The sequence below is a fragment of the Drosophila miranda genome (assembly GCF_003369915.1).
Source record: "Drosophila miranda strain MSH22 chromosome Y unlocalized genomic scaffold, D.miranda_PacBio2.1 Contig_Y1_pilon, whole genome shotgun sequence".
In the NCBI taxonomy this organism is placed as follows: Eukaryota; Metazoa; Arthropoda; class Insecta; order Diptera; family Drosophilidae; genus Drosophila; species Drosophila miranda.
In genome coordinates, this window is record NW_022881603.1 from 11511673 (window position 1) to 11583761 (window position 72089).

Here is a 72089-nt window from a genome sequence, read left to right on the forward strand (position 1 = left end):
AGCGGAGAGCGCTCAAAAGGCTCTGAAAATAGGAGTACTAAAAGTAGGCTGGGTAAGATGCAGACTGCGTGAGCGAATCAGCGTCACCAAATGCTTCAGATGTCTCGAGTTTGGGCATATGGCACGACAGTGCAGTAGCAAAGTAGATAGGTCCAAGCTGTGTAGAAGATGTGGAAAGGAGAACCACCTGGCAAAGGACTGTAGCCTGGAACCACAGTGCATGCTCTGCAAGGGAACGAGCGCAGACTGGAAGCACGTGGCCGGCAGCGGTAGATGCCCCCAGTTTAGGAACGCCCTGACTAAAAGATCAGCATGAGGTGTACTCAGCTGAACTTAAACCATTGCGAAGCTGCTCAGTCTCTCCTGAGACAAGCAGTCAGGGAGAGGAAGACCGAAGTCGTGCTCATCTGCGAGCCATTCAGGGCGATACCAGGAAGCGGTTGGACCAGCAGCAGTTGCGGCAAGGCGGCCATCTGGGCCGTACAAATCCACCCCCAGGAGATATGCGCAGCCAACGAAGGATTTGTTAGAGCGAGGCTTAGAGAGGTAACCTTCTATAGCTGCTATGCCCCGCCGAGCTGGGACCTAGCGCGCTTCCAAAGTATGCTAGCGCATATAGCGGAAGACGCGCGCGAAAGAGCCCCCGTAATAATAGTGGGAGACTTTAATGCGTGGTCCGTAGAGTGGGGCAGTAAGGAAACCAACGCCAGAAGCACGTGTCTGCTCGAGGAATTTGCGTCCTTGGACGTAATACTCGATGGCAGGAAGCTAACCTACTTCAAGGCGGGTCGAGGCTATTATCGACCTATCGACCGCTCCATTATCGACCTAACCTTCATGAGCGTCTCACTCCATAGGGGATCTAGGTGGAGAGTAAGCGAGGAGTTTACGTTCAGCGACCACCAGGCGATCCACTTCGAATGCGGAGCAGCAACGAAAAGACAGCTAGACAAAATTACCGGACCTAAATGGAAGGGCGACCACCTGGATGTGGAAACCTTCACGGAATATCTGCGCAACGCCAGCTGGAGCCCTGCGCGAGAAACGGCAGAGGGCCTGGCTCAGAAACTGGCGAAGCTCATGGAGGAGGTATGTGATGTGGCAATGCCAAGAAGGAAGCCTTGCAAAAGAGGAGCGCCCTGCTACTGGTGGAATGCGGAGGTTAACCAGCTAAGGAAAGCCTGCCTACGAGCAAGACGGTGCTACCAGAGAGCACGAGGTCGGCCTGAGTTCGAAACCAGGGGAGAGGAACTCCGATCAGCGAAAAGAGCCCTTAAACGTGCCATAAAGGAGAGCAAGTCAGCCTGCTTCAGGCAGATATGCGAGGAGGCGGACGTCAACCCTTGGGGGACGGCATATAAGGTCGTCACCAAGAGGATAAGGAGCCAGTCAACACCGGAAGTGACCTGCCCGATCCTGCTTCGTAGCATCGTGGAGGCCCTATTCCCACAGCACCCGTATAGGGAGGAGAGCGTCTCGAGCCAAGACTCCGAGCTGTGGCAACAGATTAGCGGCTACCAGGAGAATTGGGGACGTAAAGGCACCAGGACCGGACGGTATCCCAAACAAGGCATTGAAGCTTGGAGCAACCACCAGACCAGAAGTATTTGTTGACACGTTCAACAAATGCCTACGGGAAGGAGTGTTTCCAGAGCAGTGGAAAGTGCAGCGGCTAATACTTCTACCCAAAGGAAATAAGTCCCCGGAGGAACCATCAGGATACCGCCCAATATGTTTGCTGGATACGGTCGGCAAAACCCTGGAGAGAATCGTCTACAACCGACTGCAAGTTGTGATCCAGGAGAAGGAGGCCTTATCGGAGTCCCAGTACGGATTCCGGAAGGCCAAATCAACGGTCGACGCCATCAAGGCAGTCACCGACATTGCATCCAGAGCGATCGAGGGAATAAGATGGAGATTTGGCACAAAGGAGTACTGCGCGGTGGTGACCCTGGATATCCGTAACGAACTGGTCTCGGATAAACGAGGCGCTCGGGAGAATTGGAGTTCCCACCTACCTGCTTCGGATAATAGCCAGCTACCTGTCGGGTAGGGTACTGAGGTACGAGACGGAGGAGGGACCAAAGCTCTACAGGGTGACAGCCGGAGTTTCACAGGGATCAGTCTTAGGACCTCTACTGTGGAACATAATGTACGACGACGTCCTGAGACTCCAGCGTCCGCAGGGATGCACGCTTGTCGGTTTCGCTGACGATCTCGCCCTGGTCGTGGTAGCCAAAGAGCTCCGAGATGTCGAGGCGACGGCCAACGAGGCAATCCGGATTGTATCCAACTGGATGGAAAACGCGGGATTGGACCTGGCTGGCCACAAAACGGAGGCTGTACTCATCACGAGTCGGAAGAAGGTGGAGTACGCGACGTTTCGCGTGGGTAATGCGACTATTAAGTCGCAGGAGTCAATCCGGTACCTAGGCGTGATGCTGGATAACCGATTGAACTACCGGGCCCACATCGAGTACGTGAGTCAAAAAGCCTCCCGGATGCAGGCAGCACTCGCAAGGATGCTCCCCAATATTGGTGGACCCAAGGCAGGTCGTCGCATACTCCTGGCGAGAGTAGTGGCCTCGATCCTACTGTACGCTGCGCCGGTGTGGTCTCCAACCCTATCCGGCAACATGAGTCTAAGAAGAAAGATGTCAGTGCCATATCGGCTCTGCGCTCTTCGAGTAGTGTCTGGATATAGGACGGTGTCGGATAACGCAGCCCTGGTCCTCGCGGCCATGATACCGGTGGATATACCAGCGCTCGAGATGACGCATGTATATGAAGCGCGCGCAGGGATGCGAACTAATGCATCGCTAGAGACCATCCGTGCGTCGGAAAGGCGGGCGTCGATAGAAAAATGGCAGGCAAGATGGGACACGGCCACAAATGGACGGTGGACCCATAGACTAATCCCGGACATTGAGTCATGGATAGGGCGGAGAAGCGGAGAGATGAACTACCCCCTCACCCAATTCCTGACGGGTCACGGAGGATACAGGAAGTATCTACATAGGTTCAAACACGAGGATACTCCCGAGTGTCCTGAGTGTTCGAATGAGAGCGAGGATCCGGAGCATGTGATCTACCACTGCACGAGGTACCGCTCAAGTGCAGAGTATTTCCCACGACCAGAGGAGCTAATGGCGTTCATGACGGAGTCCGACGAGAACTGGCAGCGCGTTAACAACACCCTAATAGCCATCCAGAGCGATCTGAGAAGATGCGAAAGGGAGCGACGCGTAGAGGAGAGTGCCTAACGTAGGAAACCCATCCCCGCGAAGTAATACTTTGCGGTGATCCCGCGGGGAATGAGGTGTGCAGCTGTGCGTGGTGGTGAGTTTAGCTGGGAAGCCCCGAAGGGGTAGTCCAGTTCGTTGACTGGTACGGGCCGGTCGCGTCTCTTAGAGATTCTCACCCGCCGTGGCGTATCCATGGGAAAAAAAAACAGTAAACGATTTGTTGTTGTTTTTGTCTTCCACATTGCATGCCACAAACACGCACACACACACACACACGCAGACCCCTCCCTGACCAGGAGGGGTATATCTGAGCAAATCACACGGACTCTGCGAAGCTATTTCACGGACCGCGTCCTGATCTACGACACGGAAGAAGGAGCAGAACATCACCAAATCACCGGAGGCGTCCCACAGGGCTCGGTCCTAGGGCCGATACTGTGGAACGTGATGTATGACGATATCCTGCGGCTTACATTACCGGAAGGGTGCACCCTGGTGGGCTTCGCCGACGACATAGCACTGGTGACAGTGTCGAAACACGTAAGAGACGTAGAGGAGAAAACCAACGTAGCAGTCGGGATGATAGTGGCCTGGCTCGCAGCCAACGGGCTAGCATTGGCGGAGAAGAAGACGGAGGCTGTGCTAATGAGCAGCAGAAAAAAGGTCGAGCAGGCATGCGTGAGAGTCGGTAGCACGATCATCAGGACCAAGCCTGCGCTAAAGTACCTAGGGGTAATGATGGACCAGAGGCTGAACTTCAAGGCCCACCTGGAATACGCCAGCGCAAAAGCGACTGCAGCAACGGCGGCCATAAGCAGGATGATGGCCAATACAGGGGGACCACGGCAGCGTAGCAGGCAGCTCATCGCTGGGGTGGTCACCTCCATAATCTTATATGGATCAGCAGTGTGGGCACCAGCAATGATGGTTTCCACATACAGCAGAGACTGCAGAAGCGCATACCGACGCTGTGCCCTGAGGGTTACATGCTGCTTCCGGACGGTGTCTGAAGACGCCGCACTTATTGTGGCAGGCATGGTCCCACTGGATCTCCTGGCAGCTGAGCGGCAGAGCGGAGTGGAGGTAGCCAGCGAGCGGCGAGAGCGCACTATAGCCCAGTGGCAACGGCGCTCGGACCAAGCGGCAAAAGGGAGGTGGACCAGACGTCTCCTTCCCCAGCTTAGCCCATGGCTGCGAAGAAGGCACGGCCAAATGGACCATTATTTGGGCCAACTGCTGACGGGGCATGGCTGCTTCAAGCAGTACCTGCATCGCTTTAGGCATGCTGACGACCCGTATTGCAGCTGCTGCGGGCCTGGAGTCGACGAGGATGCAGAGCACGTCTTCTTTGTATGCCCCCGCTTCTCGCAAGAACGAACGGGGCTAGGGGAGACGCTTGCAGAAGTGAGTGTGGACACCCTCACCGACCAGATGCTAGCCGATGAGCAATCTTGGAACGCGGTCGCCTACATGGCAGCAAGCGTGATCAAGGAGCTGCGCAGGCTGGAGCGAAGCCGGACAAACTAAGCCAGAAGGATGACCCCACAGCCCACACCGCGAAGTAATGCCTAGCGGCAGTCCCGCGGGAGCGGACCCACCCCCCCCCCCCTTCCAAGCCATAATTGTTATTTTATAAATATAAATTGATTTCCCAATAAAAAAAAAAAAAAAAATAAAAAAACGCACACGCACAGACACAGAAGTGTGAAGTGAGAAAGTGCGGTCGCGTTTTCCTGGTGCTCCCGCGCGGAAGGCTATTTAGCCAAGTGTCTGCAGGAAAAAAAGCGAAACCGGTGAATAGACAGACCCACACGTGTGGCCGGTACATACCGAGGAGATTTGCAAGGCAGGCGAGGCCGCATGTCCAATTCCAGACGGCAGGAAGGCGAAATGCGTTCCCCTTGGTCCACCTGGCCAAGGGGGGGGTGGTGAGTTTGGTGGTGAGCCCTCCTTTCTTGTTCTCCCTGCTCTTTCAGCACTCGATATTCTTTGTTGTTTTAATTGTAACTTTTCACTCTTTGGCCCGGCCGTCTTGCTCTTGTTCTTCACTGCAAGTGTTACTCGTCAGGCCAGCTGATCGATATATCAGCTGCCGACCAGTGCACTGCAGCGGAACCAATGAGCCACCTGCAGAGGGCGTGCTCATGCTGATCTAGGATTATCTACTCCTACATCTGCTACACCTACATGTAGCATAGATTATGTTCCCCCACCAGAGGCCGCCACTGTATTAAGGTGGCTACACAGTGCCAAAATTAAGTTTTTGGACACTGTACTATTGGTGATATGGGACGTACTAGGAGGCAGTTGTACTAAAGGTAGTGGAACCCAATAATAGTAACCACCACGGCGAGCCGCTGCCTGTCTGCGGGAGGCGACAAAACACATCAAGGCCGAGACCAGTACAGCCTTGATTATACAACTGGAAACACCGGCACGGAAAGACGATTTTGGGCTGACGGCGTCAGTATTCTAGAACTTCAGTAAGCGGAGTGAAATCCTGCTGAAATAGCTTCTAGGCTAATGCTGAGGCCGCCCCCGTCCCGTTAAAAACTGGCAGTTCTCCTAGGTAGGCTTCCTGATTCGTCGCCATTAAGTTGGTGGTGCAGGCTCGGTTGAGCAACGATCCCGACTAGCGCGGATCCGGCTCTGAACTCTTGACCCGTGAAGGCAAGAGTCAACCCTAGCATGGCCTCACTGCTTGCATAGACAACCACGGGATTAATAACGCGACTGCGCAAGCGAACAGGAACAACGACCCGGGAGTTGGGTTCCATTAGAATGGAAACACCACAATCACAACCAAAAACGAGGGGGAACGTTGTGAGTTGCTGCGGACACCGCAACTCTATGGTTATACCCGATACTAAGTCAGTATGGCTCTCCTCCGGCAGACGCCGCTAATATTAAACGACACGACAAAGAGTGCGTGCGAGAGAGACAGAAAATCAGTCTGAGCGTGACGATATTGTGGATGCAACAGATTTTCGTCCTTTGTGTGGGCGGAAGGGGGTGAGGCGAAATTTTGAGATACACGTTTTATAGTAAAATCTAACAGGAGTGCGGATACCAAATTTGGTTACTCTAGCCTTAATAGTCTCTGAGATTTTTGAATATCCCCAGATTTTCGTCCTTTGCGGGGGCGGAAGGGGGTGTGGCGAAATTTTGAAACAAACTCGTCTCGGTCCGATATATTATCTGTGGACGTTGACATGCAATGACTGCATCTTTCAAGAGGCGATGCAGTTACTGCACCGTCAAGTGGCCCGTGTGACACCAGCAGAAGGCTGTTACGCGCGGATCCCAGGCAAAACGCAGCCCTCCTCCCGCCCAACCGACCGAGGGGCTCTGCCGCATGACGCGCGGTGCGTAGCCGAACCAAACGCGAACATGCAAGAAAGATAGCTATTAGACTAACATTCGAGGAAAATTAGTACTAAACTTACTAAGAAACTAAGCATGCAATCAAAGTACAAATACCACTACAGTTACTAATTAATAGAAAGGTGTGTAAGGATTAATAATTTAATAAGAGGAAGAGAATTAGTGGTGGATATAATATGGTAGAGGGAATTATAATCCGAGCATAAGACCCTAAACGGTTCATGCAAGGAATAATTCGATCTACAAAGTGGAAGGAACAACGGTATAAAATTTCTAGTCAGTCTAATAGGAATCGTGAAGTTTATGCGGCTCAACAGATCAGGGCTGTCTATGTCACCCCTGATCAAGTTGTGCATAAATATCACACCAAGCATTTTTCTACGGTTAACTAAGGATGGGAGGTTTACTAATAGTAGTCTACTAGAGTAAGATGGGAGTCTTACACCCGCATCCCAGTTAAGGCCCCGCAGAGCAAAGAGTAAAAAGTTTTTCTGTACTGATTCTATACGGTCCTGGTGTACTTTGTACTGAGGGCACCATACACAGGAGCCGTATTCTAAGATCGGCCGAACAAGCGAGGTATAGAGAGTCTTTGTTATATAGGGGTCGTCAAATTCCTTTGACCACCTCTTTATAAACCCAAGCACGCCCATGGCCTTATTTACCATGGTAGAAATGTGTTCGGAAAACTTTAACTTGGGGTCTAACATAACACCCAGATCATCCACCAGGGTAATTCTCTCAAGAGAACCACCAAATAGGGTGTAGGGAGCCAACAAAGGGCTAGAACGATGAAATGTCATAACTTTGCATTTCGAGGCATTAAGGTGTAACAAGTTTGCACAACACCATGACTGAAAGTTATTGAGATCGGATTGCAAGCGAGAATGAAATGAAATGTCCTTGTACTGGACACAGAGTTTAACATCATCCGCATACATAAGTACTCGAGAGTATGTTAATACTGAAGGTAAGTCATTAATAAAGAGTGTGAAGAGTAAGGGGCCTAGATGGCTGCCTTGTGGTACTCCCGAAGAAACCTTTACTGGGAAAGAGAGGGAGTTTTTGAAGAGGACTCTTTGAGACCTAGAACAAAGATAGCTAGAAATCCATCTCAGGAGGTTGGGCGGAAACCCTAAAAGGTCAAGTTAATGCGCTAAAAGGGAATGGTTTACAGAGTCGAATGCTTTACTAAAGTCGGTGTAAATAACATCCGTCTGTAAGTTACATTGAAAGCATTTAATAATGAACGAGGTAAACTCTAACAAGTTCGTGGTGGTTGATCGCCGCCTTATAAATCCATGCTGAGTTGGAGATATAAGTGACTTGCAGAGATGTTGCAAGTGCGGAGTTAAAACCCTCTCAAACATTTTAGGAATAGCGGATAACTTTGCTATACCTCTATAATTTTTTGCATCAGACTTGCTACCTTTTTTATGGCGAGGAATTATAAACGATTCCTTCCAGATCGGGGGGAAGCAAGAAGAATCAATGGATAGGGTGAATAGTTTAAGCAAAGGTCCACACAGAGCCTCGGCGCAGTACCTGAGTACACAACCTGGAACCCCGTCTGGACCCGGTGAAAACACCGGCTTAACTAGTCGAAGATCATGAAGTAGGGAACATTCATTTAACAAGGAACTGAAAATGCCGTTCGACCTCGGTAAACCGTATGGGTACGGATGACCAGAGTAGCTTTCCTCAGAATAGGTGGTTTGGAAGTATTGGGCAAAAAGATCGGCAATTGCCTGATCATTATTTGCCGACGTATTACGAAATGATAGCGAGGATGGGTGTGCGGACGTTCTACGCTTACTGTTTACGAAGCTGTAAAACTGTTTAGGGTCCTGAGAAAAACGTATCCTGAATCGAGATAGGTAGTTCTTATAGCATTGAGCATTAAGAACTGAAAAGTTTGACCGAGCTAATGCATAGCGAAAGTGAGAAATAGGAGAACCCACTTCTTGAAATTTTTTATAAAGTCTTCGATTTTAAGTTTTTTAGACTGGATAACTCTTTGGTAAACCAAGGGACCAATCAAAATCCCTAATGAGGTTATTAAGCTTCGCAAACTCGGCTTTACAAAAGCAGCGGACACGTTCGGGCAGCCTACTCGACCGATCCAATACAGTTGGTCCTATATCTAGCGACACCTCGAAAGTAGGGTGGTAGGCGTCTTCAGGTATAGTGAGCGGAAGGGCTCGGGTTAACAACACTATGGTCGGATCCGATACAAAGCACAGATCAAGCAATCGACCCAAGGAATTTTTCACATGGTTGACTTGAGACAGGGATAGGTCAAGCAAGCCGTCAACAAAGTCATGTCGTGACATGGGCACTAGGATACTAGACTCGTTTCCCGAAGACCAAACAGTTCCTGGCAAGTTGAAGTCACCAAGAACTATCATACGATCTTTATCAGATAGCGAGGAAGAAACAGCGGTTAAAGCGGACAAGTGCTGCTCATAAATTGAAATATCCGAAGAAGGTGGGATATACGAGCAAGTAATGAATATAGCGAAAGCGGGAAGAATCAGTTTTACACACAGGAATTCCAGTTCCTGTTGAACTTGGACTGTGAAGTGTTCCGACGTGAAGTAAGAGTCCACTGCAATTAGAACCCCCCCTGCACGTCGAGACGAACGGTCCTTTCTAAAAGTTGTGTACCGACCTGCCAAAACCTCGGAACTAAGAATGTCCGGCTTTAACCAGGTTTCAGTAAACACAATAACGTGGGAAGCAAATGCAACACTATCCCGGAAAAGAATGCTGAGCTTACTACGCAAGCCTCTTACATTCTGATAGGTTACTAAAAGAGAAGTTAGTTTTTTGGAAAGGTGGAAGCAAGACGGGAAGTTGAGGAAGAGGAAGTTGAGGTTGAGGGTGGCACACTGGAAAGATTTGGAAGGGATATGGGGGGCCTATTCTTCTTCTTAGCCTTAAACTCCTTCACCACCAAATGCTCCGGCCAAAATTTGGCGGAGCAAATGGTGTCAAATTGAGTTGGGGAGATGCTTATCTTAAACGAGGCTATCTCCCTGGCATAAGAGAAGTTAAATTTCTCCACCTTTAAACCCACGGCTTTTATTTTGCTTTGAATAAAAGCAATTACATCATTAGATGTGAGGTCAGGGGCCAGCCGTGAAACAAAAACTTGTCGTTTTGGTGGGACTCCCACCAGTGGTTTAGTCACCACAGGCCTAGTACCTGTGGTGGCAGTACTGGAGGTCCGGAACGTCTATTTACTGGTGGGATCGGGATAGACGGGACAACTAGCGAACTTGCGGACACCACGGACACGGACGCTGCAGACGTACTTGGCTGCACATTCTCCGAGGCGATGAATTCGGCTACCGAATCTGCATCGCCAGCAGCTGTCGTTGCCCTTGGAGTGGCAAACGAGATCAACTGCTGCACACTTGGAGTGGTCGGAGTCAGTTTTTCGGCGGCGCACGGCTGAGTGACGGTTGGCAATTGCAGATCCCGCGGAGTGACCTTTTTGCGCCTCGGAGACTCATTCAGCAGTTTTAAACCGCTAAACTGAGCCTCCATGGCTAGGAGCCGATCGTATTGGTTTTTAAAACCAACGGTCAGCTCCTTAAAGCCACTCCGCGTCTGCCTCATGAAAGCCACCATGTCTTTCTCCACCGCACGGCATGCCTCGCAACTGTAATGCAAGCCATTACGTTTGGCTATAGCATCACTCACGAGGCCAGAAAATCCAGCGCATTTTGCGTGCACTACGCTGTCGCAGAGCCAGCAGGGGACATTCGGCTGATTGTGGGTGATCTGCTTCTTGCAGCTTTTTTTGGCACAGACCACAGCGTATTCCATTTTATTATTTATTTTTATACTATTATTTGCAAAACAAATTGGTATCAGACCAATGTGCCAGACAACGCTCAAAGCGGAATTGGTAAAAAAAAGAGAGCAGAGTGGAGAGCGGTTATAGCGAGAGCTACTAAGCAGAGAGCGCTATTGCTCGTAAAGTTTGAAGAGCGAGAGAGAAAGAACAGTTATTGAAGTTGAGGTGATAGCGAGAGAGTGATAAAACAACAAAAGCTACCAGACGATGCAATGCAATGTAATGCGTACTCACTCACTGCAACAACACAAACACAAGCACAAGCCGACGCCGAAAAATAAAAAGTTAAATAATGTTTTAACACAAATTAAAAGGCATGCACTCGCGTAATAGAATAAGTTTCCAGATTGTTGTCTGGTTAGGAAGTATAATTAGAATTTAGTTAGGAAAACACCGGCTGTTTATTCAAAACAAAAGGAAAAAATGCGGAGCGCAAAACAAAAACACGTCTGATCACTACGAAAGATAATCGAAAGATGAATGATGGAAGATGGATACCAAATTTGGTTGCTCTAGCTTTTGTAGTCTCTGAGATCTAGGCGCTAATGTTTTACTCTAAGCAAAGCCGCCTATGCTACGTGTGTGTTAGAGAGAGACAGGGCGAGAAAAAATGAAATTGTTTTCTTGATGCTGGCTATAATAATAATACGATCCAATTCAGATTCCGCAGTCTTAAAGATATGGTCATTCTCTACAATTCTACGTTTTTGGTTTTCTCATATCTTTAAAATTGTGGATGCCACAGATTTTCGTCCTTTGTGGGGGCGGAAGTGGGCGGGGCGAAGTTTTGAAATATTTTTGTAGCAGTGACATATCACAGAAGTCTGGGTCCAAAACATCGTTGCTTTAGCTCTTATAGTCTTTGAGCACTAGGCGCTGAAGGGGACGGACAGACGGACGGACGGACAGACGGACAGACGGACAGACAGACAGGGCTCAATCGACTCGGCTATTGATGCTGATCAAGAATATATGTACTTTATGGGGTCGGAAACGCTTCCTTCTGGAAGTTACACACATCCACTTTTACCACAAATCTAATATACCCCAAAACTCATTTCGAGTATCGGGTATAAAAACGAGGGGGAACGTTGTGAGTTGCTACAGTTATACCCGATACTTAGTCAGTATGGCTCTCCTCCGGCAGACGCCGCTAATATTAAACGAAACGACAAAGAGTGCGTGCGAGAGAGACAGAAAATCAGTCTGAGCGTGACGTCGGGCGCTGCGTAGCCACTGCAAATTGATTTGTTCCTATTGGCTATAAAAATGATCTGATCTGATCCAGATTCAGCAATCTGATAGATATGGTCATTATCTATGCTCGGGCCAGCCGCTGAAGAATAACCGTAACTTTAACATTATTATTGTATGAGCAGAGAGAGCCGCCTATGTTGTAAAACGTTGACGTTCTGCAGAGCTGCTGCGCTCTCCCGCTAAAGGGGCTCTCTGCCGCCGCCACTTCGGCAACTACTTTGATCTGCTGCCGCCACTTCGGCAATCACTTTGATCTAACGCCGTCGTCTATAGTTTAGTTCTATGCTAACCCCTCTGCGCATTGGTTGCATATCGATCTCGCATAAAGTTTATCTGGCAATAGCAAGCAATCGGCTTCCGCTAAGCCACCAAGATTAAATACGAATTATAAAGTTTAACCCGAAATCTCTTTTCATAGGTGCACACATAGGTGCCAAAAAAGCTTGGCATCTCAAACATTGGTGACCCCCCGACGTGATATAAAACCATTGCTTAATCGCGTTCCGTTAAAACACTTATTATTTATACAATATTTTGTTGTTGGGTAGTTTAACTACCAACAAATATGTACATTTGGGTGCACGTTGAAAAACAGTTTAAAGTGCAAATTCAGTGAGAGTGCGGCTGGAATATTTATAGACAAATTCCGGTACTTTAAGCGTCGAATCTCTCATTCTCTGCGCAGCTGCAGCCGCGGTTCTTGACTTTTCGTGTCTTGCATTCTCGCTCTCGCGTCTATACATCGTCGCTTAAGCGGTATTTCATTTTCCGTTGTTGTGTCGAATTGCACAACGGTTAACATGGACAACGATCCGAATACAGGCGCGGGCGAAAGATTGTGGTGGCTGATTCCAGACTGAGTCTGTATAAGCGTAAAATTCAGTCATTATATGATCGATTGCACAGGCTTGGCGAATCCTTCGCGGGGAATAAAATCGATAAGCTGACCGCCGCGGAAGTCGAGGTCGAGGCGCCTTGATATGTTGGCAGAAATTCGAGAGGAATTTAATAAGGCCCATAATGAGTTGGAGGCTCTCGATCAAAATGAGATTGGGAGTGAGCTGCGCGAAATCTTCGATACTCTTTTCATATCGTTGAAAGCTGAGTTGCTGGCTGCTGTTGAAGTAAGCCAGTCACACGCCGCTGCCCATTCTACGCCTCTGCCAAGCCATTCCGGACATAGTGCCATCATCATGGCTCACAAGCAGCGACTTCCTGAGCTGAAGGTGCCTAAATTTTCTGGTGGATACGTCGAGTTCTCGGATTTTATGGCAATGTTCAAATCGGTGATTGAAGCGGACGCGGATCTCAGTGACATCGAGAAATTCCAGCACCTTCGCTCTTGCCTCGCTGATGCGGCTTTGGATTCGGTTTGATCGTTAGAGCTCTCCAGTGCCAATTATCGTGCGGCTCTGGATATACTTAATAAACGTTTTAATAACAAAAGACTTGTTTTCCAGGCACACATCAAGAAGATTCTTGGGCTAAAGAGGGTAGACTCGCCTTCTACTAAAAGGCTTCGGGAGTTTTCGGATGCAGTCAATTTACACATGCGAGCGTTGCAGACATTGGGAACTGCTGAGGAGATTTCAGGATTCATGGTCATCAACATGCTGCTGCAGAAGTTGGATTCGAAGACGCAAACCAAATGGGAGGAGCACACATCGTCGGATGCTATACCTACCGCAGAGGAATTCTTCGAATTCTTGCAGCAACGCTGCCAGAAAATGGAGCGGTTGGAATATGCTACAGCGACACACGCTAGTAGCGATCAGGTGGGAAAAAACCATTCCTATACGCAGGTTAAGAAAACGTTTGTAGCTTCCAACTCTTCCGCCGACCCGTCTGTATGCGTCTTTTGCCACTCAGCGGGCCATGGAATATACTCGTGCAAGATATTCGGAAATCTCTCACCGTTGCTGCGCCACAAAGAAGTGAAGAAGCTTTCCCTATGCTTCAATTGCCTAAAGCCGGGGCACCGGAACCGCGCATGCAATAGTGGAAAATGTCGAGTATGCGGCGGTAGGCATCATAGTTTGTTGCACTTCGATAGTATACAGCCCACAACACAAGGCTGCCCAGGTATTACTCCTCCCGATCTGGCCGTTCAACCGGACACTCTTTCCGTTGCTCAAAATTCTGCTAGCAGCTCGTCTCTACCTTCGTCTACCTCTCTTGCTGACCAAGGTCTTCACTCTGATGTCGTGCTTCTGGCTACAGCCGTGGTTCTCGTAAAGAATCGGTCTGGCGTTTTAGTTCCTTGTCGTGCCATCTTAGATTCAGGATCGCAGCTGCATCTCGTCACATCCAGGTTCGCCCAGCAGCTTCAGCTTAGGAGAACTCAATCGTCTGCACTTGTGTCTGGGCTGGGCGATACCAGCGTTTCTACTGAGGGATCCACCATAAGCATTTGTATGCATTCTCGCACCTCTGCTTACACAACTACACTTACTGCTCTCATCGCCCCCACGATTACCGATTCTCAACCAAGTATGACAGTAAATGTATCCGATTGGCGTATTCCATCTAACATTCAGCTCGCTGATCCTGCATTTTTCAGCGCTTTTGGCCACGCACAATTGTCCAGATTCGATAGCTGAGATGGAAGCAAGGTTGGATAAAACTCTTCGTATGTTTTGGGAAGTCGAGAATTGTGTGGAGGCTGGGTTGAATACCAAAGAAGAAGACGATTGTGAAGCACATTTCGTAAGCCACCTTTAACGGTTGCCATCCGGGGAGTATGCAGTTCGTCTGCCACTAAATAACAATACTGATCGCTTAGGAGAATCTTATGCTCAGGCTTATCGACGGTTCATCAGTCTGGAGCGAAAACTGGAGCGTAATCCTACACTCAAGGAGCGGTATTCCGCCTTTATGAGGAAGTACATTGATTTGCATCTTATGCACCAAGTCAACCCTGATTCCCGTAGTCTCTGCAAATATTTCTTGCCTCATCACTGTGTCCTAAAGGAGGACAGTACGACGACAAAACTCCGTGTCGTTTTCGATGGATCCGCAGCTATATCAACTGGATATTCCCTAAATGATGTGATGATGACAGGCCCTGTTATTCAGCCTGCATTGTTTAACATATTGATTCGCTTTCGAACATATCCAGTCGCTCTCACTGGGGACATTTGTAAAATGTACCAATTTGTATCAGTGCATCCTATGGCGAGATTCCATCGAGTCCGAGGTTCAAGTCTACACATTAGACACCGTCACATACGGAACGAGGGTGAGTCCTACCCTCTTGGCTCAGCTGCTCTGCGGCAGGAGTTTTACGTGGATGACCTTATTTCGGGCGGTAATTCGGTCGCACAGGTCATGGACAAGATGCACCAAACATCAGCTTTACTGTCCCGTGGTAATTTTAGACTTAGGAAATGGTGCTCCAGTCACCAGGAAGTACTTGAGGGAACCCCTGAAGATGACATAGAGAAGTTCCTAAAGTTTAATGATGGAAGCGACATTGCCAAAACTCTCGGCTTAGCGTGGGACCCTGCTTCGGATCAGCTGCTTTTTGCCTTGTCCGCACTGGACACAAACTCAAAGCCATCAAAGCGGTCGGTTTTATCTACGATTGCGCGGTTCTACGACCCTCTTGGATTGATAAATCCAGTCATTGTCAGGTGCAAAATCTTCCTTCAGCAGCTTTGGAGAGAAAATTTGGATTGGGATGAAAGCCTACCCTCAGCGTTGCATTCAACTTGGATGGACTTGAGAAATAGTTTGGCAAGCATTTCTCGGATCTCATTTCCTCGCTTGGTTCTTCGTTCTAGTGTGGCTACAGAAGTTCACGGATTCTGTGATGCCAGCTTAGAAGCATATGGCGCTTGCGTGTATGTCGTGTCCAGGGAAGCCCAGTCTTTGAGCCACGTTTTGTGCTCAAAGTCGCGAGTGGCGCCGCTAAAGACTATATCGATTCCTAAGCTGGAATAAAGTGGAGCCCATTTGCTTACGAAAATCATGCAGAATGTAAAGGACATGGGAATCTTTACAGGTCGGTTCTATTGCTGGCCGGATTCGTCAACAGCATTATCTTGGATTAGGGACGAGCCAGCTAAATTTCAAGTTTTCGTGGCAAATCGAGTGGCATCAATTCAGGAGTTGACGGCAGCCATGGAATGGCGCTATGTTCCCACATCTTTAAATCCTGCTGATATTCTCTCGAGAGGCTCGCTTCCCAACCATCTTATCCAGTCAGAGCTATGGTTTCACGGCCCATCCTTTTTGCTAGGCTCCAAGGATAAGTGGCCTGTATCTCCATCTAACAACATAGCAACTTTGGAGCTTCGCAAGAGAGGATTGCTAATCACGTCTCCACATGCCGATCTCACGTCCGGATGCAAATTTGCGAATTCATTCTTTCGCATGCAGCGCACATTCGCCTACATGCATAAATTTATACATCGTCTTAGGCATCCAGGACTCACCGTTTCTGATATTCGGCAAGGAACGCATGTTCTAATTCGACACATTCAGCTGGCAAATTTGTGGATGGACATAAAGGAGATTCGGCGCAATGGTCAAGTCATTAAATCCAGTTATATTAGTTCGCTCAACCCGTTCATCGATCATTCTGGACTACTTAGAGTTGGAGGTCGTCTTGGCAACTCATCGCTAGGATTTGACGCTCAGCTCCCGCTCATTCTGCCAAAGGGACATTCCATTACCTTTGCGCTGATAAGATATTATCATGAAAGAAACCTCCATGCCGGACCTCGCGCCTTGCTATCCAAAATTCGGCTGGAATATTGGCCCATTGGAGGTGTTAAGGCAGTGTCAAGGGTCGTCAGCATGGTTGTGTCATGGTTGAACACATCATGGGAGACCTACCTAAGGAACGTTTGGAAGGATCTTGAGCTTTTGAAGTCACTGGAGTAGATTACTGTGGACCTTTTTTCTACCGATCAGAAATCCGCACGAGGGCTCCGATCAAGTGCTACATTAGCGTATTCATCTGCTTCACTTCTAAGGCTATACACATGGAGCTCGTAAAGGATTTGACCACCGCATCGTTTCTAGGCGCACTAAAGCGTTTTACTTCCACTCGAGGAAGGCCAAGTCAAATTTGGTCGGACAATGCGACAAACTTCGTTGGGGCCAAGAACGAGCTTCTGGAGCTAAAGAAGCTTTGTCTGAGCGAACCGCATATGAAGGAGGTCCACGAATCCTGCTTGGCTGACTCGATCGACTGGCGTTTCATCCCACCTCGTTCTCCGCATTTTGGCGGGTTGTGGCCGTGAAGACCGCAAAATATCACCTGTACCGCTCAGTTGGACCATCTGTGCTTAGCTTCGACGAGCTGCGCACTCTGATCTGTCAGATCACTGCAATTGTTAACTCTCGCCCTTTGCTCTCGCTTTCAGAAAATCCTGATGATTTAGACGTTTTGACTCCTGCTCATCTGCTTTTAGGCGGCCCCCATGAGCAAATCCTCGAGCCTGACCTAACGAAGCTGAACTACAATCGTCTGGATGGCTGGCAGCGGGTCACCCAACTACAGCAAATATTTTGGAGCCGTTGGCGCGAAGAGTATCTCACTCTTTTGCAAGAGCGCGCGAAGTGGCGTACCCCCGCGCAAAACATCTGCAAGAACGACCTCGTTCTGGTGAAGGACGAAAATCTTCCTCCAATGCGTTGGCCACTGGCTAGAGTGGTCGATGTCGTTTTGGGCAAGGACGGAGTGTGTCGCGTCGCTGACCTGAAGACATCCTTAGGAAACATCAGGAGGGCCGTCACTCGGCTATGTTTGCTGCCCCTTAAGGAATCTGTTGAGGGACTAGCTCCCAACGGGGGGAGGATGTTCGGGCCAGCCGCTGAAGAATAACCGTAACTTTAACATTATTATTGTATGAGCAGAGAGAGCCGCCTATGTTGTAAAACGTTGACGTTCTGCAGAGCTGCTGCGCTCTCCCGCTAAAGGGGCTCTCTGCCGCCGCCACTTCGGCAACTACTTTGATCTGCTGCCGCCATTTCGGCAATCACTTTGATCTAACGCCGTCGTCTATAGTTTAGTTCTATGCTAACCCCTCTGCGCATTGGTTGCATATCGATCTCGCATAAAGTTTATCTGGCAATAGCAAGCAATCGGCTTCCGCTAAGCCACCAAGATTAAATACGAATTATAAAGTTTTACCCGAAATCTCTTTTCATTTTTGTTAGGTATTATATTAATATCTATATACGGTCACACCATCCAAGGGATATAGAATAAAAGAGAATCTTGAAGACAACGCGTGCTTAAGTCTGAGTGTCAATACACTACATAATTGGCGACGAGCATAAAATAAAACGTATTAATATACATACACATGTTAAAAGTGCATATAATATATGAATAGCAACATGACGAAAAATGAAGCACCAACATTCTATCAAATGGCAACAATTGCTGAGTTTTCGCCACACCAAGAAACCTTCTGCATTTGGAAGGAAAAATTCGACATACATTTGTGCGAATTGAATGTGAAAGAGGAAAACACAAAAAAGGCAGTTTTGTTGAAGTCGATCGGTACAGCGGCTTACACTGTACTACATAGTTTGTGCAATCCGGTATCACCCGTATCAAAAGCATACAAAGAATTATGTGAAATTTTAAAAACACACTACACACCACCTACACTCATATTCAGAGAAAGAAAAAAATTTCACATGTCCACAAAAAGTGAAGATGAGACTGTAGCGGAATGGTATGCTCGAGTTAAACAATTGGCATTGGAATGCAAATTTGGCTCAAATCTGGAAGCGTTTGTATTAAACCAATTTGTGATGAGCCTTCCCAACCCTATATATGAAAGAATATGTGAAGAAGACGAAAATCTAACTCTGGCTGATGCACTCAAGAAGGCGATGATCATGGAGACGAAGATCAGCACAAGGAAGACAGAACACAACGTCAACTACATGTATCAAAAGAACGGGACTAGTCAATGGCAGAGGCAAAGAGGCGAGAACAGAGATCAAGCAAAGAGCAACGGCAGAAGTCATTTCAAGGGCAACCGAAACGTGAGTTACAGAGGCGGCAGAAGCGACGGTGACGGCGACGGCGAAAACGACTGCGACGCTGGCAGAGAAAAGAAGCAGCAGCCATGCACACACTGTGGCTGGCGAAATCATAACTCAAACAATTGCAAGTATAAGGCATGCAAATGTCACAGCTGTGGAAAAACAGGTCACTTGGCGAGCATTTGTAAAAATAAATCAAAAAAATCCGTAAATTATGTATCTCAAACAAAACATGACACCTATTCTGATAATAATTTTGATAATGATAATTATAACTTTTCTATCTATAGCGTTGATACAACCTCAACTAATGGAGTATATTATTTACCTGTAAAAATTGATGGAAACATAACGAAAATTGCTTGCGACACTGGTGCACCGTGCACATTGGTTCCAAAAACATTTTACGAAAGCTTAAATACCAGCAGACCACTTAGAAAATGTCTAGTTCCATATGTAGATTACAATGGAGATTCAATCAAAGTTATTGGTGAGTACGATGCAACGATCGAATATCGAGGTCTAAAAAAACAAATTGTTGTTGTTGTAACCAATGCAGTGAGTCCACCTTTGCTAGGTAGAACATTTTTGAGAGCTTTTAATTTTGAGTTAATGCAGGTGAACAATGTGTACGTAAATGAACCAAATTCTGTAATTACAGAACAGATTAAATCGGAGTTTGCTGAAGTTTTTGAGCCTCGTTTAGGTTCATATACTACGAATACGATATCGTTACTATTAAAAGAAGATGCAAAACCAATATTTTTCAAGCCTAGGTCAGTACCATTAGCATGGAAAGAAAAGATTGAAGTGCAGTTACGAAAATTCATAGATGATGGAATTTTAGAGCAAGTTGTTAGTTCTGAATGGGCAACACCTTTGGAACCGATTTTAAAACCAAACGGTGACATACGAATTTGTGGTGACTATAAGGTTACATTAAACCGGTCTTTAGTCGACGTAAAGTATCCACTACCTCGAATAGACGACATTTTTGCAGCGCTTGAAGGGGGTACACTGTATTCAAAACTTGACCTGTCAAATGCTTACAATCAGCTAAATTTAGATGAGCAATCTCAAAATTTGTGTACTTGGAGCACACATATTGGACTATTGAAAGTTAAACGCTTACCATTTGGTATAAAAACTGCAGCAGCTATTTTTCAAAAAACAATGGAAGGGTTGTTTCAGGGTATGCGAGGAGTTGTGGTTTATCAAGATGACATAACAGTTACAGGACGAGATCTTCAAGAACATATTTCAAACCTAAAAGCTGTACTTAGAAAACTGAAATCAGTTGGACTTAAATTAAATGACAAGAAATGTGAGTTCTTTAAATCCAAAATTTGTTACCTAGGATTTTCAATTGACAGGATAGGACTGAGCAAAAACAATGATAGAGTTGCGAGTGTATTGTTTGCACCGGCTCCGGAAAACGTATCACAGCTTAGAGCTTTCATAGGCATGGTAAATTATTATTCAAAGTTTATCAATAATTTCGCTCAGATAATGAGTCCTTTATATGCATTATTAAAGAAAAATACCAAATTTAATTGGACACGCGAATGTCAGAGTGCATATGAAGAGGTAAAGAAAGAAGTAACTTCTGAACAAGTTTTAGTTCACTACAACCCAGATCAACCGTTAGTATTAACGACTGATGCTAGCAGTCATGCAGTTTCAGGTGTTTTATCACATAAATGCAATGAAGATATCAAACCAATAGCATTTGTATCAAGAGCATTATCCAAAAGCGAGCATAATTACAGTACAATCGAGAAAGAGGCCCTGGCTATAGTGTTCTGTGTGAGTAAATTAAGACAGTATCTTTTAGGAAACAAGTTCATCCTTCGAACAGATCACAAACCATTACTAAGCATATTTGGAGACCTGAAAGGACTTCCATTGATGGCCTCTGCACGAATGCAAAGATGGGCACTGACTTTGTCAGGTTTTCAATATACAGTTGAACACATAAAGGGGACCTTAAATATAGCAGATGGACTCTCAAGAATGCCTCAATGGGAAACGGCTGTACCAAACGAAGACTATAATTACATACATTTTATACAATCCCAAAATGGTGTTCAAAATTAGCTTCAAAGAAATAGCTCGTGAAACACGACGTGACCCAATATTATCAAAAGTTTGTGAGGCAATTAACACTGGTTCGAAGACAAGATTAAAAGGCAGCGAGTTTTCTGCCTACATCTCTAAAACAAATGAACTTTCAGTGGAATATAATTGTATCTTATGGGGACACAGAGTAGTAATTCCAACCAAACTGAGACAAGCTATTTTAGCAGAATTTCATGCATCGCATTTGGGAATAGTAAAAACCAAAATGTTAGCACGTTCTTATGTGTGGTGGCCTTGCATGGATTCTGAAATTGAGAAATTAATTCGAGATTGTATTCCTTGTCAGGAACTACAATCAAGTCCAGAAAAGAGTCTGTTAATACCGTGGAAATCCACAGGAAAGGCTTGGAGTCGAGTACACATAGACTTTGCAGGACCAATTAGAGGTTTTCATTTATTGGTTATTATAGATTCTTATACAAAATGGGCAGAAGTATTCAAAACGAAGGAAATAACTTCATTGTTTACTATCAACAAGCTTAGAGAAGTATTTTGTCGATATGGTTTACCAGACGTGTTAGTTAGTGACAATGGACGACAGTTTACTTCTGATGATTTTAAAACGTTTATGAAAAACAATGGTGCTAATCACATTTTTACTGCTCCAGGACATCCAGCGACTAATGGTCAAGCAGAAAATTTTGTAAAGACTGTTAAGAAATCACTATATGCAAACATAAAGGCTAATGAAAGACAAGATTTTAATACAATTTTAAATAGATTTTTGATCGATTACCGAAATACGATTCATTGTACTACGGGCGAATCTCCTGCTAAATTATTTTTTGGTCGTACACTAAAAACAAGATTTTCGTTGTTAAAACCACCTACGGTCGAAAGCATAATAAATAAAAAACAGACTGAGTGTGTTGTAAATCACAAAGGTAGACGAAGCACAGAATTTTTAAAGGGTCAAAAAGTTATGGTTAGGGACTACAAAAATCCTAACAAAGCAAGCTGGACTCAGGCAACTGTAAAACAACAACTGGGCCCGCGTTCGTATTGTTGTATTTTGGCGAACAATAACAGAGAAATAAAACGTCACCTGGATCAAATTAGAAACCAAAGCACTAACAATCATACATCGCCTAATGCGAAAACACCTGATGTCGAAAGCAATTGTTCAGTAGATGACAATTCCAAAACCAACAATGAACAAATAGTTTCTCAACCAACACCCACCAGGAGAGAGTTGAGACCACGTGAGGCAGGGAAGGTAGTAAAGCGTATTTAACAATAAAATAATATAAAGAAAGGAATTATGAAATCAAATTATGTACAAATTAAACACTGAAACAAATACTAAACAGATTAAGAAGAAAGAAAAATACGAAATCACATAAATGTTATATACGCTAATTAGATTAAGTACACAAATCAAATTGTTATAAGAAAATAGATTTGTAAATGACATGTATATTAAACATCTAAGGAGAGGCGTGTTAGGTATTATATTAATATCTATATACGGTCACACCATCCAAGGGATAAAGAATAAAAGAGAATCTTGAAGACAACGCGTGCTTAAGTCTGAGTGTCAATACACTACAATTTTTGAAACACATAGGTGCCAAAAAAGCTTGGCATCTCAAACAATCTATGATTCTGCGTTTTTAGTTTTCTCGAATGTGCAATATTGTGGATGCAACAGATTTTCGTCCTTTGTGTGGGCGGAAGGGGGTGGGGCGAAATTTTGAGATACACGTTTTATAGTAAGATCTAACAGGAGTGCGGATACCAAATTTGGTTACTCTAGCCTTAATAGTCTCTGAGATTTTTGAACATCCCCAGATTTTCGTCCTTTGCGGGGGCGGAAGGGGATGTGGCGAAATTTTGAAACAAACTCGTCTCGTTCCGATATATTAGGAGTGTGGATACCAAATTTGGTTGCTCTAGCTTTTGTAGTCTCTGAGATCTAGGCGCTAATGTTTTACTCTAAGCAAAGCCGCCTATGCTACGTGTGTGTTAGAGAGAGACAGGGCGAGAAAAAATGAAATTGTTTTCTTGATGCTGGCTATAATAATGATACGATCCAATTCAGATTCCGCAGACTTAAAGATATGGTCATTCTCTACAATTCTACGTTTTTGGTTTTCTCATATCTTTAAAATTGTGGATGCCACAGATTTTCGTCCTTTGTGGGGGCGGAAGTGGGTGGGGCGAAGTTTTGAAATATTTTTGTAGCAGTGACATATCACAGAAGTCTGGATCCAAAACATCGTTGCTCTAGCTCTTATAGTCTTTGAGCACTAGGCGCTGAAGGGGACGGACAGGCGGACAGGCGGACAGACGGACAGACGGACGGACGGACAGACAGACAGGGCTCAATCGACTCGGCTATTGATGCTGATCAAGAATATATATACTTTATGGGGTCGGAAACGATTTCTTCTGGACGTTACACACATCCACTTTTACCACAAATCTAATATACCCCAATACTCATTTTGAGTATCGGGTATAAAAACGAGGGGGAAAGTTGTGAGTTGCTGCGGACACCGCAACTCTACAGTTGTACCCGATACTTAGTCAGTATGGCTCTCCTCCAGCAGACGCCGCTAATATTAAACGACACGACAAAGAGTGCGTGCGAGAGAGACAGAAAATCAGTTTGAGCGTGACGTCGGGCGCTGCGTAGCCACTGCAAATTGATTTGTTCCTTTTGGCTATAAAAATGATCCGATCTGATCCAGATTCAGCAACCGGATTGATATGGTCATTACCTATGATTCTGCGTTTTTAGTTTTCTCGAATCTGCAATATTGTGGATGCAACAGAGTTTCGTTCTTTGCGGGGGCGGAAGGAGGTGGGGCGAAATTCTGAGATATACGATTTATAGTGAGATCTAACAGAAGTGCGGATACCAAATTTGGTTACTCTAGCCTTAATAGTCTCTGAGATTTGTGGATGCCCCAGATTTTCGTCCTTTGCGGGGGCGGAAGGGAGTGTGGCGAAATTTGGACACGAAACGGTCAAGGTCCGATATCACAGGAGTGTGGATACCAAATTTGGTTGCTCTGGCTCTTATAGGTTCTGAGATCCTTGAACTCATATTTTGCAATTGGCAAAGCCGACCATGAAACCTGTGTGTTAGAGAGAGACAGAGCGAGAAAGAATGAAATTGTTTTCTTGATTCTGGCTATAATAATTATACGATCTGGTTGAGATCTTACATTCTAGAACATATAGTCATCCTCTACGATTCTGCGTTTTTGGCTTTATCGTATCTTTAAAAATGTGGATGCCACAGATTTTCGTCCTTTGTGGGGGCGGAAGTGGGCGGGGCGAAGTTTTGAAATATTTTTGTAGCAGTGACATATCACAGAGCACTAGGCGCTGAAGGGGACGGACAGACGGACAGACGGACGGACGGACAGACGGACAGACAGACATGGCTCAATCGACTCGGCTATTGATGCTGATCAAGAATATATATACTTTATGGGGTCGGAAACGATTCCTTCTGGACGTTACACACATCCACTTTTACCACAAATCTAATATACCCCAATACTCATTTTGAGTATCGGGTATAATTACAGAGGACGAAAACGCATTCACGAGGAGTGCAAGGATGGCAAGATCACCGGTGGTGGTGAGACCTGCGGGAGAAGCAGCAGTAGCAGTCCAGGAGCGGACTCAAAAAGATCGGAACAAAAAGGAGCTACAACAGAAGGAGCAGACCCAGATGGAGCAGACCCAGATAGGGCAGACCCAAACGGAGCAGACCCAGAAGGGGCAGAGCAGCACGGCGCTACGCGATCTCGGGCAGGAAATTGCAAAGCTGGTGGAGATGCTGGAAGACGGGAAGAGGCGCTCCACCCCCCAGCCGATGAGGGACTCCATTGAAAGCATCCGAGCGCTCTACGAGCTGGTGGCCATCCAGCTTCATGACGATAGGGCAAAGGCGGTGATCCGTACCCACCAGTCCTCCCAAACTTCGCCGTTGTTTAGGACAGCGGTGGAGGCAAAAAGGAAGCAGGAAAATGGGAAAGCACCGAAAAACAAGAGGAGCGAAGGGGTGGACACCCAGACGAAAACCTGCGCGGTTGGAGTGGATGCGAAAACTCCAACTCCAGGAGATAACGACACAGGGGAGACACCGACGGCGCCTCCGAACAGGGAGTGGAGGAAAGTTGAAAGAAGGCCGAGAGTTAGGAAGCCGAAGCCTTCTAGGGTGATGACGGAGAAGGCACGCCCGGATGCCATCATCATAGCGGCAAAAGACCCGAGCAGCTACGCAGAGATTCTGCGAAAAGTAAAAGGAGACGAGAAGCTACAAGGGCTAGGAGAGGCGGTGGCAAGAATCCGCCGCACACAAAAGGGGGAACTCCTGCTCCAGCTCAGCAAATCAGGAGAGGAAACCTCGTCCTTCTGGAGTCTGGTCGGCGAGTCGCTAGGGGACGCAGCAGAGGTCCGCGCCCTCCAACAGCGAGTCATCGTTGAATGCAGCGACTTGGGCGAGGTGACCACCAAGGAGGAGATAAGGGACGCCCTCATGTCCCAGGTCCAGTTGGCAAACGTGGCACTGGACGACATATCAATAAGGAGAGGGTACGGACAGACGCAGATTGCAACTGTCCGACTTCCGACAGAGGACGCCCGCAGGGCACTCAAAATAGGAGGACTGAAGGTCGGCTGGGTAAGAGGCAGACTTAGGGAAAGGGTCAGCGTCACCAAATGCTTCGGCCACATGGCCAGACAGTGTAGGAGCGATGTAGATCGTTCTAAGCTGTGCCGGAGATGAGGGAAGGAGGACCACCTTGCAAAAGACTGCGACAAGGACCCCCAGTGCATGTTCTGCAAGGGAAAGAAGGAAGATTGGAGGCATATCGCAGGAAGCGGCAGGTGCCCCCTCTTTAGACAGGCACTTGCAAAGAGGATAGGATGAGGTGCATGCAGCTGAACCTTAACCACTGCGAGGCGGCACAGGCACTACTGAGCCAAGACACCAGGGAGAGGAAACCGGACGTGGTCATCGTATGCGAACCATACAAACCGGTGCCAGGCAGCGGTTGGGCACAAAGTAAGTGCAGGAACGCCGCGATCTGGGGCGTCGAGACCCCGCCGCTCGATGTGGATTCGTCAAAGGAGCTAGACTCAAGGGTGTAACTTTCTACAGTTGTTACGCACCGCCGAGTTGGGACCTGTCGCGTTTCCAAACTATGTTGGAACACATTGCGGAAGACACTCGTGGGAGGACACCCTTCGTCATCGCAGGGGACTTTAATGCGTGGGCCGTCGAATGGGGCAGCAAAGAGACCAACGCAAGAGGGTACTGCCTACTGGAGCAGTTCTCGTCTCTCGACGTCGGACTGGCAAACGACGGGAAAAAGATGACCTTCTGCAGGGCAAGAAGATCCTCAATAATAGATCTGACCTTTCTGAGCAGTTCGCTATGTAGACATTCCACCTGGAGAGGGGGTGACGAATTCACATTTAGCGACCACCAGGCGATACACTTTGAGCTCGGACAGCGCAACAGAGTCCCCAGGAAGCCAAAAACAACGGGGCCAAAGTGGAAGGATAGTCTACTGGACGTCGCAGCCTTCTCGGACTCCTTCAGGCAACACGAGTGGAACCTAGCTGGTATCTCAGCGGAGGAAGCGGCGGAGCTTAGAAGGGCTTGTCTCCGAGCGCGACGGCGTGCCCAAAGAGCGAGAGGCCGCTACGCCTTCGAAACCAGGCAAGAGGAATTTCGCACGGCAAAACACGGGCTGAAGGTGGCCATCAAGAAGAGTAAGAGCGACTGCTTCCGCCACATATGCGACGAAGCGGAGGTAGACCCCTGGGGTACTGCTTGTAAAGTAGTCGCCAAAAGGATCAGAGGAATAAGCACTCCTACCCCGACGTGCCCGCAACTGCTGCATAGGTTTGTGACAGCGCTGTTCCCCAGGCACCCGCAGAAGGAAGAAACTAACCTGGACCAGGAGTAACCACCATACGCGCCAGTATCTACACTGGAGGTCATAGAAGCAACCAGGAGAGTTGGCGACCGGAAGGCACCAGGGTCGGATGGAATACCCAACAAGGGCCTAAAGCTCGCGGTGGCCACCCGACCGGAACCCTTTGCGGAGACGTTCAACAGTTGCCTCAGGGAGGGAACATTCCCAAAACGATGGAAGAGGCAGCGTCTAATTCTGCTGCCCAAAGGCAACAAGCCAGCAGACGATCCACCGGCGTACAGACCAATCTGCCTGTTGGACACGGTGGGCAAGCTGCTTGAAAGAGTGCTGTACAACAGGCTTCTAGAGTTCGTGGAGAAGCACTCTCAGAGGCGCAATATCGATTCTGGAAATCCCTCTCGACCGTGGACGCAATCATGGCGGTAGTAAGCATCGCAGCGAAGGCCATAGAAGGAACAAGATGGAGGTGGGGTACCAAGGAGTACTGTGCCATCGTGACGCTGGACATCTGAAACGCTTTCAACTCGGCCAACTGGTCAAGGATCGAGACGGCGTTGTACCGAATCGGGGTACCGGTATACCTTCTGAGGATGATCTCGGACAGGGTGCTGGGCTACGAGACGGACCAAGGAGAGATAGCGTACGAGGTTACGGCAGGAGTCCCGCAAGGATCAGTCTTGGGGCCGCTCCTGTGGAACCTCATGTACGACAGCTTGTTCAGACTGCAGCTACCCCCAGGTTGCCAGCTAATCGGTTTCGCTGACGACCTGGCCCTAGTCGTTGTAGCTAAGGAGGTCCAGAAAGTCGAATTGGTAGCCAATACAGCTATTGATCTAATTTCTGGATGGATGCGGGAAGCCGGTCTGGATCTGGCTGGCCACAAGACGGAAGCAGTTCTCATCACGAGCAGGAAGAAGACGGAGTACGCCACAGTGCGAGTAGGAGCAGACTTGATAAAATCGCAAGACTCCATCAAGTATTTGGGAGTGATGTTGGACAACCGCCTAACCTTCCGCTCGCATGTGGAGTATGCTAGCCAGAAGGCAGCGAGGATGCAAGGAGCTCTCTCCCGCATGCTTCCAAATGTTGGTGGACCAAAGACTGGATGCCGAAGACTGATGGCAAGCGTAGTGTTCTCCATCCTTTTCTACGCAGCGCCAATCTGGGCGGCAGCGGTCATAAACAACCAAAGCCTGCGAAGGAAGTTAGCTGCTCCATACAGGCTAGCCGCGCTGAGGGTCATCTCGGCTTACAGGACTGTGTCCGAGGACGCAGCACTAGTCCTAGCGGGTATGATACCCGTGGACATACTGGCCAGGGAGATGAAAATAGTGTACGAAAAGAGTACGGCGCAGGGAACCATAGGCGGCACGGCGGCCATCCGCAATACAGCGCGACAGGCCTCCATCGAAACATGGCAGGAACGGTGGAATCAGAGCGTCAAAGGGAGGGGGACGCATAAATTGATCAGTAGCGCGAAGGAGTGGATCGGAAGGAGCAGAGGCAACGCGGACTACCACATAACGCAATTCCTAACCGCGCATGGGGGCTATCGTAGCTACCTATATAAGTATAAACACGATACCAGCCCATACTGCCCTACGTGCCCAACCGCAATCGAAGACCCGGAGCATGCCCTCTACGGCTGTAAGAGATACGCAGCATGGACGGAGAATATCCCCCCAGCAGAGTTGCTGGTTAGCTTTATGACAGCATCGGAGGATAACTATATATACGTGTACCGTCTCATCAAGCGCATCCAGGATGACCTGAGACGATGCGAGAAAAAGCGGCATGTAGCGGCCTAGAATAGGCCCCCCCTCCACGCGAAGCAATACCTAACGGTGATCCCGCGGGGGGAAGAGGTGTGTATGTGTGTGGGGTGGTTTTAGTATGTATGACTTGACTAGAGCAAGGAATCGTGCATGCCAATGGCACGGGTCATTGGTATCTCATGAAGATTTCCACTCCTCATGGCGCATCCATGAAAAAAAAAACACACACACACTGTCGCGAAATTTATGCAATGAACTCGCTTTTAATTTTTTGCTATCTCTCTTCCGCTTTTTTGTTGTAAGAAAAACGCGAGCGCGTCTTTAATCGCCGGCGTTTAAAAAAGCGCCAAACTCTCTTTATCCGAACATGCAAGTTGCTTTATCGCGTTTTTGCAGTATCTTTTTGGGTGTTTTAATTTATATTCATTAACGATTTTGCCTCATTGCCAATTAATCACCTTTCGTTTTCAATGCACTTTCAAAAATTTGGAAATACTTTTGCCTTGTTTCTTTTGTTGTTTTCTTTTCACAATATTTCTTTTTTCTTGCACGCTATTTTTATACCCGATACTCAAAATGAGTATTGGGGTATATTAGATTTGTGGTAAAAGTGGATGTGTGTAACGTCCAGAAGGAATCGTTTCCGACCCCATAAAGTATATATATTCTTGATCAGCATCAATAGCCGAGTCGATTGCGCCATGTCTGTCTGTCCGTCTGTCCGTCCGTCCGTCTGTCCGTCTGTCCGTCCGTCCGTCTGTCCGTCCCCTTCAGCGCCTAGTGCTCAAAGACTATAAGAGCTAGAGCAACGATATTTTGGATCTGTGACATGTCACTGCTACAAAAATATTTTAAAACTTCGCCCCGCCCACTTCCGCCCCCACAAAGGATGAACATCTGTGGCATCCACAATTTTAAAGATCTGAAAAAACCAAAAACGTTGAATTGTAGAGAATGACCATATCTTTAAGACTGCAGAATCTGAATTGGATCGTATTATTATTATAGCCAGCATCAAGAAAACAATTTCATTTTTTCTCGCCCTGTCTCTCTCTAACACACACGTAGCATAGGCGGCTTTGCTTAGAGTAAAACATTAGCGCCTAGATCTCAGAGACTACAAAAGCTAGAGCAACCAAATTTGGTATCCACACTCCTAATATATCGGACCGAGACGAGTTTGTTTCAAAATTTCGCCACACCCCCTTCCGCCCCCGCAACGGACGAAAATCTGGGGCATCCACAAATCTCAGAGACTATTAAGGCTAGAGTAACCAAATTTGGTATCCGCACTTCTGTTAGATCTCACTATAAAACGTATATCTCAGAATTTCGCCCCACCCCCTTCCGCCCCCACAAAAGACGAAAATCTGTTGCATCCACAATATTGCACATTCGAGAAAACTAAAAACGCAGAATCATAGATAACGACCATATCTATCAGATTGCTGAATCTGGACCAGATCAGATAATTTTTATAGCCAAAAGGAACAAATCAATTTGCACTGGCTACGCAGCGCCCGACGTCACGCTCAGACTGATTTTCTGTCTCTCTCGCACGCACTCTTTGTCGTGTCGTGAAATCGTCTAAACTTAGATACGGTTTTTAAGGGGCTCGGCTCACGCAATCCTCCAAACGGACAATGAGAGCGACCAGGCTGGAAAGACAGGTGTCTGGGGACAGGCTGGCGAGGATGATTAAATTGGTTTGTTTTTTTTCAGACACATTTCCCTAATAAGCCAATCAATTACCGTTTACTATTCGTTTCAGCCGCTAAACTTCGCCTTGAGCCTCCCGATTGGGGCGCAGTTCGAACGAGACTGAGCCTCTCAGAACGGGCCCGAGCATTTTCTCTTAATTGCGAAATGAAAGTGAACTCAACATCTGCATTAAAAGCAATTAAATATCTTTTGTGTGTGAGTGAGTATTACCCCCTGCATAGTACATAGATATTGTATCTGTATCTCTCCAGCTTCTCTCAGTGCTTGAGAGAGTAAGCTCTGTTTGGGGTGAGCGGGTGGATCGAGGGGCATCTTCTAATTATACTTTTTTTGGCGCTGCTAATGGTCAGACTCGACTCTGAGCCATGCCATGGAAGTATTCAATGAATTGGAACTAATTGGTGCGATGAAAATCTGTATAGGACAGGTCAGGGCCAGGCCCATTATTAGATCAAGCTGAAGGCCAATAATCTGTAATGATCCACCCACACTTGACCAAATAGAAAATGTTCTACTCCATGAAGATGTCACTCCATAGATACGAGTGCCTATGGATAGGCTAATCTAATAACACGCCTGTCAATCGCATACAACGCAATCGATAAATCCTTAGTTGGGTTCAGAAAGTCGTAGATAAACCAGACGCCATATGTTATACAATATAGAACAAGTTTTTTATGGTTGCTGCTGCTGTTGTTGTTGGGTAATTGTGTGTTTTGTGTTCACTTGAAGCGACAAACCCGTTTCGATTTTCACATGTGCCAGAGCTAATTTATGCCGCGCTCTGTTCCTCCACTCCAGCGTTCCACCAAATTACTGGTTTCCTTCGGGGTCTACGCACAGATAAGACCTAAATTTATGTAAGATTATTGTGCATAATTCGAGTTGAAAGGTTTTCCTACCCTGCCGCACCCTCACAGGTCCAGTCCAAATGTTCTGTTATGCATATGAAGTGGTTTTCGGAACAGTCATATATGTGAGGGCCATATTGGGATAGGGCTGCTGTTTGAGGACGTGCTCTGAGTAGCCAGTCAAGAGTAACGCAATTGAGGCTCCTGATTGTGCGGCTTGGAGAGATTCATGGGAGGGGGGCAAATAGCTCTGTTACAATCCTAAAAGTCATGCCCCCAAATCTTCCACTTCAAACTTGTTTCCTTATTTGGTTAATTTATTTATTTATGAATATCACATCTCATCGTTTTCTTGGAGAAGCATCATCATGATTTACCACCCACTCGAGGCATACCTAGACGCTGACGAACCGTATCTAGATATTTCTTCATTCCGAAATTCGAATCAAACATGCAACTCCCACGTCCGCAACTCAAGCTTTAAGCTCGGCTCCAATCGCTGCAAGCTCACACAGGGATGGGACGGGAGAACAGAACGTGGAACTGAAATGTGGCACAAATATTGAACCCACTTCTTGCCACAGAGCATTGAACCAAAGGCGATGTAAACAAAAGCCCACTTGGAGCTGGTCCCCCAAAGAGCTTGTGACAGCTGTCTGCCTCCAAGTCTCGGGCCCAACTGTCGTCGTCGTTCAAATTGGACAAGCTCACCTTCAAATGCAGTCGTTGCACATGCCCCACATGGCATGGCCATTCCGCATCACTTTCGGTTTGGCCCGGTAACAGATGTCAGAGAGAGGGAAAATAAGTGCACTGGAGTGGACATTGTCTTGTCTTTCGGTGCCTGTTGAAGGTCACGTGGCGTCCCCACCACCAGCTGTACGAGGTGTCGGCTTACAAGATCTAATTTCACGAATAAGTATATAAGTAGGCCATGCGATAAAGTACCCAAAATACCCATGTGCATATGTTTCTTTTCCTTTTTATACCCGATACTCAAAATGAGTATTGGGGTATTGTTCGGGCCAGCCGCTGAAGAATAACCGTAACTTTAACATTATTATTGTATGAGCAGAGAGAGCCGCCTATGTTGTAAAACGGTGACGTTCTGCAGAGCTGCTGCGCTCTCCCGCTAAAGGGGCTCTCTGCCGCCGCCACTTCGGCAACTACTTTGACCTGCTGCCGCCACTTCGGCAATCACTTTGATCTAACGCCGTCGTCTATAGTTTAGTTCTATGATAACCCTTCTGCGCATATCGATCTCGCATAAAGTTTATCTGGCAATAGCAAGCAATGGTCTTCCGCTAAGCCACCAAGATTAAATACGAATTATAAAGTTTAACCCGAAATCTCTTTTCATTTTTGAAACACATAGGTGCCAAAAAAGCTCGGCATCTCAAACATTGGTGACCCCCCGACGTGATATAAAACCATTGCTTAATCGCGTTCTGTTAAAACACTTATTATTTATACAACATTTTGCTGTTGGGTAGTTTAACTACCAACAAATACATTTGGGTGCACGTTGAAAAACAGTTTAAAGTGCAAATTCAGTGAGAGTGCGGCTGGAATATTTATAGACAAATTCCGGTACTTTAAGCGTCGAATCTCTCATTCTCTGCGCAGCTGCAGCCGCGGTTCTTGACTTTTCGTGTCTTGCATTCTCGCTCTCGCGTTTATACATCGTCGCTTAAGCGGTATTTCATTTTCCGTTGTTGTGTCGAATTGCACAACGGTTAACATGGACAACGATCCGAATACAGGCGCGGGCGAAAGATTGTGGTGGCTGATTCCAGACTGAGTCTGTATAAGCGTAAAAGTCAGTCATTATATGATCGATTGCACAGGCTTGGCGAATCCTTCGCGGGGAATAAAATCGATAAGCTGACCGCCGCGGAAGTCGAGGTCGAGGCGCCTTGATATGTTGGCAGAAATTCGAGAGGAATTTAATAAGGCCCATAATGAGTTGGAGGCTCTCGATCAAAACGAGATTGGGAGTGAGCTGCGCGAAATCTTCGATACTCTTTTCATATCGTTGAAAGCTGAGTTGCTGGCTGCTGTTGAAGTAAGCCAGTCACACGCCGCTGCCCATTCTACGACTCTGCCAAGCCATTCCGGACATAGTACCATCATCATGGCTCACAAGCAGCGACTTCTTGAGCTGAAGGTGCCTAAATTTTCTGGTGGATACGTCGAGTTCTCGGATTTTATGGCAATGTTCAAATCGGTGATTGAAGCGGATGCGGATCTCAGTGACATCGAGAAATTCCAGCACCTTCGCTCTTGCCTCGCTGATGCGGCTTTGGATTCGGTTCGATCGTTAGAGCTCTCCAGTGCCAATTATCGTGCGGCTCTGGATATACTTAATAAACGCTTTAATAACAAAAGACTTGTTTTCCAGGCACACATCAAGAAGATTCTTGGGCTAAAGAGGGTAGACTCGCCTTCTGCTAAAAGGCTTCGGGAGTTTTCGGATGCAGTCAATTTACACATGCGAGCGTTGCAGACATTGGGAACTGCTGAGGAGATTTCAGGATTCATGGTCATCAACATGCTGCTGCAGAAGTTGGATTCGAAGACGCAAACCAAATGGGAGGAGCACACAACGTCGGATGCAATACTTACCGCAGAGGAATTCTTCGAATTCTTGCAGCAACGCTGCCAGAAAATGGAGCGGTTGGAATATGCTACAGCGACACACGCTAGTAGCGATCAGGTGGGAAAAAACCATTCCTATACGCAGGTTAAGAAAACGTTTGTAGCTTCCAACTCTTCCGCCGACCCGTCTGTATGCGTCTTTTGCCACTCAGCGGGCCATGGAATATACTCGTGCAAGATATTCGGAAATCTCTCACCGTTGCTGCGCCACAAAGAAGTGAAGAAGCTTTCTCTATGCTTCAATTGCCTAAAGCCGGGGCACCGGACCCGCGCATGCAATAGTGGAAAATGTCGAGTATGCGGCGGTAGGCATCATAGTTTGTTGCACTTAGATAGTATACAGCCCACAACACAAGGCTGCCCAGGTATTACTCCTCCCGATCTGGCCGTTCAACCGGACACTCTTTCCGTTGCTCAAAATTCTGCTAGCAGCTCGTCTCTACCTTCGTCTACCTCTCTTGCTGCCCAAGGTCTTCACTCTGATGTCGTGCTTCTGGCTACAGCCGTGGTTCTCGTAAAGAATCGGTCTGGCGTTTTAGTTCCTTGTCGTGCCATCTTAGATTCAGGATCGCAGCTGCATCTCGTCACATCCAGGTTCGCCCAGCAGCTTCAGCTTAGGAGAACTCAATCGTCTGCACTTGTGTCTGGGCTGGGCGATACCAGCGTTTCTACTGAGGGATCCACCATAAGCATTTGTATGCATTCTTGCACCTCTGCTTACACAACTACACTTACTGCTCTCATCGCCCCCACGATTACCGATTCTCAACCAAGTATGACAGTAAATGTATCCGATTGGCGTATTCCATCTAACATTCAGCTTGCTGATCCTGCATTTTTCAATCCTCAACGGGTTGATCTTCTCATTGGTGCGAGCGTTTTTTATGATCTCCTCTGCGTAGGGCAAATCAAACTCACCGATGGACTGCCTCTTCTGCAGAAGACCCGGCTTGGGTGGATCGTATCTGGCGGTGGACAGAAGGTATCAAGCTCGGCGCTTTTGACTACGCAAAATTGTCCAGATTCGATAGCTGAGATGGAAGCAAGGTTGGATAAAACTCTTCGTATGTTTTGGGAAGTCGAGAATTGTGTGGAGGCTGGGTTGAATACCAAAGAAGAAGACGATTGTGAAGCACATTTCGTAAGCCACCTTGCACGGTTGCCATCCGGGGAGTATGCAGTTCGTCTGCCGCTAAATAACAATACTGATCGTTTAGGAGAATCTTATGCTCAGGCTTATCGACGGTTCATCAGTCTGGAGCGAAAACTGGAGCGTAATCCTACACTCAAGGAGCGGTATTCCGCCTTTATGAGGGAGTTCATTGATTTGCATCATATGCACCAAGTCAACCCTGATTCTCGTAGTCTCTGCAAATATTTCTTGCCTCATCACTGTGTCCTAAAGGAGGACAGTACGACGACAAAACTCCGTGTCGTTTTCGACGGATCCGCAGCTACATCAACTGGATATTCTCTAAATGATGTGATGATGACAGGCCCTGTTATTCAGCCTGCATTGTTTAACATATTGATTCGCTTTCGAACATATCCAGTCGCTCTCACTGGGGACATTTGTAAAATGTACAGCTGCGTACGAGTGTCTCCACCCGACAATTTGTATCAGTGCATCCTATGGCGAGATTCCATCGAGTCCGAGGTTCAAGTCTACACATCAGACACCGTCACATACGGGACGAGGGCTGCATCATTTTTAGCGGTCCGCGCAATGCACCAGCTGGCCATCGACGAGGGTGAGTCCTACCCTCTTGGCTCAGCTGCTCTGCGGCAGGAGTTTTACGTGGATGACCTTATTTCGGGCGGTAATTCGGTCGCACAGGTCATGGACAAGATGCACCAAACATCAGCTTTACTGTCCCGTGGTAATTTTAGACTTAGGAAATGGTGCTCCAGTCACCAGGAAGTACTTGAGGGAACCCCTGAAGATGACATAGAGAAGTTCCTAAAGTTTAATGATGGAAGCGACATTGCCAAAACTCTCGGCTTAGCGTGGGACCCTGCTTCGGATCAGCTGCTTTTTGCCTTGTCCGCACTGGACACAAACTCAAAGCCATCAAAGCGGTCGGTTTTATCTACGATTGCGCGGTTCTACGACCCTCTTGGATTGATAAATCCAGTCATTGTCAGGTGCAAAATCTTCCTTCAGCAGCTTTGGAGAGAAAATTTGGATTGGGATGAAAGCCTACCCTCAGCGTTGCATTCAACTTGGATGGACTTGAGAAATAGTTTGGCAAGCATTTCTCGGATCTCATTTCCTCGCTTGGTTCTTCGTTCTAGTGTGGCTACAGAAGTTCACGGATTCTGTGACGCCAGCTTAGAAGCATATGGCGCTTGCGTGTATGTCGTGTCCAGGGAAGCCCAGTCTTTGAGCCACGTTTTGTGCTCAAAGTCGCGAGTGGCGCCGCTAAAGACTATATCGATTCCTAAGCTGGAATTAAGTGGAGCCCATTTGCTTGCGAAAATCATGCAGAATGTAAAGGACATAGAAATCTTTACAGGTCGGTTTTATTGCTGGCCGGATTCGTCAACAGCATTATCTTGGATTAGGGACGAGCCAGCTAAATTTCAAGTTTTCGTGGCAAATCGAGTGGCATCAATTCAGGAGTTGACGGCAGCCATGGAATGGCGCTATGTTCCCACATCTTTAAATCCTGCTGATATTCTCTCGAGAGGCTCGCTTCCCAACCATCTTATCCAGTCAGAGCTATGGTTTCACGGCCCATCCTTTTTGCTAGGCTCCAAGGATAAGTGGCCCGTATCTCCATCTAACAACATAGCAACTTTGGAGCTTCGCAAGAGAGGATTGCTAATCACGTCTCCACATGCCGATCTCACGTCCGGATGCAAATTTGCGAATTCATTCTTTCGCATGCAGCGCACATTCGCCTACATGCATAAATTTATACATCGTCTTAGGCATCCAGGACTCACCGTTTCTGATATTCGGCAAGGAACGCATCTTCTAATTCGACACATTCAGCTGGCAAATTTGTGGATGGACATAAAGGAGATTCGGCGCAATGGTCAAGTCATGAAATCCAGTTCTATTAGTTCGCTCAACCCGTTCATCGATCATTCTGGACTACTTAGAGTTGAAGGTCGTCTTGGCAACTCATCGCTAGGATTTGACGCTCAGCACCCGCTCATTCTGCCAAAGGGACATTCCATTACCTTTGCGCTGATAAGATATTATCATGAAAGAAACCTCCATGCCGGACCTCGCGCCTTGCTATCCAAAATTCGGCTGGAATATTGGCCCATTGGAGGTGTTAAGGCAGTGTCAAGGGTCGTCAGCAGATGTGTGAGATGCTTCAGGACTAGGCCGCGCATGGTTGAACACATCATGGGAGACCTACCTAAGGAACGTTTGGAAGGATCTCGAGGTTTTGAAGTCACTGGAGTAGATTACTGTGGACCTTTTTTCTACCGATCAGAAATCCGCACGAGGCCTCCGATCACTTCTAAGGCTATACACATGGAGCTCGTAAAGGATTTGACCACCGCATCATTTCTAGGCGCACTAAAGCGTTTTACTTCTACTCGAGGAAGGCCAAGTCAAATTTGGTCGGACAATGCGACAAACTTCGTTGGGGCCAAGAACGAGCTTCTGGAGCTAAAGAAGCTTTGTCTGAGCGAACCGCATATGAAGGAGGTCCACGAATCCTGCTTGGCTGACTCGATCGACTGGCGTTTCATCCCACCTCGCTCTCCGCATTTTGGCGGGTTGTGGGAAGCGGCCGTGAAGACCGCAAAATATCACCTGTACCGCTCAGTTGGACCATCTGTGCTTAGCTTCGACGAGCTGCGCACTCTGATCTGTCAGATCACTGCAATTGTTAACGCTCGCCCTTTGCTCTCGCTTTCAGAAAATCCTGATGATTTAGACGTTTTGACTCCTGCTCATCTGCTTTTAGGCGGCCCCCATGAGCAAATCCTCGAGCCTGACCTAACGAAGCTGAACTACAATCGTCTGGATGGCTGGCAGCGGGTCACCCAACTACAGCAAATATTTTGGAGCCGTTGGCGCGAAGAGTATCTCACTCTTTTGCAAGAGCGCGCGAAGTGGCGTACCCCCGCGCAAAACATCTGCAAGAACGACCTCGTTCTGGTGAAGGACGAAAATCTTCCTCCAATGCGTTGGCCACTGGCTAGAGTGGTCGATGTCGTTTTGGGCAAGGACGGAGTGTGTCGCGTCGCTGACCTGAAGACATCCTTAGGAAACATCAGGAGGGCCGTCACTCGGCTATGTTTGCTGCCCTTAAGGAATCTGTTGAGAGACTAGCTCCCAACGGGGGGAGTATGTTCGGGCCAGCCGCTGAAGAATAACCGTAACTTTAACATTATTATTGTATGAGCAGAGAGAGCCGCCTATGTTGTTAAACGTTGACGTTCTGCAGAGCTGCTGCGCTCTCCCGCTAAAGGGGCTCTCTGCAGCCGCCACTTCGGCAACTACTTTGATCTGCTGCCGCCACTTCGGCAATCACTTTGATCTAACGCCGTCGTCTATAGTTTAGTTCTATGCTAACCCCTCTGCGCATTGGTTGCATATCGATCTCGCATAAAGTTTATCTGGCAATAGCAAGCAATCGGCTTCCGCTAAGCAACCAAGATTAAATACGAATTATAAAGTTTAACCCGAAATCTCTTTTCATTTTTGAAACACATAGCTGCCAAAAAAGCTTGGCTTCTCAAACAGTTATATTAGATTTGTGGTAAAAGTGGATGTGTGTAACGTCCAGAAGGAATCGTTTCCGACCCCATAAAGTATATATATTCTTGATCAGCATCAATAGCCGAGTCGATTGAGCCCTGTCTGTCTGTCCGTCCGACCGTCTGTCCGTCCCCTTCAGCGCCTAGTGCTCAAAGACTATAAGAGCTAGAGCAACGTTGTTTTGGATCCAGACTTCTGTGATATGTCACTGCTACAAAAATATTTCAAAACTTCGCCCCGCGCACTTCCGCCCCCACAAAAGACGAAAATCTGTGGCATCCACATTTTTAAAGATACGATAAAACCAAAAACGCAGAATCGTAGAGGATGACTATATGTTCTAGAATGTAAGATCTCAACCAGATCGTATAATTATTATAGCCAGAATCAAGAAAACAATTTCATTCTTTCTCGCTCTGTCTCTCTTTAACACACAGGTTTCATGGTCGGCTTTGCCAATTGCAAAATATGAGTTCAAGGATCTCAGAACCTATAAGAGCCAGAGCAACCAAATTTGGTATCCACACTCCTGTGATATCGGACCTTGACAGTTTCGTGTCCAAATTTCGCCACACCCCCTTCCGTTCCGCAAAGGACGAAAATCTGGGGCATCCACAAATCTCAGAGACTGTTAAGGCTAGAGTAACCCAATTTGGTATCCGCACTTCTGTTAGATCTTACTATAAAACGTATATCTCAGAATTTCGCCCCACCCCCTTCCGCCCCCACAAAGAACGAAAATCTGTTGCATCCACAATATTGCAGATTCGAGAAAACTAAAAACGCAGAATCATAGATAATGACCATATCTATCAGATTGCTGAATCTGGATCAGATCAGATCATTTTTATAGCCAATAGGAACACATCAATTTGCAGTGGCTACGCAGCGCCCGACGTCACGCTCAAACTGATTTTCTGTCTCTCTCGCACGCACTCTTTGTCGTGTCGTTTAATATTAGCGGCGTCTGCTGGAGGAGAGCCATACTGACTAAGTATCGGGTATAACCGTAGAGTTGCGGTGTCCGCAGCAACTCACAACGTTCCCCCTCGTTTTTTGCCGTAGTTTTTGTGATTGGCTCACATTTGAAATTCGCTTTGTTCGCAGCCAGTTTTCACCAAAAACTTATGGAAATGCTGCGGCTGGCATATAATTTGAGACTGCGATTGCCGCGACTTGCAATTGGAGTTGAGTTGGGTCGCAGTCCCTCCACAGCGCCTTCTACTCCTGCAACCCACCTCCACAGTCGTCTACATCTCCTCCCCCTCCTCCACCGCCTGCGCCTCCCTCGTTGGGTTCGTTGTCGTATGGATCTGTAAAAGGTCAGAGCGTGAGATATGAATTTTAATCGAGCTGTCAGTGCAGAGATATCTTGTATAATCTTTCAGAGGGTATGATGTATGATATCATATTCAAGGCTTCGACGCCCGAGGCTACCCTTTCTTCTTTCTGGTTTTATAGTATCTAAGCATTTCAGCAGCTACGAAACGTGAGGAGCCAGCAACAGCCAGAGAGACAGATTGCGCTGCGCCAGGCCAAATACCAAATAAACATTCACCAATGGAGCTAAGCGCATATTAGCTAATTTGCGAAAGCCAACAACAGACTACGAATAGCGTCAGACAACCGCTGCAGAAGCGTGTATCTCTATCTAATGAATACGCAAAGCAGAATATGATGAAATCGTCTAAACTTAGATACGGTTTTTAAGGGGCTCGGCTCACGCAATCCTCCAAACGGACAATGAGAGCGACCAGGCTGGAAAGACAGGTGTCTGGGGACAGGCTGGCGAGGATGATTAAATTGGTTTGTTTTTTTTTCAGACAAATTTCCCTAATAAGCCAATCAATTACCGTTTACTATTCGTTTCAGCCGCTAAACTTCGCCTTGAGCCTCCCGATTGGGGCGCAGTTCGAACGAGACTGAGCCTCTCAGAACGGGCCCGAGCATTTTCTCTTAATTGCGAAATGAAAGTGAACTCAACATCTGCATTAAAAGCAATTAAATATCTTTTGTGTGTGAGTGAGTATTACCCCCTGCATAGTACATAGATATTGTATCTGTATCTCTCCAGCTTCTCTCAGTGCTTGAGAGAGTAAGCTCTGTTTGGGGTGAGCGGGTGGATCGAGGGGCATCTTCTAATTATACTTTTTTTGGCGCTGCTAATGGTCAGACTCGACTCTAAGCCATGCCATGGAAGTATTCAATGAATTGGAACTAATTGGTGCGATGAAAATCCCCCGATACTCAAAATGAGTATTGGGGTATATTAGATTTGTGGTAAAAGTGGATGTGTGTAACGTCCAGAAGGAATCGTTTCCGACCCAATAAAGTATATATATTCTTGATAAGCATCAATAGCCGAGTCGATTGAGCCTTGTCTGTCTGTCCGTCCGTCCGTCTGTCCGTCTGTCCGCCTGTCCGTCCCCTTCAGCGCCTAGTGCTCAAAGACTATAAGAGCTAGATGTTTTGGATCCAGACTTCTGTGATATGTCACTGCTACAAAAATATTTCAAAACTTCGCCCCGCCCACTTCCGCCCCCACAAAGGACGAAAATCTGTGGCATCCACAATTTTAAAGATATGAGAAAACCAAAAACGTAGAATTGTAGAGAATGACCATATCTTTAAGATTGCGGAATCTGAATTGGATCGTATTATTATTATAGCCAGCATCAAGAAAACAATTTCATTTTTTCTCGCCCTGTCTCTCTCTAACACACACGTAGCATAGGCGGCTTTGCTTAGAGTAAAACATTAGCGCCTAGATCTCAGAGACTACAAAAGCTAGAGCAACCAAATTTGGTATCCACACTCCTAATATATCGGACCGAGACGAGTTTGTTTCAAAATTTCGCCACACCCCCTTCCGCCCCCGCAAAGGACGAAAATCTGGGGATATTCAAAAATCTCAGAGTCTATAAAGGCTAGAGTAACCAAATTTGGTATCCGCACTCCTGTTAGATCTTACTATAAAACGTATATCTCAAAATTTCGCCCCACCCCCTTCCGCCCACACAAAGGACGAAAATCTGTTGCATCCATAATATTGCACATTCGAGAAAACTAAAAACGCAGAATCATAGATAATGACCATATCTATCAGATTGCAGGCTTATCGACGGTTCATCAGTCTGGAGCGAAAACTGGAGCGTAATCCTACACTCAAGGAGCGGTATTCCACCTTTATGAGGGAGTTCATTGATTTGCATCATATGCACCAAGTCAACCCTGATTCTCGTAGTCTCTGCAAATATTTCTTGCCTCATCACTGTGTCCTAAAGGAGGACAGTACGACGACAAAACTCCGTGTCGTTTTCGACGGATCCGCAGCTACATCAACTGGATATTCTCTAAATGATGTGATGATGACAGGCCCTGTTATTCAGCCTGCATTGTTTAACATATTGATTCGCTTTCGAACATATCCAGTCGCTCTCACTGGGGACATTTGTAAAATGTACAGCTGCGTACGAGTGTCTCCACCCGACAATTTGTATCAGTGCATCCTATGGCGAGATTCCATCGAGTCCGAGGTTCAAGTCTACACATTAGACACCGTCACATACGGGACGAGGGCTGCATCATTTTTAGCGGTCCGCGCAATGCACCAGCTGGCCATCGACGAGGGTGAGTCCTACCCTCTTGGCTCAGCTGCTCTGCGGCAGGAGTTTTACGTGGATGACCTTATTTCGGGCGGTAATTCGGTCGCACAGGTCATGGACAAGATGCACCAAACATCAGCTTTACTGTCCCGTGGTAATTTTAGACTTAGGAAATGGTGCTCCAGTCACCAGGAAGTACTTGAGGGAACCCCTGAAGATGACATAGAGAAGTTCCTAAAGTTTAATGATGGAAGCGACAGTGCCAAAACTCTCGGCTTAGCGTGGGACCCTGCTTCGGATCAGCTGCTTTTTGCCTTGTCCGCACTGGACACAAACTCAAAGCCATCAAAGCGGTCGGTTTTATCTACGATTGCGCGGTTCTACGACCCTCTTGGATTGATAAATCCAGTCATTGTCAGGTGCAAAATCTTCCTTCAGCAGCTTTGGAGAGAAAATTTGGATTGGGATGAAAGCCTACCCTCAGCGTTGCATTCAACTTGGATGGACTTGAGAAATAGTTTGGCAAGCATTTCTCGGATCTCATTTCCTCGCTTGGTTCTTCGTTCTAGTGTGGCTACAGAAGTTCACGGATTCTGTGATGCCAGCTTAGAAGCATATGGCGCTTGCGTGTATGTCGTGTCCAGGGAAGCCCAGTCTTTGAGCCACGTTTTGTGCTCAAAGTCGCGAGTGGCGCCGCTAAAGACTATATCGATTCCTAAGCTGGAATAAAGTGGAGCCCATTTGCTTGCGAAAATCATGCAGAATGTAAAGGACATGGGAATCTTTACAGGTCGGTTCTATTGCTGGCCGGATTCGTCAACAGCATTATCTTGGATTAGGGACGAGCCAGCTAAATTTCAAGTTTTCGTGGCAAATCGAGTGGCATCAATTCAGGAGTTGACGGCAGTCATGGAATGGCGCTATGTTCCCACATATTTAAATCCTGCTGATATTCTCTCGAGAGGCTCGCTTCCGAACCATCTTATCCAGTCAGAGCTATGGTTTCACGGCCCATCCTTTTTGCTAGGCTCCAAGGATAAGTGGCCTGTATCTCCATCTAACAACATAGCAACTTTGGAGCTTCGCAAGAGAGGATTGCTAATCACGTCTCCACATGCCGATCTCACGTCCGGATGCAAATTTGCGAATTCATTCTTTCGCATGCAGCGCACATTCGCCTACATGCATAAATTTATACATCGTCTTAGGCATCCAGGACTCACCGTTATTGATATTCGGCAAGGAACGCATCTTCTAATTCGACACATTCAGCTGGCAAATTTGTGGATGGACATAAAGGAGATTCGGCGCAATGGTCAAGTCATGAAATCCAGTTTTATTAGTTCGCTCAACCCGTTTATCGATCATTCTGGACTACTTAGAGTTGGAGGTCGTCTTGGCAACTCATCGCTAGGATTTGACGCTCAGCACCCGCTCATTCTGCCAAAGGGACATTCCATTACCTTTGCGCTGATAAGATATTATCATGAAAGAAACCTCCATGCCGGACCTCGCGCCTTGCTATCCAAAATTCGGCTGGAATATTGGCCCATTGGAGGTGTTAAGGCAGTGTCAAGGGTCGTCAGCAGATGTGTGAGATGCTTCAGGACTAGGCCGCGCATGGTTGAACACATCATGGGAGACCTACCTAAGGAACGTTTGGAAGGATCTCGAGCTTTTGAAGTCACTGGAGTAGATTACTGTGGACCTTTTTTCTACCGATCAGAAATCCGCACGAGGCCTCCGATCAAGTGCTACATTAGCGTATTCATCTGTTTCACTTCTAAGGCTATACACATGGAGCTCGTAAAGGATTTGACCACCGCATCATTTCTAGGCGCACTAAAGCGTTTTACTTCCACTCGAGGAAGGCCAAGTCAAATTTGGTCGGACAATGCGACAAACTTCGTTGGGGCCAAGAACGAGCTTCTGGAGCTAAAGAAGCTTTGTCTGAGCGAACCGCATATGAAGGAGGTCCACGAATCCTGCTTGGCTGACTCGATCGACTGGCGTTTCATCCCACCTCGCTCTCCGCATTTTGGCGGGTTGTGGGAAGCGGCCGTGAAGACCGCAAAATATCACCTGTACCGCTCAGTTGGACCATCTGTGCTTAGCTTCGACGAGCTGCGCACTCTGATCTGTCAGATCACTGCAATTGTTAACGCTCGCCCTTTGCTCTCGCTTTCAGAAAATCCTGATGATTTAGACGTTTTGACTCCTGCTCATCTGCTTTTAGGCGGCCCCCATGAGCAAATCCTCGAGCCTGACCTAACGAAGCTGAACTACAATCGTCTGGATGGCTGGCAGCGGGTCACCCAACTACAGCAAATATTTTGGAGCCGTTGGCGCGAAGAGTATCTCACTCTTTTGCAAGAGCGCGCGAAGCGGCGGACCCCCGCGCAAAACATCTGCAAGAACGACCTCGTTCTGGTGAAGGACGAAAATCTTCCTCCAATGCGTTGGCCACTGGCTAGAGTGGTCGATGTCGTTTTGGGCAAGGACGGAGTGTGTCGCGTCGCTGACCTGAAGACATCCTTAGGAAACATCAGGAGGGCCGTCACTCGGCTATGTTTGCTGCCCCTTAAGGAATCTGTTGAGAGACTAGCTCCCAACGGGGGGAGTATGTTCGGGCCAGCCGCTGAAGAATAACCGTAACTTTAACATTATTATTGTATGAGCAGAGAGAGCCGCCTATGTTGTAAAACGTTGACGTTCTGCAGAGCTGCTGCGCTCTCCCGCTAAAGGGGCTCTCTGCCGCCGCCACTTCGGCAACTACTTTGATCTGCTGCCGCCACTTCGGCAATCACTTTGATCTAATGCCGTCGTCTATAGTTTAGTTCTATGCTAACCCCTCTGCGCATTGGTTGCATATCGATCTCGCATAAAGTTTATCTGGCAATAGCAAGCAATCGGCTTCCGCTAAGCCACCAAGATTAAATACGAATTATAAAGTTTAACCCGAAATCTCTTTTCATTTTTGAAACACATAGGTGCCAAAAAAGCTTGGCTTCTCAAACAGTTATATTAGATTTGTGGTAAAAGCGGATGTGTGTAACGTCCAGAAGGAATCGTTTCCGACCCCATAAAGTATATATATTCTTGATCAGCATCAATAGCCGAGTCGATTGAGCCCTGTCTGTCTGTCCGTCCGACCGTCTGTCCGTCCTCTTCAGCGCCTAGTGCTCAAAGACTATAAGAGCTAGAGCAACGTTGTTTTGGATCCAGACTTCTGTGATATGTCACTGCTACAAAAATATTTCAAAACTTCGCCCCGCGCACTTCCGCCCCCACAAAAGACGAAAATCTGTGGCATCCACATTTTTAAAGATACGATAAAACCAAAAACGCAGAATCGTAGAGGATGACTATATGTTCTAGAATGTAAGATCTCAACCAGATCGTATAATTATTATAGCCAGAATCAAGAAAACAATTTCATTCTGTCTCGCTCTGTCTCTCTCTAACACACAGGTTTCATGGTCGGCTTTGCCAATTGCAAAATATGAGTTCAAGGATCTCAGAACCTATAAGAGCCAGAGCAGCCAAATTTGGTATCCACACTCCTGTGATATCGGACCTTGACAGTTTCGTGTCCAAATTTCGCCACACCCCCTTCCGTTCCGCAAAGGACGAAAATCTGGGGCATCCACAAATCTCAGAGACTGTTAAGGCTAGAGTAACCCAATTTGGTATCCGCACTTCTGTTAGATCTCACTATAAAACGTATATCTCAGAATTTCGCCCCACCCCCTTCCGCCCCCACAAAGAACGAAAATCTGTTGCATCCACAATATTGCAGATTCGAGAAAACTAAAAACGCAGAATCATAGATAATGACCATATCTATCAGATTGCTGAATCTGGATCAGATCAGATCATTTTTATAGCCAATAGGAACAAATCAATTTGCAGTGGCTACGCAGCGCCCGACGTCACGCTCAAACTGATTTTCTGTCTCTCTCGCACGCACTCTTTGTCGTGTCGTTTAATATTAGCGGCGTCTGCTGGAGGAGAGCCATACTGACTAAGTATCGGGTATAACCGTAGAGTTGCGGTGTCCGCAGCAACTCACAACGTTCCCCCTCGTTTTTTGCCGTAGTTTTTGTGATTGGCTCACATTTGAAATTCGCTTTGTTCGCAGCCAGTTTTCACCAAAAACTTATGGAAATGCTGCGGCTGGCATATAATTTGAGACTGCGATTGCCGCGACTTGCAATTGGAGTTGAGTTGGGTCGCAGTCCCTCCACAGCGCCTTCTACTCCTGCAACCCACCTCCACAGTCGTCTACATCTCCTCCGCCTCCTCCACCGCCTGCGCCTCCCTCGTTGGGTTCGTTGTCGTATGGATCTGTAAAAGGTCAGAGCGTGAGATATGAATTTTAATCGAGCTGTCAGTGCAGAGATATCTTGTATAATCTTTCAGAGGGTATGATGTATGATATCATATCCAAGGCTTCGACGCCCGAGGCTACCCTTTCTTCTTTCTGGTTTTATAGTATCTAAGCATTTCAGCAGCTACGAAACGTGAGGAGCCAGCAACAGCCAGAGAGACAGATTGCGCTGCGCCAGGCCAAATACCAAATAAACATTCACCAATGGAGCTAAGCGCATATTAGCTAATTTGCGAAAGCCAACAACAGACTACGAATAGCGTCAGACAACCGCTGCAGAAGCGTGTATCTCTATCTAATGAATACGCAAAGCAGAATATGATGAAATCGTCTAAACTTAGATACGGTTTTTAAGGGGCTCGGCTCACGCAATCCTCCAAACGGACAATGAGAGCGACCAGGCTGGAAAGACAGGTGTCTGGGGACAGGCTGGCGAGGATGATTAAATTGGTTTGTTTTTTTTCAGACAAATTTCCCTAATAAGCCAATCAATTACCGTTTACTATTCGTTTCAGCCGCTAAACTTCGCCTTGAGCCTCCCGATTGGGGCGCAGTTCGAACGAGACTGAGCCTCTCAGAACGGGCCCGAGCATTTTCTCTTAATTGCGAAATGAAAGTGAACTCAACATCTGCATTAAAAGCAATTAAATATCTTTTGTGTGTGAGTGAGTATTACCCCCTGCATAGTACATAGATATTGTATCTGTATCTCTCCAGCTTCGCTCAGTGCTTGATAGAGTAAGCTCTGTTTGGGGTGAGCGGGTGGATCGAGGGGCATCTTCTAATTATCCTTTTTTTGGCGCTGCTAATGGTCAGACTCGACTCTGAGCCATGCCATGGAAGTATTCAATGAATTGGAACTAATTGGTGCGATGAAAATCCCCCGATACTCAAAATGAGTATTGGGGTATATTAGATTTGTGGTAAAAGTGGATGTGTGTAACGTCCAGAAGGAATCGTTTCCGACCCCATAAAGTATATATATTCTTGATAAGCATCAATAGCCGAGTCGATTGAGCCTTGTCTGTCTGTCCGTCCGTCCGTCTGTCCGTCTGTCCGCCTGTCCGTCCCCTTCAGCGCCTAGTGCTCAAAGACTATAAGAGCTAGATGTTTTGGATCCAGACTTCTGTGATATGTCACTGCTACAAAAATATTTCAAAACTTCGCCCCGCCCACTTCCGCCCCCGCAAAGGACGAAAATCTGGGGATATTCAAAAATCTCAGAGACTATTAAGGCTAGAGTAACCAAATTTGGTATCCGCACTCCTGTTAGATCTTACTATAAAACGTATATCTCAAAATTTCGCCCCACCAACTTCCGCCCACACAAAGGACGAAAATCTGTTGCATCCATAATATTGCACATTCGAGAAAACTAAAATCGCAGAATCATAGATAATGACCATATCTATCAGATTGCTGAATCTGGATCAGATCAGATCATTTTTATAGCCAATAGGAACAAATCAATTTGCAGTGGCTACGCAGCGCCCGACGTCACGCTCAGACTGATTTTTTGTCTCTCTCGCACGCACTCTTTGTCGTGTCGTTTAATATTAGCGGCGTCTGCCGGAGGAGAGCCATACTGACTTAGTATCGGGTATAACCGTAGAGTTGCGGTGTCCGCAGCAACTCACAACGTTCCCCCTCGTTTTTCATTGCATTGTCGGGCAATTTGTCAGCATACTTCCCCTTCCCCCCACAAACCGCACAATTAACGCGAACATGATCCATTCACAGTACCCGAAACCGATTAACCGCAGTTCCCACCTGTTAGATCATCATTATGAGGGGGGAGATCATTATGGGTAGATGTATTATAATTGAGGCAACAGGCTTTCGCTGGATCCGTTGAAGAAGAAAGCAATAAAGAGCAGCACCCATGGCCAGACCCGTAGCCGTACTCGAACAGGTTGAAGTCACACTTTGGAGACTCTGCTTTGTTCCCAGTGCTGATGTCATTCGGTAATCATCTAAGCCCCGTCCCGTCGCACGGGGTTTGCTTAGAACTCGACAGCACGTCAGTAGTTATTATATAGGCACTTTGCTATGGGACAGTGTTAGGTACACAAAGGAGGAATATAAATTATAGAGAAAGTAGAAAGGTTTAAGGTCATCGAAACCGTTTTTCAGGAAACACTTAAAAAATACCTCTAAACTATCACATTAGATTCATTGCAAAGCGATGACCTACCTGTTTGAGGGTTGTTTGAATCGCATCACGGGACCAGTCGTAAAAACAGGTTCATTGACAGTAAGAGGGAGGAGAGAGCATATAAATGAGTGAAGGATCGATTTGAGAGGATTTTACATGGTTGAGAAGGAGGATTGAGATCGAAGTTAGTTCACATTATCACTGATAGGTGGCGCCACCAAGTAGGAGGTAAGTAAGGATAAGGGACGCTCGCATTTTATACTGAATTACCAAATTCGCAACATGTTGCAGCAGCATGTGCTTAAGCATGTGCAGCTTGGCAGCATGTTGAATGTAAGTGTGCATCATATTGCTATGTTATTACGTGATCATGTTAAATAAATACTTATAAGATATTTTATTAACATTGAATTGGGAAACCATTTCTGCTATGTTATTAACTGGTCAAGCTAAATAAATACTTATAGGATATTTTATAAACATTGAATTGGGAAAACAAATGTGTGTAGTTTCTGAAATTTACATCCTATAGAAAACATAGGTTGAAAAACTGGGTTTCTAGATGTCCGTATAGAGGGTTGAATGGTAAGAGAACACAAATTAATGGAGATATATATAGGAGCACACAAAGAATAAAATTATAATATGAAGACATAAAAATTAATTAAAGCTACTTATAGTAAATATACGGCTGAGGCGAAATTTTAATAATACGAATACATATTTATATAATAAGATTATTTTATGTATTTTTCTAAAAATAATATATACATATGTATATAATAAATATAACACATTTAACCACTATTTATTTTAAATGTTTGCTGTTTTACTTTTGATTGGTTGAATTTCACTTCCTCTTATTACAAGAGAATCATAGGATTCGTTTGAAACAGGTTAATTCCAAGTGAGGATTACACAAAAAGAATAAGTGGATTTCAGGTAGAATAGAGGTTGTAACCTTACCCTCATATTATTAGATTGACCCAGTAGGAATCGTTTGAAACAGGTTTGTGTGCAGGTACTGTTTGTTTTGGATATAAAAGATTAAGAAGGTGCTTGGGGGGCCTAAAAAGATACCATTTAAAAAGGAAACCCTTAGTCCTATTTCAATAGTGAAAGTGGTTAGTTCGATACAAAAAAAAAAAAAAAAATAAAACTTAAAATGGCATCAAAAGTTAAGTGCGACATGTGTGATAAGTCCGTTGACTTTTCAGAGTTTCAATCTCATTATGAGAGATGCTCTGATTCTCGTAATAATGTGGCGTGTGACCTTTGCTCTAAGCCCATCGACTTAATAGAGTTTGATAGTCATTATGAAGCATGCTTGGGACCTAGGAATGCTTTTGAGATTCTTATGAGCAAAGGATCTAATTCAAGTGATCTTCAAGGTCCTTCAACGTCAGGAGCTTCAAAACGGCCTCGATTGGATACTCCGATGGAACTAAGGATTATTGACTGTTCAATTTGCGGTGAAAGTTACCCTTCGTCTAGGGAAAGACGCCATATGATGTCGGAAAAACATAAGAATGCAAGAGCAGCTCAACTAGAGGAAAATGAAAACGTTATTTTAATTTCAACGGAGTCGCGATTTCCTTTAAAATCATATCGTGTTCACTCAAATAAAAGTGAACAGATTGATTTAAAAGAGTTTTTTCATGATTGCAAAAATGATATTATCAATTTATTGCGTCACTGCATGAGTGAGTACAGATCCATAAAATACAATTTAAAAGTATATGGATTATACGTTAAAAACACTGATGATGAAAGCTTAACAGAAACAATGAAGCATTTCATTAATCCATACAAACCAATATATGAAAACGAGCTGATTGATGATCATCTAAATGATACCATAGAAAATTTGATAACTCTCAGCAGTGAATTCCAGGAGAAGGATTCAGGTTGGGCAATAAAGTGTTTTAAATATTTTGAACTTACCATGATAAAACTAGAGCATATCGCTGCAAACAGGTTTATCCAAGCTCCCAAAAAAATTAAGTCACGAAATGCACTCATAAATGTTAAAAATTACGATGATTTTTGTTTCAAGTGGTGTGTTTTAGCATCATTAGCCTATGGAAAACACCTTAAAACTATATATCAAACAGCAGCATTAAAAAAAATTTCCCGAGATAAGTTAACAATACCATCATCCTATCGATGCGGAAACATACGGCAAGACATCATTTATTATGAAGGAGTAAGATTAAATTTTTCGGGAATTGAGTTTCCAATAACAAGCAAAGGAATCAAGCGATTCGAATCAGCAAATGAGGATTTTAGCATCAATGTTTATGAAGTCGATGAGAATGGAAAAAACGTTGTGGGACCCACAGTGAGGACTACGAAAATTCGGACTCACCACATAAACTTGCTTGGAATTAATAGTGATAATATGCAAATGATGCATTATGCATATATAACGTGCATGAGAAAATTATGTTATTCACAACATAGTAAATCCCATAATACTGCATATTTTTGCGAGAACTGCTTGCAATTTTATAGTACAACAAATACTATACATGACACTAAAGAGTGTGGAAAAGTTGCTGCTTTGTATCCTGAACCTAATACCAAAACTGTATTCAAAAGTTTTTCTTAAAAACTATTTCCACCAGTAGTAATTTATGCTGACATCAAAGCAGTTTTGGAAAATTACCATATAAATCTTAGTGATCCATCAAAATCATCAACTACTATGGCACAGAGGCATACAACATGTGCAGCATCATTTTATATTGTACATAAATACAATGAACATCTAAATGAGATGTGGACATACGAAGGTAAATATTTTAACATTCCAGCAAAGGCAATAAACTCATAAACATTATGATTTCCTTATTTCAGGACCGGATTGTATCCAAAAATTTTGTCAAGCACTTAGGATGAAAACCGATGGACTTTATGAGAAGTACTGGAAGTCCTATAAAAAACCAATCTATCAGTTTAACATTTGGAATGAGGATTATCAGGAACACGGTGATTGCTATGCCTGCGAGAAACAAATTTCTGATGATGATCGAGAAAAATTCTTTGATCAGTTTACAGGACAATTTGTAGGTCCTATTCATAAGCTGTGCAAACAGACATTTAGATTAAGCGATCCCTTTTTCCCGGTAGTTTTTCATAACTTGTCTCGTTATGATATACATTTATTTGTTACGTCAATAAAAGATGAACTAAGACCCATTCCTTGCAATAATCTTCCGATTATCTTTCGTAGTGATCAGACGTGTTTTTGTTTTGCGCTCCGCATTTTTATACCCGATACTCAAAATGAGTATTGGGGTATATTAGATTTGTGGTAAAAGTGGATGTGTGTAACGTCCAGAAGGAATCGTTTCCGACCCCATAAAGTATATATATTCTTGATCAGCATCAATAGCCGAGTCGATTGAGCCATGTCTGTCTGTCCGTCTGTCCGTCTGTCCGTCCGTCCGTCTGTCCGTCTGTCCGTCCCCTTCAGCGCCTAGTGCTCTGTGATATGTCACTGCTACAAAAATATTTCAAAACTTCGCCCCGCCCACTTCCGCCCCCACAAAGGACGAAAATCTGTGGCATCCACATTTTTAAAGTTACGATAAAACCAAAAATGCAGAATCGTAGAGAATGACCATATCATTTAGACTGCAGAATCTGAATTGGATCGTATTATTATTATTATAGCCAGCATCAAGAAAACAATTTCATTTTTTTTCGCCCTATCTCTCTCTAACACATACGTAGCATAGCCGGCTTTGCTTAGAGTAAAACATTAGAGCCTAGATCTCAGAGACTATAAAAGCTAGAGCAACCAAATTTGGTATCCACACTCCTAATATATCGGACCGAGACGAGTTTGTTTCAAAATTTCGCCACACCCCCTTCCGCCCCCGCAAAGGATGAAAATCTGGGGATATTCACAAATCCCAGAGACTATTAAGGCTAGTGTAACCAAATTTGGTATCCGCACTCCTGTTAGATCTCACTTTAAAATGTATATCTCAAAATTTCGCCCCACCCCCTTCCGCCCCCACAAAGGACGACAATCTGTTGCATCCACAATATTGAGGATACGAGAAAACTAAAAACGCAGAATCATAGATAATGATCGTATCTATCAGATTGCTGAATCTGGATCAGATCAGATCATTTTTATAGCCAAAAGGAACAAATCAATTTGCACTGGCTACGCAGCCCCCGACGTCACGCTCAGACTGATTTTCTGTCTCTCTCGCACGCACTCTTTGTCGTGTCGTTCAATATTAGCGGCGTATGCCGGAGGAGAGCCATACTGACTTAGTATCGGGTATAACTGTAGAGTTGCGGTGTCCGCTGCAACTCACAACGTTCCCCCTCGTTTTTCATTGCATTGTCGGGCAATTTGTCAGCATACTTCCCCTTCCCCCCACAAACCGCACAATTAACGCGAACATGATCCATTCACAGTACCCGAAACCGATTAACCGCAGTTCCCACCTGTTAGATCATCATTATGAGGGGGGAGATCATTATGGGTAGATGTATTATAATTGAGGCAACAGGCTTTCGCTGGATCCGTTGAAGAAGAAAGCAATAAAGAGCAGCACCCATGGCCAGACCCGTAGCCGTACTCGAACAGGTTGAAGTCACACTTTGGAGACTCTGCTTTGTTCCCAGTGCTGATGTCATTCGGTAATCATCTAAGCCCCGTCCCGTCGCACGGGGTTCGCTTAGAACTCGACAGCACGTCAGTAGTTATTATATATTATATATTATATTATTGAATCCGTGCAAAAGCAATTTTTAATTTTTGCCCTTCGGAACTTTAACTGGGACTCGGGTAGAATCTTGCCACCCTACCGGTCTAGGCTAAATCTTATTGACCTGCCGTCGTTGCACCATCGCAGAATATGCAATGGCGTAATGTTCGTGCACAAGCTCCTTCTTGGGACTGTTGACTCCCAAACTCTCTTGGGTCAGATTGACTTGGCCGTTCCATCCAGACCTACCCGTACTTTTAGGCCTATCCGTCTACCCATATGTAGGTCTAATTATGCTGATCATGAACCTTTTAGGGTTTTATGCCATAATTATAACTCCCTCTGTCTAACCCTATCCCCTGAACTGTCTCTTAAACTAATTGCATGCAATATTTATAATCATTTAAATTTAGCTAACGTTTAACTTATCTTTTTCTGCCTTTAGTAACTAAGTACCATTATTAACAGATAATTTGTTAATTTAATAAATAAATAAATAAATAAATACAAAAAAATAGGCACTTTGCTATGGGACAGTGTTAGGTACACAAAGGAGGAATATAAATTATAGAGAAAGTAGAAAGGTTTAAGGTCATCGAAACCGTTTTTCAGGAAACTCTTAAAAAATACCTCTAAACTATCACATTAGATTCATTGCAAAGCGATGACCTACCTGTTTGAGGGTTGTTTGAATCGCATCACGGGACCAGTCGTAAAAACAGGTTCATTGACAGTAAGAGGGAGGAGAGAGCATATAAATGAGTGAAGGATCGATTTGAGAGGATTTTACATGGTTGAGAAGGAGGATTGAGATCGAAGTTAGTTCACATTATCACCGATAGGTGGCGCCACCAAGTAGGAGGTAAGTAAGGATAAGGGACGCTCGCATTTTATACTGAATTACCAAATTCGCAACATGTTGCAGCAGCATGTGCTTAAGCATGTGCAGCTTGGCAGCATGTTGAATGTAAGTGTGCATCATATTGCTATGTTATTACGTGATCATGTTAAATAAATACTTATAAGATATTTTATTAACATTGAATTGGGAAACCATTTCTGCTATGTTATTAACTGGTCAAGCTAAATAAATACTTATAGGATATTTTATAAACATTGAATTGGGAAAACAAATGTGTGTAGTTTCTGAAATTTACATCCTATAGAAAACATAGGTTGAAAAACTGGGTTTCTAGATGTCCGTATAGAGGGTTGAATGGTAAGAGAACACAAATTAATGGAGATATATATAGGAGCACACAAAGAATAAAATTATAATATGAAGACATAAAAATTAATTAAAGCTACTTATAGTAAATATACGGCTGAGGCGAAATTTTAATAATACGAATACATATTTATATAATAAGATTATTTTATGTATTTTTCTAAAAATAATATATACATATGTATATAATAAATATAACACATTTAACCACTATTTATTTTAAATGTTTGCTGTTTTACTTTTGATTGGTTGAATTTCACTTCCTCTTATTACAAGAGAATCATAGGATTCGTTTGAAACAGGTTAATTCCAAGTGAGGATTACACAAAAAGAATAAGTGGATTTCAGGTAGAATAGAGGTTGTAACCTTACCCTCATATTATTAGATTGACCCAGTAGGAATCGTTTGAAACAGGTTTGTGTGCAGGTACTGTTTGTTTTGGATATAAAAGATTAAGAAGGTGTTTGGGGGGCCTAAAAAGATACCATTTAAAAAGGAAACCCTTAGTCCTATTTCAATAGTGAAAGTGGTTAGTTCGATACAAAAAAAAAAAAAAAAATAAAACTTAAAATGGCATCAAAAGTTAAGTGCGACATGTGTGATAAGTCCGTTGACTTTTCAGAGTTTCAATCTCATTATGAGAGATGCTCTGATTCTCGTAATAATGTGGCGTGTGACCTTTGCTCTAAGCCCATCGACTTAATAGAGTTTGATAGTCATTATGAAGCATGCTTGGGACCTAGGAATGCTTTTGAGATTCTTATGAGCAAAGGATCTAATTCAAGTGATCTTCAAGGTCCTTCAACGTCAGGAGCTTCAAAACGGCCTCGATTGGATACTCCGATGGAACTAAGGATTATTGACTGTTCAATTTGCGGTGAAAGTTACCCTTCGTCTAGGGAAAGACGCCATATGATGTCGGACAAACATAAGAATGCAAGAGCAGCTCAACTAGAGGAAAATGAAAACGTTATTTTAATTTCAACGGAGTCGCGATTTCCTTTAAAATCATATCGTGTTCACTCAAATAAAAGTGAACAGATTGATTTAAAAGAGTTTTTTCATGATTGCAAAAATGATATCAATTTATTGCGTCACTGCATGAGTGAGTACAGATCCATAAAATACAATTTAAAAGTATATGGATTATACGTTAAAAACACTGATGATGAAAGCTTAACAGAAACAATGAAGCATTTCATTAATCCATACAAACCAATATATGAAAACGAGCTGATTGATGATCATCTAAATGATACCATAGAAAATTTGATAACTCTCAGCAGTGAATTCCAGGAGAAGGATTCAGGTTGGGCAATAAAGTGTTTTAAATATTTTGAACTTACCATGATAAAACTAGAGCATATCGCTGCAAACAGGTTTATCCAAGCTCCCAAAAAAATTAAGTCACGAAATGCACTCATAAATGTTAAAAATTACGATGATTTTTGTTTCAAGTGGTGTGTTTTAGCATCATTAGCCTATGGAAAACACCTTAAAACTATATATCAAACAGCAGCATTAAAAAAAATTTCCCGAGATAAGTTAACAATACCATCATCCTATCGATGCGGAAACATACGGCAAGACATCATTTATTATGAAGGAGTAAGATTAAATTTTTCGGGAATTGAGTTTCCAATAACAAGCAAAGGAATCAAGCGATTCGAATCAGCAAATGAGGATTTTAGCATCAATGTTTATGAAGTCGATGAGAATGGAAAAAACGTTGTGGGACCCACAGTGAGGACTACGAAAATTCGGACTCACCACATAAACTTGCTTGGAATTAATAGTGATAATATGCAAATGATGCATTATGCATATATAACGTGCATGAGAAAATTATGTTATTCACAACATAGTAAATCCCATAATACTGCATATTTTTGCGAGAACTGCTTGCAATTTTATAGTACAACAAATACTATACATGACACTAAAGAGTGTGGAAAAGTTGCTGCTTTGTATCCTGAACCTAATACCAAAACTGTATTCAAAAGTTTTTCTTAAAAACTATTTCCACCAGTAGTAATTTATGCTGACATCAAAGCAGTTTTGGAAAATTACCATATAAATCTTAGTGATCCATCAAAATCATCAACTACTATGGCACAGAGGCATACAACATGTGCAGCATCATTTTATATTGTACATAAATACAATGAACATCTAAATGAGATGTGGACATACGAAGGTAAATATTTTAACATTCCAGCAAAGGCAATAAACTCATAAACATTATGATTTCGTTATTTCAGGACCGGATTGTATCCAAAAATTTTGTCAAACACTTAGGATGAAAACCGATGGACTTTATGAGAAGTACTGGAAGTCCTATAAAAAACCAATCTATCAGTTTAACATTTGGAATGAGGATTATCAGGAACACGGTGATTGCTATGCCTGCGAGAAACAAATTTCTGATGATGATCGAGAAAAATTCTTTGATCAGTTTACAGGACAATTTGTAGGTCCTATTCATAAGCTGTGCAAACAGACATTTAGATTAAGCGATCCCTTTTTCCCGGTAGTTTTTCATAACTTGTCTCGTTATGATATACATTTATTTGTTACGTCAATAAAAGATGAACTAAGACCCATTCCTTGCAATAATCTTCCGATTATCTTTCGTAGTGATCAGACGTGTTTTTGTTTTGCGCTCCGCATTTTTATACCCGATACTCAAAATGAGTATTGGGGTATATTAGATTTGTGGTAAAAGTGGATGTGTGTAACGTCCAGAAGGAATCGTTTCCGACCCCATAAAGTATATATATTCTTGATCAGCATCAATAGCCGAGTCGATTGAGCCATGTCTGTCTGTCCGTCTGTCCGTCTGTCCGTCCGTCCGTCTGTCCGTCTGTCCGTCCCCTTCAGCGCCTAGTGCTCTGTGATATGTCACTGCTACAAAAATATTTCAAAACTTCGCCCCGCCCACTTCCGCCCCCACAAAGGACGAAAATCTGTGGCATCCACATTTTTAAAGTTACGATAAAACCAAAAATGCAGAATCGTAGAGAATGACCATATCATTTAGACTGCAGAATCTGAATTGGATCGTATTATTATTATTATAGCCAGCATCAAGAAAACAATTTCATTTTTTTTCGCCCTATCTCTCTCTAACACATACGTAGCATAGCCGGCTTTGCTTAGAGTAAAACATTAGAGCCTAGATCTCAGAGACTATAAAAGCTAGAGCAACCAAATTTGGTATCCACACTCCTAATATATCGGACCGAGACGAGTTTGTTTCAAAATTTCGCCACACCCCCTTCCGCCCCCGCAAAGGATGAAAGTCTGGGGATATTCACAAATCCCAGAGACTATTAAGGCTAGTGTAACCAAATTTGGTATCCGCACTCCTGTTAGATCTCACTTTAAAACGTATATCTCAAAATTTCGCCCCACCCCCTTCCGCCCCCACAAAGGACGACAATCTGTTGCATCCACAATATTGAGGATACGAGAAAACTAAAAACGCAGAATCATAGATAATGATCGTATCTATCAGATTGCTGAATCTGGATCAGATCAGATCATTTTTATAGCCAAAAGGAACAAATCAATTTGCACTGGCTACGCAGCCCCCGACGTCACGCTCAGACTGATTTTCTGTCTCTCTCGCACGCACTCTTTGTCGTGTCGTTCAATATTAGCGGCGTATGCCGGAGGAGAGCCATACTGACTTAGTATCGGGTATAACTGTAGAGTTGCGGTGTCCGCTGCAACTCACAACGTTCCCCCTCGTTTCCTTTTGTTTTGAATAAACAGCCGGTGTTTTCCTAACTAAATTCTAATTATACTTTCTAACCAGACAACAATCTGGAAACCTATTCATTTACGCGAGTGCATGCCTTTTGATTTGTGTTAAAACATTATTTAACTTTTTATTTTTCGGCGTCGGCTTGTGTTTGTGTTGTTGCAGTGAGTGAGTATTGCATTGCAGTCCGCTCTCGTCTGGTGGCTTTTGTTGTTTTATCACTCTCTCGCTATCACCTCAACTTCAATAACTGTTCTTTCTCTCTCGCTCTTTAAACTTTCTGAGCAATAGCGCTCTCTGTTAAGTAGCTCTCGCTATAACCGCTCTCCACTCTGCTCTCTTTTTTTTTTACCAATTCCGCTTTGAGCGTTGTCTGGCACATTGGACTGATACCAATTTGTTTTGCAAATAATTGTAAATTGTAATTGTGTCATTGGACTGATACCAGTTTGTTTTGCAAGTAATTGTAAATAAATAATAATAAAATGGAATACGCTGTGGTCTGTGCCAAAAAAAACCTGCAAGAAGCAGATCACCCACGATCAGCCGAATGTCCCCTGCTGGCTCTGCGATAGCGTAGTGCACGCAAAATGCGCTGGATTTTCTGGCCTCGTGAGTGATGCTATAGCCAAACGTAATGGCTTGCATTACAGTTGCGAGGCATGCCGTGCGGTGGAGAAGGACATGGTATCTTTCATGAGGCAGACGCGGAGTGGCTTTAAGGAGCTGACCGTTGGTTTTAAAAACCAATACGATCTGCTCCTAGCCATGGAGGCTCAATTTAGCGGTTTAAAACTGCTGAATGAGTCTCCGAGGCGCAAAAAGGTCACTCCGCGGGATCTGCAATTGCCAACCGTCACTCAGCCGTGCGCCGCCGAAAAACTGACTCCGACCACTCCAAGTGTGCAGCAGTTGATCTCGTTTGCCACTCCAAGGGCAACGACAGCTGCTGGTGATGCAGATTCGGTAGCCGAATTCATCGCCTCGGAGAATGTGCAGCCAAGTACGTCTGCAGCGTCCGTGTCCGTGGTGTCCGCAAGTTCGCTAGTTGTCCCGTCTATCCCGATCCCACCAGTAAATAGACGTTCCGGACCTCCGGATATTGCCACCACAGGTACTAGGCCTGTGGTGACTAAACCACTGGTGGGAGTCCCACCAAAACGACAAGTTTTTGTTTCACGGCTGGCCCCTGACCTCACATCTAATGATGTAATTGCTTTTATTCAAAGCAAAATAAAGGCCGTGGGTTTAAAGGTGGAGAAATTTAACTTCTCTTATGCCAGGGAGATAGCCTCGTTTAAGATAAGCATCTCCCCAACTCAATTTGACACCATTTGCTCCGCCAAATTTTGGCCGGAGCATTTGGTGGTGAAGGAGTTTAAGGCTAAGAAGAAGAATAGGCCCCCCATATCCCTTCCAAATCTTTCCAGTGTGCCACCCTCAACCTCAACTTCCTCTTCCTCAACTTCCCGTCTTGCTTCCACCTTTCCAAAAAACTAACTTCTCTTTTAGTAACCTATCAGAATGTAAGAGGCTTGCGTAGTAAGCTCAGCATTCTTTTCCGGGATAGTGTTGCATTTGCTTCCCACGTTATTGTGTTTACTGAAACCTGGTTAAAGTTTTGGCAGGTCGGTACACAACTTTTAGAAAGGACCGTTCGTCTCGACGTGCAGGGGGGGCTCTAATTGCAGTGGACTCTTACTTCACGTCGGAACACTTCACAGTCCAAGTTCAACAGGAACTGGAATTCCTGTGTGTAAAACTGATTCTTCCCGCTTTCGCTATATTCATTACTTGCTCGTATATCCCACCTTCTTCGGATATTTCAATTTATGAGCAGCACTTGTCCGCTTTAACCGCTGTTTCTTCCTCGCTATCTGATAAAGATCGTATGATAGTTCTTGGTGACTTCAACTTGCCAGGAACTGTTTGGTCTTCGGTAAACGAGTCTAGTATCCTAGTGCCCATGTCACGACATGACTTTGTTGACGGCTTGCTTGACCTATCCCTGTCTCAAGTCAACCATGTGAAAAATTCCTTGGGTCGATTGCTTGATCTGTGCTTTGTATCGGATCCGACCATAGTGTTGTTAACCCGAGCCCTTCCGCTCACAATACCTGAAGACGCCTACCACCCTACTTTCGAGGTGTCGCTAGGTATAGGACCAACTGTATTGAATCGGTCGAGTAGGCTGCCCGAACGTGTCCGCTGCTTTCGTAAAGCCGAGTTTGCGAAGCTTAATAACCTCATTAGGGATTTTGATTGGTCCGCTTTGTACTTGTGCACTAATATCATAAAAGGCACAAACATTTTTTACAATGCTCTTGGCACATATTTCGATTCTTGTGTCCCGCTTTCTTGTCCGACTAGATCTGGAAAACCCCCTTGGTTTACCAAAGAGTTATCCAGTCTAAAAAACTTAAAATCAAGACTTTATAAAAAATTTCAAGAAGTGGGTTCTCCTACTTCTCACTCTCGCTATGTATTAGCTCGGTCAAACTTTTCAGTTCTTAATGCTCAATGCTATAAGAACTACCTATCTCGATGCAGGATACGTTTTTCTCAGGACCCTAAACAGTTTTACAGCTTCGTAAACAGTAAGCGTAGAACGTCCGCACACCCATCCTCGCTATCATTTTGTAATACGTCGGCAAATAATGATCAGGCAATTGCCGATCTTTTTGCCCAATTCTTCCAAACCACCTATTCTGAGGAAAGCTACTCTGGTCATCCGTACCCATACGGTTTACCGAGGTCGAACGGCATTTTCAGTCCCTTGTTAAATGAATGTTCCCTACTTCATGATCTTCGACAAGTTAAGCCGGTGTTTTCACCGAGTCCAGACGGGGTTCCAGGTTGTGTAGTCAGGTACTGCGCCGAGGCTCTGTGTGGACCTTTGCTTAAACTATTCAACCTGTCCATTGATTCTTCTTGCTTCCCCCCGATCTGGAAGGAATCGTTTATAATTCCTCTCCATAAAAAAGGTAGCAAGTCTGATGCAAAAAATTATAGAGATAGAGGTTTAGCAAAGTTATCCGCTATTCGTAAAATGTTTGAGAAGGTTTTAACTCCGCACTTGCAACATCTCTGCAAGTCACTTATATCTCCAACTCAGCATGGATTTATAAGGCGGCGATCAACCACCACGAACTTGTTAGAGTTTACCTCATTCATTATTAAAGGCTTTCAATGTAACTTACAGACGGATGTTATTTACACAGACTTTAGTAAAGCATTCGACTCTGTAAACCATTCCCTTTTAGCGCATAAACTTGACCTTTTAGGGTTTCCGCCCAACCTCCTGAGATGGATTTCTAGCTATCTTTGTTCTAGGTCTCAAAGAGTCCTCTTCAAAAACTCCCTCTCTTTACCAGTAAAGGTTTCTTCGGGAGTACCACAAGGCAGCCATCTAGGCCCCTTACTCTTCACACTCTTTATTAATGACTTACCTTCAGTATTAACATACTCTCGAGTACTTATGTATGCGGATGATGTTAAACTCTGTGTCCAGTACAAGGACATTTCATTTCATTCTCGCTTGCAATCCGATCTCAATAACTTTCAGTCATGGTGTTGTGCAAACTTGTTACACCTTAATGCCTCGAAATGCAAAATTATGACATTTCATCGTTCTAGCCCTTTGTTGGCTCCCTACACCCTATTTGGTGGTTCTCTTGAGAGAATTACCCTGGTGGATGATCTGGGTGTTATGTTAGACCCCAAGTTAAAGTTTTCCGAACACATTTCTACCATGGTAAATAAGGCCATGGGCGTGCTTGGGTTTATAAAGAGGTGGTCAAAGGAATTTGACGACCCCTATATAACAAAGACTCTCTATACCTCGCTTGTTCGGCCGATCTTAGAATACGGCTCCTGTGTATGGTGCCCTCAGTACAAAGTACACCAGGCCCGTATAGAATCAGTACAGAAAAACTTTTTACTCTTTGCTCTGCGGGGCCTTAACTGGGATGCGGGTGTAAGACTCCCATCTTACTCTAGTAGACTACTATTAGTAAACATCCCATCCTTAGTTAACCGTAGAAAAATGCTTGGTGTGATTTATGCACAACTTGATCAGGGGTGACATAGACAGCCCTGATCTGTTGAGCCGCATAAACTTCACGATTCCTATTAGACTGACTAGAAATTTTATACCGTTGTTCCTTCCACTTTGTAGATCGAATTATTCCTTGCATGAACCGTTTAGGATCTTATGCTCGGATTATAATTCCCTCTACCATATTATATCCACCACTAATTCTCTTCCTCTTATTAAATTATTAATCCTTACACACCTTTCTATTAATTAGTAACTGTAGTGGTATTTGTATTTTGATTGCATGCTTAGTTTCTTAGTAAGTTTAGTGCTAATTTTCCTCGAATGTTAGTCTAATAGCTATCTTTCTTGCATGTTCGCGTTTGGTTCGGCTACGCACCGCGCGTCATGCGGCAGCGCCCCTCGGTCGGTTGGGCGGGAGGAGGGCTGCGTTTTGCCTGGGATCCGCGCGTAACAGCCTTCTGCTGGTGTCACACGGGCCACTTGACGGTGCAGTAACTGCATCGCCTCTTGAAAGATGCAGTCATTGCTTGTCAACGTCCAAAGAAAGAGTTATATATTGCGTTAACTCAAATTTGTATGCTCGATGAATCTTATCTTCATCAATATAAAATTAGATATATAGATTCAAATAGATTTTTAAATTCAAGCTTAGAAAAACTCGCTAGTTATATGAACATAGCGAATTTTAAAATTTTGAAAACTAAATATCAAGGTGAAAAATTTGATATGCTACGACGAAAGGGAGTATTTCCCTATGATTATTTGGATAGTTTTGAAAAATTTGATGAATCCCTGCTTCCTTTGCGAGATAATTTTTATAATTCACTGAATGTTGAGGAATGTAGTGTTGAAGACTACAACTTTGCTCAGAAGGTTTGGAGCGCACTTAATTGCAAATCTATTAGAGATTTATTTAACCGAGTGTACAGGTTAGACCCCATTAATTATGTTACTGCTCCTTCAGTTTCATGGGATGCAATGTTAAAATACACAAGGGTAGAATTAGAACTTGTTAGTGATCCTGACATTTATAATTTTTTAAAAACTGCTGTTCGTGGAGGGTTGACCCAATGTACTCAACGGATTTGCAACAGCAAATAACAAATATTTAAATAATAAATTGAAGCCTACCGAACCCATAAATTTCCTTTCATATATTGACGCCAACAACTTATATGGATGGGCTATGAGTCAACCCCTTCCATTTTCTAATTTTAAATTTCTAAGTAACGATGAAATTTCATCTTTCAACGTTCTTAGCATATCGGCATCTAGTGATGTTGGATATATTTTAGAAGTAGATATGCGATATCCTGATGATATTCATAATAAGCATAATAGTTTACCTTTTTGCCCCGAAAATAGCTGACTTAAGTGATAAAAAGAACTATATAATCCATTTGAAGCAGCTACAGTTATGTATAGAGCAAGGTATGATTTTAGAAAAAATATCTACAGTTTTATCATTTAATCAGTCCTGTTGGCTGAAACCTTATATTGACCTCAATACATCTCTTAGAAAATTAGCTAGCAATGACTTTGAGATAAACTTTAACAAATTAATGGTTAATGCCGTTTACTGTAAAACAATGGAGAATGTAGAAAAACGTCGTGAGGTTGCATTAGTTAAGCATTATGATTCAAGACAAAACTCAGCAGGGTTTAGACAACGCATAGCAAGACATAATTTCCACAGTGTTGAAATCTTTGGAGATAATTTGGCTGCCATTGAATCAACTAAGTCCCGAATTTTTTATGATAAGCCCATATACATTGGAGTTAGTGTACTAGAACTTTCAAAATGGTTAATGTATGACTATTTCTATAATTTTCATTCTGTAAAATGTCCATCATCAAAAATACTCTATATGGATACAGATTCATTTATTATATCATCAGAAGAAGATTTTTATGATTTAATTAAATTCAATCCTAATCGCTTTAATACAACCAATTACCTAGTGTTGCGTGACCTTCCATCCATGGCCACAATTATTAGTTATTGATCTGAATTATGAAGTCTAGTGTAAGTTAGGCTAGGGCAAAGCGGGAGCGCAATAAAAGCTCGCTCTCTCGCTCTTGGCGAATTCGCCCCGCTTTGCCACCGTAGGTTAGCTAGAGTAAGAGATCTGAATTGTGAAGAAAATATAGTTGTTCGCCAACCTTGAATTAGATCGAGCGTATCAAGTTTTTCGCCCCGCCAAATAAATAATTTAAATTACAGCCACCCAAAGTTTTCGGTAATTGATTAGAAAAACTCTTCTAATTTTTCATGGCGCCCCCGGGTGGACTGTAAAGTGAATTATAGGCAACAACAATAAGTGACAGTGACACAAGAAATTGCAGTATACATATGCAAACATATTCGTTGCCCGCGTCGTGTGTGTGTGCAATCGGCAATCAATTTGTAAAATATCATCGCGTCGGTCGCGCCAACAATAATTTTTGTGCAAATTCTGCTACCGCCGAGGGATGCCCTGCGATAAAGACAGGAAAGTAGCAGTTGGATTCAAAGATCCAAAAGAGGAATCAGAGGTATTTGTGCAGAAAATTGAAGGCTGAGCAAAAGACATTCAGATCTCTCTTTGAGGTGTCTTGTGCTGAAAACATTGCACATCGCCTTCAATTCTAGGCACAGACGTATGATATACATATAGTAGAGCTTGATTGCATGCATTTTATTAGTAATTGCATAAATATAACTAAAAACACATAAATACATACTTATCGACGCGCTACCTTGTATCTAACGGGTATATTGTTTTTGGCTGTTACTTGCCAAGTGACGCGCTACCCTGTATCTAACGGGTATATTGTTTTCGGGCGTCACTTGCAACGACTCTTTCCCTTGATACCTCGTGCCTCGACATTCAATTCAAATTCGTTTTCGATAAATAAATAAATAGAAATAATAGTGGTTTGTTGTGTAAAATCTTCATACACAAACATTATGGCAGAAAAAAGTAAATCCACTCTTGAAGACTTAAAGATTAAGCTCAAAAGTCGAGTAAAAAGCATTCGCCGCTTAGAGGATCGATTAGATCAAGGGTCGATTCCTTTACAATTACCGGAATTACAATGTAGATTAGATTGTTTGAATGCTTCAATTGAAAAGGCAAACCATTTGCAGGAGCAAATCGAGGACATAACAGTTGATGATGCATATGCAGCCGAGTTGGAAGAGCTGATAATTGTCACCAAAGGAAAGATAATGTCGCTTATCGCCGCTTTTGATGCAGCAAGCGAGACGAAGCCAGTGTCTTCTTCAGCCCCAACTCATGCTAGACTTCCGAAATTGGCATTACCCAAATTTAGTGGTAAACACTCGGAATACAAAAATTTCATTAGCCTTTTTGAGAGACTAGTCCATAGCGACAACAGCATACCGGTGATCGAAAAATTTAATCATTTGATTTCGTGCCTCTCTGATGAAGCATTAGGAACAATAAAGGCGTTCCAAGTCACCGAGGCAAATTATGAAAAGGCCATGGCTGGCCTAAAACGAGTATATGACAACGATTATTTGATTTTCACGAATAATATTTCCACATTGTTCCATCTGCCGAGAATGTCGCATCAATCTGCATCATCTCTAAGAACTCTAATCGATACTGTTTCGTCGATTTACGGATCGTTACTGTCGATCGGATATGATACAAAAATTTCGAATGCAATGCTCATTCATCTCGTTTTAAACAGAGTCGAACCAGTGACAAAACAAAAATGGGATGAACAGCTCACTTATGAGAAGTTGCCGCTTTGGTCCGACTTTGAGAAAGTCTTGAATCGTCGATACCAGCATCTGTCTGCTGAAGAATCGATCAAGCCAAGGCAAGACAAAGTCATGCCAAGCAAGCAACATAATCGCAGTTCATTTGCTTGTTCTTCCACTTCCACCAACAGTAGAACTCAGCAAACTTGTAGCTACTGCAATTCAGGAGACCATGTAGTGTCAAATTGCCCTTCATTTTCGCGTCTCTCGGTGATGCAAAGGTTTGAGTTTGCTAAGTCGGCATCCCTATGCATTAATTGTCTGCGAAAAGGCCACGCTGTTGTAAAATGCAAAGCCAATAAATGTTTCTCAAGTAAAGGATAAAATGCACACAGTGGTGAAGTCGCGAATAAATGTTAGTGAGTTCTCCTTTGATTTTTGGATCCTGAAATCAATTTCAGGTTATCACCCTGACCAGTCAGTGAATGTGACTGACTGGCGAATCCCAGAGAACCTACCACTGGCAGACCCTTATTTCTACAAGCCACAAAGAATAGATATGTTAATTGGAGCAGAATCGTTCTTTGAATTATTAGCTGTTGGTCAAATTAAACAAGGTCCTGACTTTCCAACTCTTCAGAAAAAACTCTTGGTTGTGTCGGGAAAATATGTTTCCAGGAGTTCTGCTCCTCAAATTACAAACAGTTTGAGTTGCAGTGAAGAGTTGCTAGTATCCATCGATAGGACCTTGAAAAAGTTTTGGTCACTGGAAGAAATGCCATCTACCAAGAAAATTGCCACACCTGAGCACAAGCTATGTGAAGAACACTATCGTAAGACGACTCAGGTACTATCATCAGGTCGGTTCGAAGTAAGGCTCCCGTTTAAATCAGATCCAAATTGTTTAGGCAACTCCTTTGAGGTTGCGAAACGGCGGTTGTTGTCGCTTGAAAGACGATTGCATCGTGACCCTGAGTTGAAAAAAATGTACTTGGAATTCATGGAAGAGTACCTCTCCTTAGGTCATATGTCTCCTACTGACAATACGATTCCTTCTACTCCACACTACGTAATCCCTCATCAGTGTGTTCTGAGGCCACAAAGTACGTCTACCAAGCTCCGAGTCGTGTTCGATGCTTCGTCCAAGACGTCCTCACAGGTGGCCTTAAATGACATTCTGATGGTGGGACCTACCATTCAAGAGGAATTATACTCGACACTGCTCCGTTTCCGTCTGCACAGGTTTGCCCTGACTGCTGATGTTAAAAAGATGTATCGCCAAGTGATTGTTAACGAAGCGGATCGGCAGTTTCAGCTCATTGTGTGGAGAAGAGACCCTTCTGAATCCTTGAGATTATACAAGCTCAACAGTGTAACCTATGGGACTGGACCAGCCCCATTCTTAGCTATCCGGTGTTTGAAAAGGTTGAGTGAGTCTGCGAAGCTCTCATTCCCTAGAGCTGCTAACGTTATTGGGTCCGACTTTTACGTCGATGACTTGTTGACTGGTGCTGCATGCGTAGTGCATGCGTGCTGCATGCGAAATTAAGTCCGAAGTGTCTCAGGTTCTTCAGACCGCAGGGTTTGAGTTGACTAAGTGGTTTTCAAACTCACCCGAGATCACCGCATCTGAGAGCACAGCCAAACCCATAACAATCTCGGATTCAGAGTCGACAAAGGCGTTAGGAATCTCATGGTTACCTACTGACGATGCCTTTAAGTTCAAAGTTGACAATTCAGTTATGGGTCTCCGAGCGACAAAACGGAACATACTATCGGTGACATCAAAGTTGTTTGACCCCCTTGGTTTATTAAGTCCAATCGTGTAATGTGCCAGAAATTCATATTCGTAGAGGTGTGAGATTGTATGTACGGATGGAGGTTGTACATACTTTTTTTGACGGTCAGACACCAATAGTATAGCAGGATTTCGGAACGTGTACCTCTAGCTATGCTCTAACTAGCTCGCCGGAATGTCGTGGGATCTTTCCTACTCTCCTATCTGCTATACGAACACATTCGCAAAGATGTTTTACGTACACTTGATTTAATGTTCAAAAGGAACTCTACAAAAGAAATCAAAAAGAAAAGAATGTGAATTTTAACTAACTGTTTAACCGCCTACCGACAAATAGTCAGGCTATATTCCGTCGCTCTTGGGGAACACAGATGACTTTGATCCCTTCTCTACCCTCCCTACCTTTGTATGCCGTTTAATCGACAGCATAACCCTCATCGAGCGCATCTCTATTTGATCATCGGACTTCCTCAGGCTCTACTCAGGACAAACACGAAAGGTTTAATGTTCCATTATTATCTACTAATTATTATTTAATAATTCAAAATTTAAGGGTTTGGACTTCATGGTTTTCCAGATAAGTATAACCTTAGCATAAAGTAATTAAATAAAGAAGGAGGAAATAGTATCCAGTTATACCTAGTTATATGTATATATGTATATAGGACTTATGTGTAGAGAATATGGCGTAAAAGAAATTAAATTGGAAAGAAGAGAAAAATATGATAATTATATAACTAGAAGGCAAACGTGAAAGAGAAATTAGTAGCCGATCCGCTTTAAATTATGGCACGGATATGGTTGTTTTATATACCGGAATAGAAGTTTTATAAGACAGATATATATTTCGAAAATACTCGAGAATTCCGTTTAAGGAAGTTTCGTAACTCACTCATACTTTATACGAATTATCCGGCGTGTCCGTTGAGCTCAAGGGGCGACGTAGGAACATATTCTGAGGAAGGGAGAAAAATTATGAATATACAGGTCTTCACTTCTAATTCGGATGAAACACCGATTTTCTTTCCATTTCCATACCCGTACGACGACGATTTGCCACTCAACGGCGGATCTTAAAAAAATGTGGTTTTCATTTGCGCTAATTTCTAATTATGGGTAATTATATACATTATTGGTTTTTTTTTTTTTTCTTTTTAAATCTAGACAATAAAAAAATAGTTAGTGCGTAGCCTAATCTTTAATAAATGGAAAATCTCATGACGAGACTCAAAACTAATACTTTGGTACATTTTCACACGACGACTATTAAACGGCAGTGTGGATCGCCGCAGAATAAAGTTTTATTTTCACAGTTTGAGAGCCACTCCACGCGTTGCGAAGAACTACATGCGAAAGCCTTAGCCGCGCGCTTAATTCATAAGCGAGAAGGGTGACGAAGAAAACTATTCTTCTCGTCTTACTCCAAAATGTACTTCAGCTCAAGTATGCCTCCACATAACTTCGGGTTTCACTCTAGTATATCTTCGGACGGCTCTTTCTGGTTTATTTGGTTGTAGTTATCGTTGGTTTATGTAGATGCTGGTTCCTGGGAAATCCGAGGTCTTTCCCAGATCTACTAAGAAATCGATGGACTTTGACGACCTCGTTCTTGGAGGGGGGGTCAATTGGTTTTTCTTTCCCAGTGTCGAACGTAGTAAGATTTCCAGCCCTATGATACGAGACTGTTAAAGCTGTGTCACTATTGTAAGGTCCAAATACCTTTTATTTTTTCTTAATCCAAAAGGAATAATGTAGTCCACCAGAACTTCAATTTACTTGGCACGTGTTTGATTGCACAACGTTTTCAAATTCACTTGGATCTATATATTTGTATAACAAGACACATCCGAATTCGCACAGCTTCACTATAGCAATGATCTAGCCAGAAGTTCTATTACTTGCATTAGCCCTTACGATCGGAACTTTACCTTCCACAACCAACGGGGTAATCGTACGATTCTAGACAAAGCTTACACCTTGCTTCCCTAGATAACGGAGTAATCGTACGATGCTAAGCAAAGCTTACACATAGCTTCCACGACTAACGGAGTAATCGTATGATTTCTAGTAAAGCTTTAAAACATAACTCCCACAGATCCACGCTGCTTCTCTAAATTAGACATTAAGCTCTTCAATGGAAGCTTTAACTACTGCTCTCTTGTAATTGATCTCTTATCTTGTTTTTGTAAAGAGCAGAGTTAATGTTAAACGCGAGGGCCGTACTTCCCAAGCTGTTCTCTGGAGTTTTAGAGTCACAACTGGCCACTACACCACAGTTGAGGAAGCGCTAGTTTTAACTGGCGAAGCCTAAACGGAAAAAGGACAGTTGCCTAGTGTTTCACTTGTATGTCTTTGAGGTGAAATATTCCTAAGTTTTTACCCTGTTCGTTCTTCAGTTGATAATAGGATGAGCCAACTCGTCTAGATACCACGGCTGAAATAAAAACCGGCGCTAACTTTGCATTGAACTTTTTAATAGCATTGCTTTGGCAGAAATTGCGGGCAAGTACTGGCTCTCCAACCTTAAACTCTACTTTCCGACAGCGTAGATTATATCGCCTAGCATTTTGTTCATGTGACTCTTTCACCTTTTTCTTTGCCGATTCGCGAATAATTTGTAGTGCTTCCGGATAACTAATGCGGCTATCCTCCGATAAGAGTCTTAAGCGGCGAAGCAACTCATAGTCTTTGCCATTCAGAATCATATTTTGTCCAAAGGTTAGGAAATAGGGCGAGTACCCGGTGCTTTGGTGAATGTTGGATCTGAGAGCAGCACTGATTTCCGGTAATTTGGTATCCCAAGTGGAATGATCCCGGCTTATGTAAGCTCTTATAGCTGCTAACACCGATCTATTGAGTCTCTCACTGGCATTCGCCTGTGGTGAATATATCGCCGTACGAATATGTTGTATCCCAAAGCGGGTTAGAAAAGCCTGAAAGGCTCCAGAAACGAATTGAGATCCGTTATCTGTTAATATCACCTCGGGGACTCCAAATGTACAGAACAAATAATTTTCGAGGTAATCGCACACCCGATTGGAAGTAAACACCCTAAGGGGGCATAGGAAATGAAATTTTGTGAAGTGATCTACGATAATAAGTAAACCAATATGCCCTTTCTTGGATCGGGGATATGGACCCAGCAAATCCATATAAAGCTTTTGAAACGGACGATCAGACACCATTGGTTTTCCCATGGGTGGTTTCAACACGGTTTTCGGGTGTTTGGTGTGACGACACACTTCACAATGAGTTACATACTCACGTATTTGCTTGTTCATTTTTGGCCAAAACAAATATCTTTTAATCTTTTCGATGGTTTTCCCTACTCCACTGTGAGCGGCATTGGGCGGATCATGAGCCCGCGAGATTACACCTTGGGTGAGTTCCCTAGGAATCCACAATTTCCAAGATAGATTATCTACACCATTATTTCCCTGATCAGGTTCGGTTCTTTTGTAGACAAAGTCATTGAGAATCTTCAAGTCTGGTAATTTGTCTTTCTTAGCGCGAATGTTATCAATTAAGGTCATATATTCTGGTGATTTAAATTCTGCGGCAGACAGATCAACTATCGGACCCTGCTCTTCCATTTCAGAAACAGTAATTTCCTCTTTACGCGATAGGGCATCCGCTACCACGTTTAGTGAGCCCTTCCGGTGCGTTATCTCAAAAGAGAATCCCTGTAGTTTTATGGCCCATCGAGCTAATCTACCAGACAACTCCTTCTGACGCATAAGCCATTGTAATGAGGCATGATCGGTTATCACCTCGAATGCCTGACCTTCTACATAAGCACGAAACTTTTTAATTCCCTTTATCACCGCTAAACATTCTAATTCCGTGACTGAGTAGTTTTTCTGAGCTTTAGATAGCTTCTCGGACATGAATGCTACGGGTAATTCTTCTCCTTCTTCGTTTTTCTGAGCTAACACACAACCAATTCCTACAGTACTAGCATCACATACCAGCAAAAAGGGTTTTGAGAAATCAGGAGTAGACAAAATGGGAGCTGACGTCAAGCACTGTTTAAGTTTTTCAAATGCCTGATTGGCCAAAGGGTTCCACGCATACGCTTTCGGTTTCTTTAATAGTTCTG

General features: G+C 44.4%; 5 long non-coding RNA genes across 5 annotated transcripts; 3 read left to right on the top strand and 2 right to left on the bottom strand.

The window, feature by feature from the left end:
• Positions 1 to 39594: 39594 nt before the first annotated feature.
• On the bottom strand, positions 39595 to 40481 carry LOC117191981. Its single transcript, XR_004474129.1, has 2 exons — positions 40396 to 40481; positions 39595 to 39855 (listed from the first exon to the last, which is right to left on the bottom strand). It is a non-coding gene; the product is annotated as an uncharacterized LOC117191981 (long non-coding RNA).
• A 5752-nt stretch (positions 40482 to 46233) lies between these two features.
• On the bottom strand, positions 46234 to 47119 carry LOC117191980. The gene is made up of 2 exons (XR_004474128.1): positions 47034 to 47119; positions 46234 to 46494 (listed from the first exon to the last, which is right to left on the bottom strand). It is a non-coding gene; the product is annotated as an uncharacterized LOC117191980 (long non-coding RNA).
• Positions 46432 to 47144, top strand: LOC117191985. Its single transcript, XR_004474133.1, has 3 exons — positions 46432 to 46503; positions 46570 to 46987; positions 47053 to 47144. It is a non-coding gene; the product is annotated as an uncharacterized LOC117191985 (long non-coding RNA).
• A 4275-nt stretch (positions 47145 to 51419) lies between these two features.
• Positions 51420 to 51893, top strand: LOC117191983. The gene is made up of 2 exons (XR_004474131.1): positions 51420 to 51487; positions 51552 to 51893. It is a non-coding gene; the product is annotated as an uncharacterized LOC117191983 (long non-coding RNA).
• Positions 51894 to 56789: 4896 nt separating this feature from the next.
• On the top strand, positions 56790 to 57257 carry LOC117191989. The gene is made up of 2 exons (XR_004474137.1): positions 56790 to 56851; positions 56916 to 57257. It is a non-coding gene; the product is annotated as an uncharacterized LOC117191989 (long non-coding RNA).
• The last annotated feature ends 14832 nt before the right edge of the window (positions 57258 to 72089 follow it).